A 65,483-nucleotide genomic window follows, 5' to 3' on the forward strand; every position below is an offset into this window, starting at 1 on the left:
GGTTGAATGCCAAGCGTCATGTCTGGAGGAATCCTGGCACCATCCCTACGGTGAAGCATGGTGGTGGCAGCATCATGCTGTGGGGATGTTTTTAAGTGGCAGGGACTGGGAGACTCGTCAGGATCGAGGGAAAGATGAACAGAGCAAAGTACAGAAAGATCCTTGATGAAAACCTGCTCCAGAGCGCTCAGGACAGACTGGGGCAAATGTTCACCTTCCAACAGGACAACGACCCTAAGCACACAGCCAAGACAGCCAAGACAACCAAGACTGGCTTCAGGACAAGTCTCTGAATGTCCTTTAGTGGCCCAGCCAGAGCCCGGACTTGAATCCGATCGAACATCTTTGGAGAGACTTGAAAATAGCTGTGCAGCAACGCTCCCCATCCAACCTGACAGAGCTTGAGAGGATCTGTAGAGGGAAGAACTCCCCAAATACAGGTGTGCCAAGCTTGTAGCGTCATACCTGAGAAGACTCTAAGGCTGTAATCGCTGCCAAAGGTGCTTCAACAAAGTACTGAGTAAAGGGTAAATGTAAATGTGTAACACCCTGGCCATAGAGAGGTGTTTTTGTTCTTTATTTTGGTTAGGCCAGGGTGTTACATTGGGTGGGCGTTCTATGTTCCTTTTTCTATGTTTTTGTATTTCTTTGTTTTGGGCCGTGTGTGGCTCCCAATCAGGCACAGCTGAAGTTCGTTGTTGCTGATTGGGAGTCACACATAAGGAGCATGTTTTTCCTTTGGGTTTTGTGGGTATTTGTTTCTGTTCAGTGTGTTTCCTGACAGGACAGTTTCTGGTCGTTTTTGTTTCGTTTTTGTAAAGTGTTCTCTTTTTTAATTAAAATTCTAATGATGAACACATCCTCTGCTGCACCTTGGTCTAATTCTGACGACGGCCGTTACAAAATGTCATTTTTAAGATTTTTATTTGTTTTCAATTTGCTATAATTTCCCAAAAAAGGGTTTTGCTTTGTCATTATGGGGTATTGTGCATAGGTTGATGAGGGGGAAATGATTTAATCAATTTTAGAATAAGGCTGTAACATAACAAAATATGAAAAGAGTCAAGGGGTCTGAATACTTTCCGAATGCACTGTAGGTTACACTATATTTAGATACTTCAAATACTGTCTGAGACACTTGTAGAAAAAAATAAGACTGCCTGAGATACCTTTGCTATTTGTCTCCGTACTCAATACATGCTGAAACACTATTTGTGATGGTGTTCTTTGTTTGAATGTATATGGAGGAAATATACAATATGGAAAACATGTCTCACACTCAGTCATACTTAGTAGAATAATGAATGGATTGGCAAGATTTTGGCACTGTCAACTTTGAGAAGGTTAGTAGGAAAATGCATCATTTAAACCACGTAAATATTCTCACATTCACTGAACATTTAGTATTTGAAACTTAAACATACATTTCCCAACTGATTTTTCTATAATTCTACAGGCTCTTTATCATTCTCCATATCTTATATTCCAATGCATCCAACATTATGCATGTATACCATGCCATGCTCACCATGCCCACCATGCCCACCATGCCTCCCATGCCCACCATGTCCCCCATGCTCAACATGCCCACCATGGTCACCATGTCCCCCATGCCCCCGATGCCCACCATGCCCACCACGCCCCAATGCCCACCATGCCCACCATGCTCACCATGCCCCCATGCCCACCATGCCAACCATGCCCACCATGCCCGCCGTGCCCACCAGGCTTCTAGTTGTGCACGGGTCAGCTGTTCACCTGCACCCGCCCACAATTGCTAATAACCCATCTGCAACCACGTGACTATATGTAATAAAGTGAAAATCTGAGGCCCGCACCCGACCCTAACCCGCTACCATTTTTTTGACAGGGGGGTGCAGAACCATTATTTTGACAGGGGGGTGCAGAACCATTATTTTGACAGGGGGGTGTAGAACCATTGTTTGACAGGGGGGTGCAGAACCATTGTTTGACAGGGGGGTGCAGAACCATTGTTTGACAGGGGGGTGCAGAACCATTGTTTTGACAGGGGGGGTGCAGAACAATTTTTTGACAGGGGGGTGCAGAACCATTGTTTTGACATGGGGGTGCAGAACCATTGATTTGACAGGGGGGTGCAGAACCATTGCTTTGACAGGGGGGTGCAGAACCATTTTTTGACATGGGGGTGCAGAACCATTGTTTTGACAGGTGGGTGCAGAACCATTGTTTTGACATGGGGGTGCAGAACCATTGTTTTGACAGGGGGGTGCAGAACCATTGTTTTGACAGGGGGGTGCAGAACCATTGATTTGACAGGGGGGTGCAGAACCATTGATTTGACAGGGGGGTGCAGAACCATTGTTTTGACAGGGGGTGCAGAACCATTGTTTTGACAGGGGGGTGTGGAACCATTGTTTGACAGGGGGGTGCAGAACCATTGTTTGACAGGGGGGTGCAGAACCATTGTTTGACAGGGGGGTGCAGAACCATTGTTTGACAGGGGGGTGCAGAACCATTGCTTTGACAGGGGGTGCAGAACCATTGTTTTGACAGGGGGGGTGCAGAACAATTTTTTGACAGGGGGGTGCAGAACCATTATTTTGACATGGGGGTGCAGAACCATTGTTTTGACAGGGGGGTGCAGAACCATTGTTTTGACAGGGGGTGCAGAACCATTGATTTGACAGGGGGGTGCAGAACCATTGATTTGACAGGGGGGTGCAGAACCATTGTTTTGACATGGGGGTGCAGAACCATTGATTTGACAGGGGGGTGCAGAACCATTGCTTTGACAGGGGGGTGCAGAACCATTTTTTGACATGGGGGTGCAGAACCATTGTTTTGACAGGTGGGTGCAGAACCATTGTTTTGACATGGGGGTGCAGAACCATTGTTTTGACAGGGGGGTGCAGAACCATTGTTTTGACAGGGGGGTGCAGAACCATTGATTTGACAGGGGGGTGCAGAACCATTGATTTGACAGGGGGGTGCAGAACCATTGTTTTGACAGGGGGTGCAGAACCATTGTTTTGACAGGGGGGTGTGGAACCATTGTTTGACAGGGGGGTGCAGAACCATTGTTTGACAGGGGGGTGCAGAACCATTGTTTGACAGGGGGGTGCAGAACCATTGCTTTGACAGGGGGTGCAGAACCATTGTTTTGACAGGGGGGGTGCAGAACAATTTTTTGACAGGGGGGTGCAGAACCATTATTTTGACATGGGGGTGCAGAACCATTGTTTTGACAGGGGGGTGCAGAACCATTGTTTTGACAGGGGGTGCAGAACCATTGATTTGACAGGGGGGTGCAGAACCATTGATTTGACAGGGGGGTGCAGAACCATTGTTTTGACAGGGGGTGCAGGATTTTTTTGTTGCCTGATTTAGATATTTTTCTGCTCATAATTTAGGACATTTTGGTATAGGCTATTTGTTAGTCAACTTGTCTAGAATTAGATACATGCAGCTTCTCTTCTGTCATTATATGTTGCCCTAGAATGAATAAATCCTTGCTCACCAGAATGTTATATATTGATAGAATGAATGCTTCAATCTAGTTGACATCTGTAAAGTTTTCTCTGTCTGGAGCAAAGACGTTTAGGACTAAACGCAATAACAATTTTGTTTTTAAAGGTTTTCTGGGCAAAATGTCCAAATTACATCAGTTTGACCGGTTGTGACGAAACAGAAAGCTGTGAAAATGACCCAACATATTTCTGATCAGATTTTAGTTTGGCCTGGATGCATATTTTATGTGGTTGAAATAGGCTACTATCAGCTTTTATGAAGCTGATAAAGGCAGCACCTCGACAGACGCTATCTAACTGCACATTCGCATTCTCTGAAGATGTAAAAATCTATTAATTGCATTTCTCCACTCCTGTTCCCAAGTCAAGATTTAGCCTACATTTGGTGTAAGCCTATCATTTTACTGCAATAAATGCTTAATTCTGCAGGAGTTCTGTATTCCCAGTCCTGTGAAATCCATAGATTAGGGCCTAATGAATTTATTTAAATTCAGACTGTGGGAGTGAGTCCTCGCCAGCAGCCAAATTCATTGACTACTTCCTCAATCCCATCTCACAAAGGCGCCCTCGCTACCTTAAGGACACATACCATTTCATAGACACACTTCACAACATCCCAGAATAGGTATGCACATGCACACCTCTTCATTATAGATATAGATTCTCTCTACACCAACATAGATATCTTGTCAGGTTTAGCAGCAGTGGAATCTGCACTCCAGAGATATCCAGATCCAGATAGACCAGACTCACACCTCCTTCAGCTTCTAGAACTTGGCTTAAGAAACAATTATTTCACATTTAATAATAAACACTACCTATAGATTCATGGGATGGCGATGGGTAAAAAGTTTGCCCCGGCCTATGCTAATATTGATTTGGCAGACTGGGAGTTGACAGCCTTGACTAAATGCCCATTGTGTCCCATGTTTTATAGACGATACCTGGATGATATCTTCGGAGTGCGGGAACCTAATCTGATACATTTCACAACATTCACTGAAATACTCAATAACCATCATCCTACCATAACAGTTAAATATGTCATCCACCCACATACAATCAACTTCTTGGACACAACAATACTTTTTACAGATACTGACACGCACATAGTCTCCTTACAAACAAAAATATATTTCAAGGACACAGACACACTACTTCAGTCCAGTTATCACCCAAAACATACATTCACTGGCATTGTCAATCACAACTCATTCGATTCCATAGACTATGTACACAACAGAAAGACTTTCATTCAGCCACACAGACCCTATTAAGTGCACTGGGGAAGAGGGGATACTCAAAGCGGTCATTGAGGTACATAAAGGCAAACACACTGGCAGGCCTCACCCAGTACAGATGGCGTGATCCCCCTAACCTTAACCCTAACCTTAACCCCAACCCTAACCCCAACCTTAACCCCAACCCAAAACCTAACCTTAACCCCAACCTTAACCCCAACCCCAAACCTAACCTTAACCCCAACCCTAACCCCAACCCTAACCTTAACCCCAACCTTAAACCCATCCCCATCCCCAAACCTAACCTTAACCCCAACCCCAAGCCCAACCGTAACCCCAACCCCAAGCCTAACCTTAACCCCAACCCTAACCTTAATCCTAACCCCAACCCTAACCTTAACCCTAACCTTAACCCCAACCTTAAACCCAACCCTAACCTTAACCCTAACCCCAACCCCAACCTTAAACCCAACCCTAACCTTAACCCCAACCCCAACCCCAACCTTAAACCCAACCCCAACTCTAACCTTAACCCCAACCCTAACCCTAACCCCAAACCCAACCCCAACCCTAACCCTAACCATAACCCCAACCCCAACCTTAAACCCAACCCCAACTTTAACCTTAACCCCAAGCCTAACCCTAACCCCAAACACAACGTACATTTCCCCCACTCCAGGAATTCAGAACTATATCAGCATTTCGCAGAAACCCCAACTTAAGGGATCTCTTAGTCTATGCAAAATGTTCCAATAAACCCACTCCTAAACCACCTATTGAACAACAGTACTATAGACAACTTTCACACATTCAAAATGTCACATGCACAAAGCTCCAGGCTTAACCCACAACTCATGACCATTCAGAGCACCAACATTGTCTATGCTATAACATGCACATTATGCCCCAACATTTATATAGGCGAAACAGGGGGGCTTCTCAAAAACGATGAGAGCCCCCTTGGTTGTGGCAGGTTGGGGTTTTTCATCCTGAATGTTGTTCTGGAGGCAGCTCTGCGGAGTGGTCCCTAGCTGGCACAGCCACAGTCCTAAAATCTGATTTTAAACCTAAACCTAACCTTAACCCTAATTTGACTGATTTCCTTATATGAATATTAGAAATTGTTGCATGTTGAGTTTATATTTTTGTTCAGTATAATTGGATAAATTAGAAAAAAAAGATTTGAGATGCAGCCACTCGCATGTAGTTCACTATTTCTCAAATCAATATGGACAGCGCCCGGTGCTGAAAGTTGAGTTGGCAAATTTACTAAAAAAGAGAGCTTTGTTGGAGCCCTAAGAAATAAATAGGCTTACCTGTTTGTCAGATGCAATTATGTTATCCATATATTTGTCGGTATAGCTATTTCCTCCAATACTGTCACCATACACTCCTTATTTCTTGACAATTTTCCCTCCAGCAGGTGACGTTGTTTTGTTTTTTCGCCCACCAAGAAAATAGTTTTTGTATGGAGTTCAATGAGTGTCGAAATTGGCCAACTAAAAAATGTATGACTTATTTGCTACGTGCGGTTTATTTGATCAAATAGTAGTTTCGTCATGGTTAAGTTGTTGGGGTGTATTTATATAAGCGGGACACGTGACATCAAGGCAAGTTTGAGAAAAAACACTTTATATCGGCATTGTCTCGAGATGGCCTTGCATATTCATGTCATTAAGCTAGTAGCACAGCATCTCTCTTCATTGAATACCGGCGGCTGACATCAACAACCCTCATCGAATATTAAAAAAGGGATTACAATAATGAGATGTATCCACTAGGGCTGACCCCATTTAGTTGACTGGTCGATTGTTTGGTCAATAGGCTGTTGGTCAACCGAGATTTCTTTAGTCAAGCAGTAGCAACAAAATAATATATATATATGTATTTTTTTTTCACCTTTATTTTTTTATCATGGTGTACAAGACACCTGTCTGATTCTCGCCTGTCTGAGTGGACTGATCTATTGTGGAGGCCGTGCGATGGCACAGTCCATCACTCCAAGACGTGCTACTGAAATTCTGTATGTTTATATTATGTAAGAACATATGCCCTTTCTCCCGCGTTGGATATTGGTCGCTGTCCGAGGTTCTGAAACACATACGTGCGCTGTTGAATTGGTGACTTTTCCAAGACCATGTTGCTATGTGCACAATAGCAAAGTTAACCAGCATATTGGTGTTGAGAACAATTGCGGCGGAGGCACCAGTGGAGTTAGGAGACGAGAGAACAGCCCTGTTCTAAGAAAAGTGAGAAGAGAGGAAACCACAACTTAATTAGGTCTATAATGTCTCAGCCTCCAGTATTTATGCTGCAGTAGTTTATGTGTCGGGGGGCTAGGGTCAGTCTGTTATATCTGGAGTATTTCTCCTGTCTTATCCGGTGTCCTGTGTGAATGTAAGTATGCTCTCTCTAATTCTCTCTTTCTCTCTTTCTCTCTCTCGGAGGACCTGAGCCCTAGGACCATGCCTCAGGACTACCTGACATGATGACTCCTTGCTGTCCCCAGTCCACCTGGCCGTGCTGCTGCTCCAGTTTCAACTGTTCTGCCTGCGGCTATGGAACCCTGACCTGTTCACCGGACGTGCTACCTGTCCCAGACCTGCTGTTTTCAACTCTCTAGAGACAGCAGAAGCGGTAGAGATACTCTCAATGATTGGCTATGAAAAGCCAACTGACATTTACTCTTGAGGTGCTGACTTGGTACACCCTCGACAACTGTGAATATTATTATTTGACCATGCTGGTCATTTATGAACATTTGAACATCTTTGCCATGTTCTGTTATAATCTCCACCCGGCACAGCCATAAGAGGACTGGCCACCCCTCATAGCCTGGTTGCTCTCTAGGTTTCTTCCTAGGTTCCTGCCTTTCTAGGGAGTTTTTCCTAGCCACCGTGCTTCTACACCTGCATTGCTTGCTGTTTGGGGTTTTAGGCTGGGTTTCTGTACAGCACTTTGAGATATCAGCTGATGTAAGAAGGGCTATATAAATACATTTGATTTGATAATCAACAGCCTAACTGTTATATGTGCCTGGCTTTATAAATCATCCATATATATCTACAGAAATAAGACAGATCCTGCTTCTGTTGCCTGTTTTAGTGTTTGTTTAATAGCCTACTGATTCCGTGAGCACCAAGCCTCATGCAACCACGTCAGATAAACTAAATTATTTCACAAATGTGTCTGTTTTTAATCTTTGCTGTGTTGTAATAAAGGCTTTACAGCTTTTTTCCAGTTAGACCAGCCTCTCTGGTACGCTTATAATTTATTTAGTGTTTACACTGTTCCAAAATGTAAAAAAATATATATTTATTGTCACGACTCCCGCCGAAGTCGGCCCCTCTCCTTGTTCGGGCGGCGTTCGGCGGTCGACGTCACCGGCTTACTAGTTGCCACCGATCGATGTTTCACTGTTCGTTTGGTTTTGTCTTTATTGTGTACACCTGTTTTTCATTTCGCTAATCATGTTCATTATTTAACCTCTGCATTTCCTGTGTGTCTTGTCGGTGATTGTTTGTCTGTTTTGTGTAGTTGGAGGTGTTTCTCCAAACAATGTATTTTTCTATGAGAAGATTTATTGATATTTTTAGTAAACACGTTTGTTTACCTTTATCCCTGTGTCCTGCGCCTGACTCCTCCACTTCTCTAAGAAAACCATTACAGAATCACCGACCTCACAATGGAGTCAGCAGGAGCAGCCAGCCCTCCTATTCGTATAGAGGAGCGCATTCAGCAGCAGGCGAGTATGATCCAGAATCTTATGACTGCCATGGATTGCGTGCTGCTGACCATGGAGAGAGTGGAGAGTAAAGGATGTCCCGTCGACCCAGCCACACCACCGCCCGGCGCACCTCTGGATCATACCCAACCGCCGTCTATATCCGGTGGGATTCGGCTCTCGCTCCCGGGAGCGTATGACGGAGCAGCTGCCGGGTGTCAGGGGTTCCTACTCCAGCTGGAGCTCTACCTGGCGGCTGTCCAGCCGCCGCCCTCGGGACGCGAGAGAGTGAGCGCGCTCATCTCCTGTTTGACTGGTAAAGCCCTGGAGTGGGCCAACGCCATCTGGGAGGTGGAAGACCCGACTCGGGATAACTACGAGGACTTCTCCCGCCGCTTTCGGGCAGTATTTGATCATCCACCAGAAGGAAGAGCGGCGGGAGAGCGCTTGTTACATTTAAGGCAGGAGATGAGGAGCGCTTGGGAGTTTGCACTGGATTTTAGAACTCTGGCGGCTGGTGTGGGATGGAATGAGCGGGCCCTGATCGATCACTACAGGTGTGGTGTGCGAGAGGACATTCGTAGGGAGCTAGCCTGCAGGGACACCACCCTCCACCTGGACCAGCTGGTGGACTTATCTATCCAGCTGGATAACCTGCTGGCCTCCCGCGGACGTCCGGATCGGGGTCCGTTGGTTCCATCCTCCAGTACCTTAGACCCAACACCGATGGAGTTGGGTGGGGCTGGTACTTGGGAGACCGGAGGGGGAACCTTTCCATGCACCAGAGGTGACCGCAGAGGACACACTGCTGGTCGGTGCTGGGGAGGTTTTCCAGGTAGTCGAGGTGGTAGGCGGAACACTGGTGGTACATCTCAGGTGAGTAGGCACACGACTCACCCAGACCCCCCTGTTGCTCACATGTGGTTATCTATAAGATTTCCGGGGTTTTCCCCGCATTCCCAGCATAAGGCGCTAGTAGATTCAGGCGCAGCTGGGAACTTTATTGATCGGTCCTTGGCCAATAGACTAGGGATTCCTATTGTTCCCGTTGATGTTCCCTTCCCTATACATGCCCTAGATAGTCGTCCTTTGGGGTCGGGGCTGATTAGGGAGGTCACAGTTCCCATTGCTATGGAAACGCAGGGGAGTCATGAAGAGAGTATTAGTCTCTTTCTGATTGACGCTCCTGCGTTTCCCGTTGTGTTGGGGCTTCCCTGGTTGGCTTCTCATAATCCTATTATTTCGTGGCAACAGAGGGTTCTCAAGGGATGGTCCTGTCAGTGTTCAGGGAGGTGTTTAGGTGTTTCCTTAGGTGCCACTACGGTGGAAAGTCCAAACCAGGTTTCCACCATGCACATTCCTCCCGAATATGCCGATTTGGCAATCGCCTTCTGTAAAAGGAAGGCGACTCAATTACCACCCCATCGACCAGGGGATTGTGCGATAAATCTCCTGGAGGGTGCTGCACTTCCCAGGAGTCACGTGTATCCTCTGTCACAGGAGGAGACAGCGGCTATGGAAACATATGTCGCTGAATCTCTGGGACAGGGATACATTCGGCCCTCCATTTCACCTGTCTCCTCGAGCTTCTTTTTTGTGAAGAAGAACGATGGAGGTTTACGCCCGTGCATTGACTATCGAGGTTTGAACCAGATTACTGTTAAATACAGTTACCCGCTGCCTCTGATCGCCAGTATGACAGAGTCATTGCTCGGGGCGTGCTTCTTCACAAAATTGGACCTCAAGAGCGCGTACAACCTGGTGCGTATCAGGGGAGGGGATGAGTGGAAGACGGCATTTAGCACTACTTCTGGGCACTATGAGTACCTCGTCATGCCGTATGGGTTAATGAATGCTTCATCCGTCTTCCAATCATTTGTGGATGAGATCTTCAGGGACCTGTACGGGCGGGGTGTAGATGATATTCTCATATACTCCACCACCCGCGCTGAGCATGTGTCCCTTGTGCGTACGGTGCTTGGTCGACTGTTGGAGCATGACCTTTACGTCAAGGCGGAGAAATGTCTGTTCTTTCAACAGTCCATCTCCTTCCTTGGGTACGGTTTGTCCGCGTCAGGGGTGGAGATGGAGACTGACAGCATTTCAGCCGTGTGTAATTGGCCGACTCCAACCACGGTAAAGGAGGTGCAGCGGTTTTTAGGGTTTGCCAACTACTACCGGAGGTTTATCCGGGGCTTTGGCCAGGTGGCGGCTCCCATTACCTCCTTACTGAAGGGGGGACCGGTGCGATTGCGGTGGTCGGCTGAGACGGACAGAGCTTTTGGTAACCTGAAGGCTCTGTTTACCACGGCTCCAGTGCTGGCGCATCCTGATCCCTCCTTAGCGTTCATAGTTGAGGTGGATGCATCCGAGGCTGGAATAGGGGCTGTGCTATCTCAGCGCCCGGGTAAACCACCAAAACTCCGCCCCTGTGCTTTCTTTTCGAAGAAGCTCAGCCCGGCGGAGCGAAACTATGACGTGGGGGATAGGGAGTTGTTAGCTGTTGTCGGGGCTCTGAAAGCGTGGAGACATTGGCTTGAGGGGGCTAGACACCCTTTCCTCATTTGGACTGACCACCAAAATCTGGAGTATATTCAGGCAGCGAGGAGACTGAACCCTCGCCAGTCTAGGTGGGATATGTTTTTCACACGCTTTTCTTTCACTCTTTCCTATAAACCAGGTTCCCAGAACGTCAAGGCAGACGCACTGTCCCGGCTGTATGATACAGAGGAGCGGTCCACAGAGCCCACTCCCATAATTCCAGCCTCATGCCTGGTGGCACCGGTGGTATGGGAGGTGGACGCGGACATCGAACGGGCGTCACGTGCAGAACCCACTCCCTCCCAGTGTCCCGTTGGGCGCGTGTACATGCCGTTTGATGTTCGCGATCATTTGATCTGTTGGGTCCACACATCACCCTGCTCTGGTCATCCTGGTATAGGTCGGACGGTGCGCTGCCTTACGGGGAAGTACTGGTGGCCCATGTTAGCCAAGGACGTGAGGGTTTATGTCTCCTCCTGTTCGGTATGCGCACAGTGCAAGGCACCTAGACATCTGCCCAGAGGGAAATTACAACCCCTTCCCGTTCCGCAACGACCGTGGTCACACCTATTGGTGGATTTCGTGACGGATCTTCCCCCGTCACGGGGTAACACCACGATCCTGGTCGTTGTGGATCGGTTTTCTAAGTCCTGCCGTCTCCTTCCTTTGCCCGGTCTCCCTATGGCTCTACAGACTGCGGAGGCCCTATTCACCCATGTATTCCGGCACTACGGGGTGCCTGAGGATATAGTCTCTGATCGGGGTCCCCAATTTACGTCTAGAGTCTGGAGGGCGTTTATGGAACGCCTGGGGGTCTCGGTCAGCCTTACCTCAGGGTTCCACCCCGAGAGTAACGGGCAGGTGGAAAGAGTCAACCAAGAGGTGGGTAGGTTTCTGCGGTCCTATTGCCAGGACCGGCCGGGAGAGTGGGCATCATTTATCCCTTGGGCGGAGATGGCCCAAAATTCCCTACGCCACTCTTCCACAAACCTTACCCCTTTTCAGTGTGTGCTAGGGTATCAGCCGGTCCTGGCACCATGGCATCAGAGCCAGATCGAGGCTCCTGCGGTGGATGAATGGTTTCGGCACTCGGAGGAGACATGGAACGCTGCCCATGTACGTCTTCAACGAGCCATCAGGCGGCAAAAGGCGAGTGCCGACAGCCACCGCAGTGAGGCCCCAGTTTATGCACCGGGGGATCGGGTCTGGCTCTCGACCCGAAACCTGCCCCTTCACCTGCCCTGCCGGAAGCTGGGTCCGCGGTTTGTGGGGCCATTTAAAGTCCTGAGGAGATTGAACGAGGTTTGTTATAGGTTACAACTTCCCCCTGATTATCATATTAACCCCTCGTTCCATGTGTCTCTCCTCAGGCTGGTGGTGACTGGTCCGCTCCAGCAGTCTGAGGTACGGGAGGTTCCTCCGCCCCCTCTGGACATCGAGGGGGCCCCGGCATATACCGTACGAGCCATTATGGACTCCAGACGTCGGGCAAGGGGCCTTCAGTACCTCGTGGAGTGGGAGGGGTTTGGCCCGGAGGAGCGAAGCTGGGTACCGGCGGAAGACATCCTGGATCCGTCGTTAATCCAGGATTTTCACCGCTTCCGTCCGGATCGCCCTGCTCCCCGTCCTCCGGGTCGTCCCCGAGGCCGGTGTCGGCGCGCTGCTGGAGCCGCGCGTCAGGAGGGGGGTACTGTCACGACTCCCGCCGAAGTCGGCCCCTCTCCTTGTTCGGGCGGCGGTCGACTTCACCGGCTTACTAGTTGCCACCGATCGATGTTTCACTGTTCGTTTGGTTTTGTCTTTATTGTGTACACCTGTTTTTCATTTCGCTAATCATGTTCATTATTTAACCTCTGCATTTCCTGTGTGTCTTGTCGGTGATTGTTTGTCTGTTTTGTGTAGTTGGAGGTGTTTCTCCAAACAATGTATTTTTCTATGAGAAGATTTATTGATATTTTTAGTAAACACGTTTGTTTACCTTTATCTCTGTGTCCTGCGCCTGACTCCTCCACTTCTCTAAGAAAACCATTACATTTATAATAATAATAATAACCCTCCTTTTCCTTGATCTCCTTCTTATTGTTATTATTACTATTATTATTATGACCATCATTATAATAATAAAAGACATGTCATTATCATTAGTAGGCTTAATATACTATCCTTGTATAACCACCATCGAGCTGTAGGCTTAAGAGCCCATCCTGTTTAGTCTTAATACTTACATAGGCTACTGTATCAATCTATAATGTATATGTTCATGTCATCACACAGCATACGAGTCTTTCGTGATTTGAAATGCAATCAATCATTTTTTTTTAACAAATCACATAACAAAGCGACCAAATTATTGCAACTGTTTTTAGTCTTTGCTGTAATAAAGGCTTTACCAAAAAAAACTAAAAAGTGCTACAACAGACTCTCTGGTATGCTTATAATATATTTAGTCTTGTTTACATTGTTCCAAATGTCAAAAAAATTATATTGTTATCTAACTGCACCTGTTTGACACACATAATATGCACCCAGCGCTTGCTCATTAAATTGTTTTTCTTGATCTCCAGTATTTTCCACAACTAGTCAAATTTATTCCACACATCCAACTTCCCCTTTACCTTCTGAGCAACCAGTAAACATTGCCCCATTTTGAGTTTTTTTGTTACATCCTCTGCATTCGTTTTGCTGTCATATTTGTTATGGTGTTCAGAGTTTTAAAGAGAGCAAGGGTTGAGGGAATAGGGAATGTTTTTCCTAAACAAATTAGGGATTTCGTTAACATAACTTTCCGATAACATAACTTCAGTAACACAGACAGCACGATACACAGTGTTGATGTTCTGTGGTGGTCGCTGCAGCAGGGAGGAGAGAGAGACAACGGGTGCTAGTCTCACAGTCACTCGTCATCTTTTTTTTTAACACAGCACAGAAAGTCTGAGCCAGGCCCGGCACAATCAAATCAATTGTGGTTGTAATCCCTCTAGTCATTTGTGTGTCTTAAATCAAATGCTATTGGTCACATACACATGTTTAGCAGATGTTATTGCGGGTGTAGCGAAATGCTTGTGTTTCTAGCTCTAACAGTGCAGTAATATCTAACAATTCACAACAAACGCACAATACACACAAACCTAAAAGTAAAAGAACGGAATTAAGGAACATATAAATATTAGGATAAGCAGTGTTGTAGTGGCATAGACTAAATTTCATCAAGCGGTTCGATTAAAGCATCAGACAAGCTCAGTGCATATAGTTGATTTGATTAAAACAAATAGGATGTGTCTATATATGGAAAAATACATGTTTAAAAATGTTGACCAATCGATTGGTTGAAAGAACAGACAACACTTGGTCGACCAAGATTTTTTTGGGGGGGGACAGTAGTATCCACCAATCCAAAGAAAGAATAGGCGGGAAATAGACAGCCCGCCATGCTGCTATGTGGACAACGACTCCCATCGTGAGGGCGGAGAGACGTGTATCTTGTCAGTATATCCATAATCTTCGGTTACATGTAGGCGCTGACTGCTGACGTATCACTACGTTGTGTCGAGCATGGTGTGACGCAAATGCGCCTCAACCAATAAAAATGTGTGGTGGCCTGGCCAGCCTGAACCGACCCCGCCCACAGCCAACCCTGCCCCGTTCTGTGTGCTGCTGTGACGGGTACTTGGGATTTTGATCACTCAGGTATCATGTGAACACACAAGACATGGCAAAATCTGTAGAATTGCAGGAAATTTGCTTTAAAACTACAAAATGTTCTGGCCGACAACAAGAGGGGTGACAAAATGAAAGAAATTAGAAGGAGGGAGGATTTCGGCAAGGCAATTTTCTTGCCCCCCTTCTATCTTGGGACTGCAAGGCCTGGCACACTTCATAATCATGTTGGTAGCTCATGTTGACCAGTAGTGTGTGCCACAGAAAATATTTGACTAGCCACAAAATTAAGGAAATTAGAAGGGTGGGGGGATTTCTGCAGGAAAGAAAATGGCCTTGCCGAACCCCCCCCCCCCCCCCCCCCCCCCCTCTAATTTCCTTAATTTTGTGGCTAGAGTCAAATACTTTCTATAGGACAAACTTCACGTCAGGATAGGCAAACGAAATAAATAATTAATGTATGTGTGTTATATTAAACATAGAAGAGGGAGTAACATGTAGGCAAGCAATAAACATTTCAGAACAACTACTAGTCGAATAAGACATAGGAGAGATGACGAATTTTGAAAAATATATTTATTTATAGACTAATACAGATAGCCAAACCGAAAACTTCAGACATCACTAGTGCCTCCCGGGCGATCAAACCACCATAACAATACATGAAACGCAGGACAACGTGATCATTGACAGCTGCCTGGAAGGACACAAATAAAAAATGCTTTCTGCTACTAAGATCACTGAAATGTAGGCTAAACTGACAACGGGGTGATGAGCCGAAATCTCAACAAGCAAGCAAGTCGCACACGAAGGGGGGAATTCTGGCAGGGGGGAGATTTTCGGCCGGATCCGGTAACTCTCCTGTCATGACAAATCATGTTCATTTTTTACAATGTAAAGATTCTAATACACGTTATCAAAGTTCATGCGAGTTGCCTCTTAGTTATTTATCCTGCCCCACAAAAAAGCGTAATGTGAAAAAGTAGATTTTCAGCCCGCGCCTAATATTCTAAGAGTTGATTTGGGTTGGGCCGGTCCGGGTTTATGGTTTGTGAAACATCATAACCTACATTTGAGACTAACGCGTGGCCGTGGCCGTGTGAGAAGCGCGCCAGTAATATGTATCACATCACTTTCTGTGATCTCTTTCCCGAGCCTGAAACTCTCATCTTTCCAACGTTGTACTTCATGTATTTCAGAATATAATCATAGCTACGCGAAGTGTTCTGAACGAACTGCAGCACCCCTGATAAATGTAAATACATTTTCCAAAGTTATAGAATTACTGCTCTGTTCAGAAATACATGAAATCATATCCTATTACACCATGGGAAGACCTATAATCCAGCGACAGAGCTGTGGATTGTTGCCTAATAACAAGAAATAGCCTACAGTCGGGAACATGCGGTAAATTTGTCAGTGAAAAAACAGCATGCAGACAAAATAGGCCTTTCGCAATATTTCAAATACAATCAAGGAAAAACACAGATTGGAAAGCAAATGGCTCCTGCTGAAAAGAGAAGACTCAATGCTGTAGGCTACCAACATATTTGATCAACTTCCAAATATTGTTTTACGAGAGAGAGGCTTTTGGCACGAGCGCATCAGGTGAGCTGCGCATCGTTGGGTCCGTCATTGAAACTGGAAAGCCTTTTTAGTAGCATACAATATGTCTCCACACACCTAGGCCTAGGCTATTGATGGATTCAAGACAAGGTCGTTTTTATTGATCTCAGATTCTCAATTTGTCAGTGTCAAAGTAGCCTGCCATTTTATCATTTGTGCTGTATAAAAAAAATATTCTGCCAAAGTCTCCAGTTATGTAAAAAAACAAACATGTATTTTTATTTTAAGAACAAATTATTATTTACAATGACGGCCTATCCCGGTCAAACCTGGGGCAATTGTGCGTCGCCCTATGGGACTCCCAATCACGGCCGGATGTGATAGAGCCTGGATTCGAACCAGGGACTCTAGTGACGCCTCTTTCATTGAGATGCAGTGCCTTAGACCGCTGCACCCCTTGGTCTAAGGCAATGAATTGCATTAAATGCGTTTATAAAAAGCCAAACATTTCCCGGACCCCAGGCTACTAAAAATGTTCCCCATGTGTGCAACTTCTATAAGTGCCTCTTCTCTACTGCTCTATGCCACTTCGCAAATGTGATGATATGCATGCAATGCTTTATTATAAAGGTGATCTTTCTAATGAGTTCACCCCACTCTCGTGCTCACCTTTTGTTCCATTATCTGCCGATTTACAAATGAAGCACTGATAACTGCACGCCATGACACGCATGTGTACAAAATATCTTTCAATAAATGTTTGAGCTGTCTCCTGCCATGTGTAGGCCTATGCTATAACTCATAAAATCAACACACAGCCTATAGTCTAGGCTAGCCTACTTGCCTGTATCAAAACTGTCTCTTGTCTATTTGAACTACAATTGTCATAGAGTGACAACCAAACCACGTAATTGTATGTGATAAACAATCCATACCGGAAAATATATTCTATTTTGAACTCTCTCAAGTGCTGGAAACAGTCCGAGGGCTGTTCTTGAAAGCGCATTCTCTGCCGGGCTTAGGCGGTCACAAGACTTGGACATCCATGTTCAAAACCATCCGCACGGCAATTAGCCGACACAGGTCAGTTTCTAGCCCGTCGGCCACTGAGAAACACCCCTGCCTTCAACAGGTCTCGCAACTTTGGAAACTTAGTTCACATACAGTTGCGAGCATTGGATAACCTCCCTTTCCCCAAATGGAAACCTCAGCATTACTCTCTCCTATCCAAATTCGACATTGTAACATTGTTTTTCCTAAACAGGTATAAGGAGTAAAGTGGTGTTCTTAGCCCACATTCAGTGATGGTTTTAGACTTAACGGATGGTTGATGTTGCAAGGAGGGGCACATGCCAAACGGAGCGAACAGCAGTGGAAGAACTTAAACCAAAGATGTCAACAGTTGCCTACCACCCACTCGAAATCGATTGTATTACCTTCAAGAAGCTCGCTGAACGTATAAAACGGGACGCATGATATCAAGACTCAGAAGACTTGCTGCAGACAACGGAATCTTCTCCCAAAACGCGAAACAACTGACAACGTCTAGAGAGATTTGATACAGACCACTCGCGTCCACTTTTTAGGACATAAGCCTCCTTTAATACATTAAAGTAAGTTGTATTTTTTTCCCCAAGTAAATTTTAGATGATATGTGTATGTCCATGTTATTGTCATCTGCTTTGTAGGGATAAAACGTAGCCTACTGTCATCAACACTTGAAAGTTACTATTTATCAAAGCAAATGTTCTCATACCTGATTGAAATGAAGTCAAGACATCTTGTTTTATTGCTGTGTTATATTAGATAAATATATCAGCATTGCTGTAGCATTGTATTGTGGTATGTTAAACATAATGTTGCCAATTGTTTTGTTGGCAACATTTTCATTCCCTCTAAATTTGATCATTTTAAGTAAAAATATCTTACTCAGAGTTGCATTTGTTACCCTGTTTCGTGTCAATTAGATTGTTTGTTCACTTGTGTGCTTCATTTAATAAGCTACTTCACACTGTTCCCATCACAATTCATTTGATACCCATATTTTTGGGGGTGATAGAAAGTCACTTTGCACATACATCATTTGTTTCTTTCCAACACTGTGTCTAACTTGATTTGTGTTTGCTTGTTTGCCTAGCTAGAATAGCCATGCAGGCAGTGAGAAAATGCCACATACTGTCCAGTTTATTCCTTCTGCTGATCAGCTCGGGCCAGTGCATGGACAGCAAGGAGGTGAGGCAGAAAGAGAGAAGGATCCTGCTGGACCATATCTTACAGGTTAACGGAGACAGCCAATGGGGGGACAAGCCTTCAGTCTCCAGTCGCTATAACAGTGGTCTCTTCCCCGCAGCCCAAGACATGAACTTCTCCTCTGGAGAAAAGCCTTTATATGTTCCTAGGCTGGATAACAGCAAACCCATAGGTAAGCTGATAAGATTTATTTTTAGGCCATGATGAAACTGTAATCCCTATTTTACTAGGGCTTGACCAGGGCTTGACAGCTGCCGTTGGTCTGTATCAATATCTTTACTACTATAGCCTTTTAATCATGCTTACATGTCCATTTCCATGTAAGAAATGTCACTCTTTGTGATTTGAGGAGGTGAGAGCTGCCAAGATGTTTGTTAAAAAAGCTACAAATTATTACTATGTTATAAACAAAACAAAAAATCTGAGTATAAATGCAATCGATGCAAGTACGCTTCACTGTTTGGGGGTGAGATAATATCAGCAACAATTGGGGTAATGAACTGTATTTCAATCACTGGTGTGATAGTGTGTAAAGTGGGGATCTATATTCCAATTCCAGTACACAATTGGCACCCTGAAAAAGCCACAATCAACCCTCTCACGTGACTAGTGAGATATCATTGCGTCGTGAAAATATTATCAATGGCTGACGTGGACCATCACCAACTAAGATGCCAAGGGTGCGGAGCATCATTAGTATACTAAACTTGTGAATGATTCATTCAATTCAGGATGCATTGCTGAATGATCTGCCTCCTCTAGCACCTTGACCAGCCAATGGCGAGCGTCACAGGATCGCATCACAGGTGACGTGAGACCCAGGACACTCACATGGCACACAGTATAGTCAGCCTTGAACACGTAGCCATTTCTACCAAATCAAATCAAAGTTTATTTGTCACATGCGCCGAATACAACAGGTGTAGACCTTACAGTGAAATGCTTACTTACAGGCTCTAACCAATAGTGCAAAAAAGGTATTAGGTGAACAATAGGTAAGTAAAGAAATAAAAACAACAGTAAAAAGACAGTGAAAAATAACAGTAGCGAGGCTATATACAGTAGCGAGGCTACATACAGACACCGGTTAGTCAGGCTGATTGAGGTAGTATGTACATGTAGATATGGTTAAAGTGACTATGCATATGTGATGAACAGAGAGTAGCAGTAGCGTAAAGGAGGGGTTGGGGGGGCACACAATGCAAATAGTCCGGGTAGCCATTTGATTACCTGTTCAGGAGTCTTATGGCTTCGGGGTAAAAACTGTTGAGAAGCCTTTTTGTCCTAGACTTGGCACTCCGGTACCGCTTGCCATGCGGTAGTAGAGAGAACAGTCTATGACTGGTGTGGCTGGGGTCTTTGACAATTTTTAGGGCCTTCCTCTGACACCGCCTGGTATAGAGGTCCTGGATGGCAGGCAGCTTAGCCCCAGTGATGTACTGGGCCGTACGCACTACCCTCTGTAGTGCCTTGCAGTCGGAATCTGAGCAATTGCCGTACCAGACAGTGATGCAACCAGTCAGGATGCTCTCGATGTTGCAGCTGTAGAACCTTTTGAGGATCTCAGGACCCATGCCAAATCTTTCTAGTTTCCTGAGGGGGAATAGGCTTTGTCATGCCCTCTTCACGACTGTCTTGGTGTGCTTGGACCATGTAAGTTTGTTGATTCTCTGAGCAATGGTACACGTTCCCTCAGACTGTCCATATTAACATCCAAAATATTGGTTTTAAAGATGTTCCAACATTCCGGTCAAACGTTGGGTCAAGGTTTAGTCAGAGGCTTTATTTGTAATGATGTTGTCCAGGCAGTGTTTCAGACCCACTGTGTAACAGGCAGAGAACCATACAAGCCGCTGGTCAGGCGGAATGTACCTTTTGAGGAAGTGAAATGCTGCACATTAGTAAGCAGTGCATGCACCATTCCTTAAGACCCACAGTCACATAGAAAAAAAGAGAAATACCTCCTGTACACAGTTTCCATTATCTTTGCCAAAGCGTAAACTATCGGTATCTCTCTTTTCTTACCACCAACAATCTGAGTTGTTATGAGATGTGTGTGTATTACCATCTTTTTTTTAATGTACCTGTCCCTACCTGATAAACAGAAGCAGGAGAGTGAAACTCCAAAAAATAGACTGACAGAAATATTCAACGTTTATCGTGAGCAAGGCCAGTTGATTTATCGTCAGGATCATGGGTTACTGTATATCTGAAGTCTTCTTCTTCAAAGTGATCATGCTACAAACTGAAAAACACTCCAAACAAACTGTATGTTGCATTAGTGAGTCCCTTTGGTGCCTCCATCAAACAGTATTGTTCCCCTATATCAGTGGATAGTCAGCAGTTGTGTAGTGGTAAAGAATAGGTGGGTAAATTGTGATTGTCGGTTGCGGTAAAAAAGTAACACTTCCTATTCTTTCAATGCATTTTTCTGCAAAAGGTGGGTAAACTGTTGGGCCCCCCCAAAAAGACGGGTAAACTGTTGGGCCCCCCCAAAAAGGTGGGTAAACTGTTGGGCCCCCCCAAAAAGACGGGTAAAGTGTGTTTGCTTGCGTTTACCCTCCACTACCACCACTGGTCTTATGACCAATGTACAGACTCCAGCAGCATGCTAGTGTTAGCATTTACCTGCCGTTTTCACACTTACATAACTCACGTCTGATCTAGGCTGGAGCCAGGTTAAGGATTCAGGACCCTTATTCCCCTTAGATAAGACCCATAGCCTGTTCATCTCTTTATACTGGAGTGATGAGTCGTTGTTTTCCTTAATGCCCAGTGGTATGTCTGAACATCAAACACATTGCCTTGGCTTACTCTAGTCTATTGAACCGATCATCTTTCACAATTTCTGCATCAGAGAATACTGCTCATTCCTCGGTCCGTTCTGGTAAAATAAGCACCACAGCTAGCTGCACGGAATTATTCTCATGACATTGATAAGTATTATAAATGCTGGGAAATAATCTCCTTACGCCGTTTGCCTGAAAGCCGCGTCTGACACCTGTGTGCTTTGCATGTTTGGAGAGTGGATGGGCTTGGCTGAGATACAGAATGTGAACAAGGAGCCTATAAGCCTGTTGGCGTGTCCTCAGTTGTGAGACAATCTGTGAATTTTTATATAAAAAACATTTATCACATACTTAAGAACTCATCGTCGTTTCCTCCCATCAGCTCTGTTCCAAGAAAAAAAACATGTATAGGCCTATTCTCTGATAGCGCTTTCTTTACTGCATTGGCACAGGTAAGGCGGGTGTTTGTTGGTATCTACATTCTCTAGGTAACTTTGTAACATTTACACACATTTACCTATTTCCAAAGGGTTATCTTAAAGCTGAAATCCGTAAAAGAGGAAACAGTGCCAATGTTCGCCCCAGCGCCTTTGTTATTGTTTTTGTTTTGTTGATGAAATGGAGGAGAGGAGTGCAGTACCTATTCTGGTGTGCTATTGCGCGTGCCATGATGTCAGAGAGAAGAACATTGTGATTGTTGTTGAAGTAACTTCTTTGTTGTTGAAATATCGCGGGCGTGAACATTTCACCATTAAGGATTTCATCTTTAATGGTAAGAGGTTTCACTGATTGGTAACTTCTCTTTTTCATTTTTTTGTAGATAATGTCCCAAGAGATATAAACCTGAAAGACAAGTTCATAAAGCATTTCACAGGTAAGATAAATGCTATCAAAGACTATTTCATCAACATTCAATGTTTTCCCCATTTGTTTCTGGATCAATCTCACCTTACATCTGGGACCATGTGTATCAAGCCTCTCAGAGTAGGAGTGCTGATCTAGGATCAGGTCCCCTCTGTCCATGTAATCTTATTCATTGTGATTTAAGAAGCAAAACTGATCCTAAATCAGCACTTCTTCTCTGAGACACTTGATACATACAGCTCTGCACACATTATGTCAGCTATCATTATATCAAAAAAATCAATCCATGTAAAACTATTTCATTTGTCAGAGGAAGACTGCTCTGTGAGTTGAGTCACGCCTCTTTAATGGCTAATCAAGGAGCATTTTTATTCAACTTTCCAAAGTTCAGCCATGGTGTGACAGTTCAAAGTTAGTGGAGAACATTACTCTGGCAGAAACAGGCGGGGTAAAGTTGAAGGCAACGTAAGGTTAAGCTGATTTTTTGTAGCAGGACCTCTGAACAGACTTCAGTAATTGGTTTGAAAATCTGTTATCCAGAAGCTCGCTAAAGGCCCAGAAGTACTTAGTTGTGATCATTAAAGCGGCAATCAGCAATTAAAACAATAATAAAGCGAACTCCGCACCTCTGTTTTGCTAAAAAGCTGAGGAATGGGGCTGGAGAAATGTAACCACTGTCAAATTCATAGACCGAGCTATGGATGCAAGATCTGACCATCCATCATAACAAGATTATAGTTTTAACCATGTTTTGAGGCTGTATAGAGTTTGTTTACATTTACTTTGTTTACAAAGATATTTTGGGTTCTCATGGAGTGTGACATTTTAACTAAGTTCATGAGGCATTTATAAGTTATATTCTTCAAGAATCAATGGGTAAATATCATTAATTTATAAGTAAAACAAATGGATGTACTGTACCTACTGCAGATTGCCGCTTTCATTCTAAGTCTGAGTCCTTTTGTGATGTCATATCATGAATTAGTATGGACCAGTAGAACAATGATTAATGAGACTGAGAGTAGCTAGGTTTAGGTTTATTTGAACATTTATATACACTGATTGTGCAAAACAATAACAACACCTTCCTAATATTGAGTTGCACCCCTTCCCCCTTTTGACCTCAGAACAGCCTTAATTCGTCAGGGCATGGACTCTACAAGGTGTTGAAAGCGTTCCACAGGGATGCTGGTCCATGTTGAGTCCAATGCTTCCCACAGTTGTGTCAAGTTGGCTGGATGTCCTTTGGGTGGTGGACCATTCTTGATACACATGAGAAACTGCTGAGTGTGAAAAACCCATCAGCGGATCAAAGCTACTTAAAATATGTTGTTTTGCCCATTCTGAATGGCACTCATACACAATCCATGTCTCAATTGTCTCAAGGCTTAAAAATCCTTCTTTAATCTGTCTCCTCCCCTTCATCTACATTGATTGAAGTGGATTTAACAAGTGACATCAATACGGGATCATAGCTTTCACCTGAATTCAGCTGGTCAGTCTATGTCATGGAAAGAGCAAGTGTTCTTAATGTTTTATATACTCTGTGTATATTTATATCTTGGTATATATTCAGTACGATGTCATACAATATAAAAGTAAAATATATGATCAGCCTAACTATATGGACAGTGCATTATCAATAGGTAAGTCATTAAACAACAAATTGGCATACCACAAAATCTATAAATATACATTTCAATGTCTTTGGTAATAGAGTGTCGTTTGCATAGTTAGTCATATGCATAGCTGTAGCTCTGCCATAGTTGGAGCTCTGCCATAGCTGGAGCTCTGCCTTGGTTGGAGCTCTGCCTTGGTTGGAGCTCTGCCTTGGTTGGAGCTCTGCCTTGGTTGGAGCTCTGCCATAGCTGGAGCTCTGCCATAGTTGGAGCTCTGCCTTGGTTGGAGCTCTGCCATAGCTGGAGCTCTGCCTTGGTTGGAGCTCTGCCTTGGTTGGAGCTCTGCCATAGCTGGAGCTCTGCCATAGCTGGAGCTCTGCCTTGGTTGGAGCTCTGCCTTGGTTGGAGCTCTGCCTTGGTTGGAGCTCTGCCTTAGTAAAGAGTATCTTGACAGCAAGATCATGTTTTGCACCTGTGTCCGAAAATATTGTTGCTCTTTTGACGTTGTTGCTAATGTCAAGTGGGATCCACTTCAGTTCTGTTATGGAGATGTCCAAAAGAAGGAAAGGAAATGGAACACATTAACATTTGTTTTCGGTTTCCTGATAAGAGCTTTTCTTTTAAGCAGGACCAGTCAAGTTCTCATCAGAATGTAGAACACATTTTCATAGACTCTATCACAACACAAGGGATTGTTCAAGACCAGCATGTATGTATACATTTTTTATGTCATAATACTGTGTTCATCTATATTTGTGATCAGCAATCTTGGTTTCTGATAGTCATTTACACCACTTTATTCATTAGCTAACCACTAATTTACAACTGTGGTCCCTGACTACATGATGGCAATGATGTTCCTTCCACTGCCAATATTATTCTGTGGGAAATGTATTTACTGCCAACATTTTGCCCACAACGACTTTCTTTGCCACAGGTCTTACTCTAAGTAAATTAATGACCACAGACAGAAAGCAGACAATCATCAAGGGCATCTGCCTTGGGAAACTTTATTATATCCTGGTCCCAGATCTGTTTGTGCTAGAACCCAAATACTCATTATGAATGAATTGAATGCGTAGGTGGTGTAATATGGTGTCTTGCTCTAACATTAGTCAAACTCTCTTTGATGACCTCATATTCACAGTTTTTTAAATCAACTTCACAATAGTGTCACTTGTCTTTGAATGGAAGCAATAAGTTAACTCTTGAATCAAATCCCTGTAACAAGTCAGTGTAATACATCATGTGCCATTAAATGATGTAAACATTAGTTTAGCAGATGTAACGAACAATCGTATTGTCGTAGTTTTTATTGGAAAAGGAACCGATGACATCCTACAGTAGGTAGGGAATGCCCTCAGTATGTCCTCAGACGGTATGTCAGTTTCTCAGATGGCTGCCTGAACTGAGGTGTCTAAGCAGCAGCCCTGCCTCCATTGTGGACCAGTGAATTAGAGCATGGACTTTCTCAGTCTTCTTTTTCGTGTTGTCAATAAAGAGAAACACAACCACAACAGCCTTGCACACTACTGAAACTCAGTTTAGTGAAACTCTTTATATCAGGCCTCCCTGTTCCCCTGGCCTCTAGGGTTGTACTGAGTCCCCTGTTCCCCTGGCCTCTAGGTTTGTACTCAGTCCCCTGTTCCCCTGGCCTCTAGGGTTGTACTCAGTCCCCTGTTCTCCTGGCCTCTAGGGTTGTACTCAGTCCCCTGTTCCCCTGGCCTCTAGGGTTGTACTCAGTCCCCTGTTCCCCTGGCCTCTAGGGTTGTACTCAGTCCCCTGTTCTCCTGGCCTCTAGGGTTGTACTCAGTCCCTTGTTCTCTTGACCTCTAGGGTTGTACTCAGTCCCCTGTTCCCCTGGCCTCTAGGGTTGTACTCAGTCCCCTGTTCTCTTGACCTCTAGGGTTGTACTCAGTCCCCTGTTCCCCTGGCCTCTAGGGTTGTACTCAGTCCCCTGTTCCCCTGGCCTCCAGGTTGATACTCAGGCACCTGTGGATCCTGGGCAAGACAATACAATGTGTACACAACACAATGAAATGCTTACTTGCTGGTTCCTGACAAAAATAAGAATAGAACAAAAGAATGTCATAACAAAAATGAAAACAGAAGCTCAATGGAGTAAAATTATAATACCAATGTAGCACTCAACACATCTACAGTACAATATTTACACATTTTGTGTTTGTGTTCAGAACAGCTGAATTAACATACGGTAGAACATTTAAATGGTGTTATATTCAAATAAATATAAAAGTATTGTGGCCTGGGCTGGTATAGTGATTAATGCTGATGCCTTTGGCACACATTTCTACTGCATATTGTCACGGTTGTCATATAAATAATTGGACCAAGGCGCAGCATGAGTAGAGTTCCACATTTTAATAATAATAGCGAAACTTCTCAAAACAACAAAGATATAACGATGTGAAATACGTAGCGCACAATAGCACACATACAAAACAAAACCCCACAAGGCAGGTGGAAAAAGGAACAAACTAAGTATGATCCCCAATTAGAGGTAACGATTATCAGCTGCCTCTAATTGGGAACCATACACATACACCAACATAGAAATAAACTAACTAGAAATCCCCCTAGTCACGCCCTGACCTAAAACACCATAGAGAACCCCGAGGGCTCTCTATGGTCAGGGCGTGACAGTACCCCCCCGAAGGCGCGAACTCCGTCCTCAAAACCTGAAACTAGATGGGGAGGGTTAGGGTGGGCAACTAGTGTTGGTGGCGACTCCGGTGTGGGACGTAGCACCCGCTCAGACCGCGGATGGGGCCATGGAGCCGGGATGAACGCCGTGCCCGGACCGGGCACTGGTGCAGAGGAAGGCTCCAGCCATGAAGCGGTACTGGACGCCGTGCCTGGACTGAGCACCGGTGCAGAGGAAGGCTCCAGCCATGGAGCGGGACTGGACGCCGTGCCTGGACTGAGAAGCCGCACTGGAGACCTGGTGCGTGGAGCCGGTTGCACCGGACTGATGACACGCTCCTCAGGGCGAGTGCGGGGAGCCGGCACAGGATGTACCGGGCTGGAGAGGTGCACTGGAGGCCTGGTGCGTGGAGCTAGCACAGGTTGCACCGGACTGATGACACGCTCCTCAAAACTCCTGCTCTGCAGCATACTCCTAGCCAACACCTCTCTCCGATAACCTTCCTCAAATTGCTCCATCGACTCCCCGACGGCCTCTGGCTCTCGGCTCGGCCGACCGCACCTTGTGCCCCCCCCCCTCGCAAAAAAACTTGGGGTTGCCCTGGGGCCGTTTGTGGCCGCGGACCCCGGCGTCGTCGCTGTCCTCCTTTACTCCTCGGCGACTCCCGCCATGGAAGGGTCAGGCCGTGACACATATGCTCTGGTTCTGATACACACTTCTACTGCGTATGCTGTGGTTCTGATACACACTTCTACTGCGTATGCTGTGGTTCTGATATACACTTCTACTGCATACGCTGTGGTTCTGATATACACTTCTACTGCATACGCTGTGGTTCTGACCCTGATATACACTTCTACTCTTCTTTCCTGTCCCTCCACTGTATCTGTCTGTACCTGTCAAGTGTTTGAGAGTAATTCATGAAATGCTCATATTTAGTATAGAAAGACAGTTAGAAAATGGGAACAAGAAACAAATAGGGATGAACTGTTTTCTTTATCATTTTACAGACTACAAAAGATGTGCAAGATTGCTAACACGGCTAGCGATGAGTCCACTTTGCTCACAATCGTAGACATTGCATGTGAGTATGAATTATTTTAAGGGGTTAAACTGTCAAAGGGGCACATATGCATAATCAAGCTTTATGTTGATTAGTAAACTTGGTCTAACATTGTATGACTCCTTGCTCTAGAGGTAAAGCTACATAGAAATGATTTATAATATTTTATTTCTATTGTGAATATTTAACTGTAAAGATTGACAAGTGGCAATCCTGTAATATTTCCCTAGTAACTACGTATTGAAAATACATATCTAGTATTGATGGAGATTCACATGCTGTACAGCTCCACTAGATTATAGTTGGCTGTGTTTTCAACCCAGCCATCTTGATTATGTGTGATACCAATCACAGGAAGAGAGAATGATGTTGTTGGTGGGTCATCGCTATTCTAATTTGTGTCTGTGACATCTGTAAGTAATTTGAAAGGATTGAAAATAACTCATGTTCCCATAATCAGATCCATGTGTTCCCACAGTTTCTGTCCTACATGTTCTGAAATATAATGTTACTAGGCTCTTTTGTTTCGTTCCAACTCTATTCCATCAAAGACAAGATCCTAATGTAATATACAGCACCTTCACAAACCTTCACAGTCTAGCTCATTCTTTTGGAAATCAAAAAGATGAGGACAAGTATTTGACTAGCTGATATCCTTTTAAGTCGAATGTCATGAGAAAGTTACATGTCAGCGATAAGTTAGGGCCTACATAGAGTGCATTTGGAAAGTATTCAGACCCCTTGACTTTTTCCACATTTTGTTACGTTACAGCCTTACTCTAAAGTAGATTTTTTTTAAATCCTCATTAATCTACACATAATGCTCCATAATGACAAAGCAAAAACAGGTTTTTAGACATTTTTGCAAATGTATTAAAAATAAAAAACAAAAACCTTATTTACCTAAGTATTCAGACCCTTTGCTATAAGACTCGAAATTGAGCTCAGGTGCATCCTGTTTCCACTGATCATCCTTGAGATGTTTCTACACCTTGATTGGAGTCCACTTGTGGTAAATTAAATTGATTGGACATGATTTGGAAAGGCACAAACCTGTCTAGGTCCCACAGTTGACAGTGCGTGTCAGAGCAAAAACTAAGGTATGATGACGAAGGAATTGTCCGTAGAGCTCCGAGACCAAAACATTTCTGCAGATTAGAAGGTCCCCGAAGAACACAGTGGCCTCCATCATTCTTAAATGGAAGAAGTTTGGAACCACCAAGACTCTTCCTAGAGCTGGCCGCACGGCCAAACTGAGCAATTGGTGGAGAAGGGCCTTGGTCAGGGAGGTGACAGAGAACCCGATGGTCACTCTGACAGAGCTCCAGAGTTCCTCTACAGAGATGGGAGAACCTTCCAGAAGGACAACAATCTCTGCAGCACTCCACCCACCAATAGGGCCTTTATGGTAGAGTGGCCAGACGGAAGCCACTCCTCAGTAAAAGGCACATGACAGCCCGCTTAGAGTTTGCCAAAAGGCAACTAAAGGACTATCAGATCATGCGAAACAAGATTCTCTGGTTTGATGAAACCAAGATTGAACTCTTTGGCCTGAATGCCAAGCGTCACGTCTGGAGGAAACCTGGCACCAACCCTACGGTGAGCATGGTGGTGACAGCATCATGCTGTGGGGATGTTTTTCAGTGGCAGGGACTGGGGGACTAGTCAGGATCGAGGGAAAGATGAACGGAAAAAAGTACAAATAGATCCTTGATGAAAACCTGCTCCAGAGTGCTCAGGACCTTGGACTCGGGCGAAGGTTCACCTTCCAACAGGACAACGACTCTAAGTACACAGCCAAGACAACACAGGAGTGGCTTTGGCACAAGTCTCTGAATGTCCTTGAGTGGCCCAGCCAGAGCCCGGACTTGAACCCGATCAAACATCTCTGGAAAGACCTGAGAATAGCTGTGCAGCGACGCTCCCCATCCAACCTGACAGAGCTTGAGAGGATCTGCAGAGAAGAATGGGAGAAACTACCCAAATACAGGTGTGCCAAGCTTATAGCATCATACCTAAGAAGACTCAAGGCTGTAATCACTGCCAAAGGTGCTTCAACAAAGTACTGAGTAAAGGGTCTGAATACTTATGTAAATGTGATATTTCAGTAATTATTTTTTTTATACATTTGCAAAAATGTCTTAAAAACAGTTTTTTCTTTGTCATTGTGGTGTATTGTGTGTAGATTGATGAGGGGGAAAAATGATTAAATCAATTTTAAAATAGGCGGTAACGTAACAAAATGTGAAAAAAGTCACGGGGTCTGAATACTTTCCGAATGCACTGTAAGGGCAATGAGCATTCTGCTGTATGTAGGAAGTAAAACCTTTCAATGTCAGCAAGCCTTGCACCAGCTTAAGAATGTGAGAAAAACGAAGACAGTTTGGAAGTGCAACCAAGTGTGTTAACAAGTTGTGGGGTCACACGATGTTAGATGCTCACCGCTTGGTCAGACAATGAAACAGGAAGAACCTGATTGTCTTGATCCAGCTAATTTTGGATACCGTCATCAGTGTTAAGTTGATAACCCTTTGTTACACCTGTCTATTACCTCCACCTGATGAGGCTGACGACAGCAGAGATGATGATTTCTGGGCCTATTTGTGTTCAGGCTCACTTAGAACTAACTCCATGTCAGTTGATGGCATCTATGGGCCTTTAGATGGTCCAACATGAATGAAGCCTTACGCGAAATGCCCATTACAAGCACAGCGTTAGTTGGAGTGTAATTGGAATTCATTTGATTGGAAAATTGAGGGGGATGGCACACTGACAGTTTTTCAGTCTTTCCAGTCATTATTCTTTTTTTACTCTGACAATGTGCTCTAGCCGGAACCATAAAGAGAGGTCTCGCTGCTGCCACTGGAGGGAAGGGACTAAAGAATGACCTAAAAGGGTCTATTAGCTGAATCATTGATTGATTAATTCGGCTCATTAGAAAATAACTCATGAAGTGCCCTTCCTTAGTCCCTAAGGAAATACGGAAGGGCAGCTCAAACCTAATTTTAAACAGGAGATTCTGTGGCCTATTTTTCAAACTAACAACATTAGGAATTCAGAATTACATTTGAAAAATACACACTCCTGTGTTTTTGACGATAACATTATGGTAATGTTTGAATTGTGTTAATTTTTTTATTTTGCTGTGTGTTTCAGGCTCAAAATGTTGAAAGAGGGATATATGTTTCGACCAGGAAGTGCCTTCAATTCACAGCAGTCACATTAAGAACATATTATTGTAATTGTTTATAGTATTTTTATTTGTGTTGTTGATACTGTATGTATATGAAAATGCTGGCAGCCTTTATTGGTTTTATGAAATAGATTTTCTTTTTATCTTCATGTATCATGTATTTTTAAGAAAACCTTAATTTAATGTTGAATACACCAATTTATTGAAATGATATGTATATAATTAATCACAATAATTCAGAAATATACAATTATTTTCTTAAAGTTATCACCTAATGAAGATATTTTTTCTCATCATGTCTGAATTAGTCTCACTTAATATTATTTGCTTTGTCAATATTACATTCTGAGACGGTCCTACCATGGTCGTTGAGATATTTATTTCACTGTCATTGTCTCCATTGTATTTAATTTGGCACTTGAATGATTCCAGTCAATGAAAACATGTTGAATGACGACGAATGTAATAATGCACTGCAGTACTTAACAATAAAAAATATTGAAGCACAGAATATTTGCAGTTATCATAGAAGAGCGTGTTGAGGGAAACATCTCTGAGCTTCTGGTGTTGGGACAGTAGATAGGGAAGCTGTAAGCAGGGATGTGTCCCAAATAGCACACTATTCCCAAAGTAGTGCACTACATAGTAAATAGGGTGCCATTTGGGACGTAAACTATAAGCCCATAGACGCGCACAACTGTTGGGTAGACCACGGGGATATTAGAAGAGCAATTATTTAACTCTGACAACTCAGTCAGGACACCTCGTAACCCCTACAACTTCCAAAACAACACATGTTTTAGCAACAACACAAAATGCTAAATCCTCTCCTCAATGTGTTCGCAAAGGCAAAACTGAATTCCCCAATTTCATGTATCATGTACTTGGTTTCAAAATCGCTGGCAAACTTTTCTGTTAGTCCCTTGAGAACCCAAACTAATTGCAATCTTAGACTGTTGATCAATAGAAAGTGAAGCAATCAAACTCGATAGGACAAAATGGACCTGTTCTGTTTCATAGCCTGAAGCAAAACAACTGATTACATGAACAACAAGCGTTAAATATTGTTAACATATTTTACTTTGAATTGGTGAAGTCCATAGTGCATCCACTGACGTTGTATGCACTAAGATGTATCCACTAAGATGTCTTAATAATTTTAGTGCATGACTGACTTGTTTTCTTGGTCTTTAGGCCAGGATGCAGCTGGCCTTTTCTTGAAGATGCCTTTCACTTTGAGCTGCATGCATCTGGTATTAAACCTCCAGTGACACGAACATCTGGCAGTTACAAAAACTTGACATTCACTGAACAAACTTTTACTTTTGGACTCAAATTTGTATATCCTTTTGATGGCTCAGAAGTCCCTAAAGTCAGTTATCACAGAATGATGAAACACCCCTCCCTTCAGGTGCATTGTGGAACAAATGATGATCCCTGTTATAACAAGCTCCCGCAGTTGCTGCTCAGTGCTCAGACATTACAAGAACATTACAAAGAACATTAGTGTTTTCTAGAGTTATCCAGGATATGCAGCCTCTCTAGGTCCAATTGTCATTTAAGAATATTGTACAAGAAAGGCAAGCAATAACAAATAAAAGGGATAGAGACTTTAGCAATTGAAGAAAAAACAGAGGCTAAAAAGAAAATAGAATTGTAAAACAATTTGAATATAAATAAATCTGGAAATTTAAGGGACATTACACTCCAAAACAAATTTTACCTCATATTGCCAGTAATTTTATAAATATTTATAGCAAAAATGTTCTTACAAAAAAACTGCACAAAACGTCTTCTATATAAATTCCAGTTGCTATCGTCTTGTACAGGCATATGCCTGGGAAACAGTGGATTGTTCATTGATTTGATTTTGGAGAGTGATAAAAAACATACATTGAACCCCTCACACATAAGGAAAGACTGGAATGACTGAATCTTCAACTCTAACTAGGCCAAAGATTACAACACTACAGTTCTCACGCCAGCATGTCTCTATTGTACGAAAGGCTGTGAAGTATTTAAGATTATCATATAAATAGATATAAAGTTCTTCATATAAGGGTTGTAGTGCCACCCACCGGCGCAGAGCATGCTGGGCAATCTCAAGCTCAGACAAGGCTAGAGTCGAGTCAAGTCAATAGAAAGTTCCAGCTCCTGTGATTTCCTTCAGTTAGCTTTTGTTGTGTTAGCCAAGGCCAGTGTGCATCCTTGCTGATATTTGCCATACCACAAAGTGCCTTAGCCCATCCATTCTACATACACTGTGCTGTGCTGGTTCGTGCCCATATTGTGAATCGTCAGCGTCATTAAACCACCTCGACCTTACCAGCACACGGAAGAAAACACAAAGTTAAAATCTAGCCTAAAGAATACACAGTCCACCAAGTCCTCAGTTACACTATAGACTGTTTAAAATGATCTGTAACATCAGCTGAAGAAATCCCATTTTAACCAAAACAAATCACTAGGCTCTCCTATGAGCAATCTCCCCTTATTTCATCAGATATTAGATATCCAACCTCTCCATCAAAGACAGATGTGAAAAGAAGCCATTCTACCACTTCATCGTGGTTCCACAACAAAGAATGTGTTCTATATCATCATGCAATATATCCCATGCTTCATACCCCACTCTGAAAAGTGGCCAACACTTCTACAGCTTTGAAAGTGGAGTACAATGCAACACCTGCAACTTACATCTTTAAGATGTTAACTTTTAATGAATGTGATACTTTTAGGACTGCATTTCATATGAACACATTTCTTATTGCTCTCCGGTGGCATGGTTAGTGAAATATTTCCAAGTCCATGGCTTATAAAGCTCCGTCATACCACTGCCTTTCACAAACTATGCCCCCCATCGCACCATCAATAGGCTTACAAACTCTTTGGAATGAAGGAGACAAAAACAAACTACAGAAATTATGCTTCAACACAATTTATCATCAATGATCTTTATATGTTTAGATCGTCAATGGCACTATCGATCATTATGATCTTTATATGGCTCATCATCACTGTATCATGATCACCCGGGACAATTAACACCGGAGCGGTCTGGTGTTTGTGCCAACACTATAAAAGGATTAGGGTGCTATAAATAAGGGGTCGGCCCTTACAGAGGTACACGGTGGGGGATCCCTTTCTCAGCATGTGGCTGGGTAGGGACACCAGATCCTAATCCAAGGAGGATATCACTTATCTGGAGACAAACAGCTCAGATTAAGGGAAGAGACAGAAGATGCACTGGGGATGGAGTGTGGGAAGGCCCTAACACAATTATACGCAATTCTACTGAATCCCCCAGAGCCTTCTCTGAGACGCCCCGAGATAAATAGAGGCAAAGCCAGGTCATTTCCCCTCTGTCTGAAGTGCCAGAAGCAGCGGTCAGCTGAGAAACAGTGGCGGTGTTCCAAATGGTGCCCTATTCCTCATCATCCGTGGGCAAAACAAGTGCACTATATAGGGAATAGGGTGCCATTTGGGAGGCAGTCACAGAGGGGAGCAAGCAGGGCCCAGTATGTTTATGACGCTGCCTTGGAGTCCTTCTGATTCTATTTGCGATGGCTTTCCATTCATTTGTTCTGTATTGGGCCCTCACTAATGGTATTGTCAGTAATGCTATAAAGCTGTAGAATAGTAAAATAACACCTCAGTCTCCGTGTAGGGACTAATAAAGTCCTCTTCCTCTTGGTTACCATTTTCTGTATGAAAACTATGACGCAAAGAACAAACTACCACAGCATCTTTTCTGTAAGAGTTTATGTACGTATAACCCAAAACGTTGCTCCATGTGACTTATGTTACAAATTATTATTTATTGCAGCAAAAGTTAACACTTTAATCCAATTAAATAATACTTAAGTCTTTGTGTAAACTAACTACCTTTATTTATAACTAATGCTCTATCTCTGAAGACTGCTGCACACATTTCTTTCTTATTTGAGATGCCCACACACATTTCTATCATAGGGGACCCCTTGATTCCTTTTGTGTGGTCTTATGATTAATTCATGGCTCTCATATCTCATTTTGTAAATGCACACATCCCTACATGGTGATGACTAATGCGTCAAGCATTATCAGTAGATCCTGCATCAAATGTCTTGAAGTAAAAAAGATGTAAACCAAGGTTCTTCACAGCAGGTCATTCTTTTTTTTCTAAAGGAGAGTTGAATACCACTCTACGTCTAGTATTGTTATGCTTTTTATGGATGAACCCCTGGACTCCGGTGGGGAAGCATATATACGTCCTGGTCGGGAGTTTGAACCATTTGACCACGACTCTGCACACAGGAAGTAAGTCTTTCTATATACCAGCTGCATGTGAACAGAAAGGTAAAAGGTTTACATTGGGTGGCAGGTAGCCAAGCTGTTAGGAATGTTGGGCTAGTAACTAGGTGAAAAATCTGCCGATGTGCCCTTGAACAAGGCCGTTAACCCTAATTGCTCCAGGGTCACCTTCAAAAATGGCTGATCTCTGAACCCACTCTACAAGGGTGTCTCAGGGGAAGTGGAATATGTAAAAATAAAATAAAAACACATTTCCAATTAGTACCCACCCAATTATTATTTTAGAAAGCTAAGATGAAATACTATAGACTTTAAATGACAAAGACATTCCTTCCTGTTCCACCCAATTCCATTGTCATGAGTGTTTTGGACCGGTTTTGACCCCTCCACTCAAAATGGCTACTCTGATAACACACTGGTCTGCTGGGTTCTTAATGGACAACACCCCAGGGATGCTGCAGCATTTTTCACAGTAAATGAAGGTGACGCCGCTCTCTGTCATTTGAAGACAAATTACTATATACTTAGCGATCAATAACTGCGTTACAACAAATAAAGGTAACACTTTAAGATTCCTCAACATAAAGCATTTATAATGGATTAGTAATAGTTTATTCATCATTTATTCATCATTACTCCCACATTTGCAAACATTAGTAGCCTTCCCTGTAGCTTTTTTTGTTGTTGCAACGCCAGGGTTGTGGGTTTGATTCCCACGGGGGGCCAGCACAGAAAAGAAAAAAAATGTATGAAATGAAATGTATCCATTCACTACTGTAAGTCGCTCTGGATAAGAGCGTCTGCTAAATGACTAAAATGTAAATGATGTATATTCACAACTTTAAAAGTATTTAATAATGATTCATAAGATCATTCATAAGATCTTTAATATAGGTCCTTATAAACCATTTACTGATCATGGGTTAAGTATTTGTGTGGCCTCATCTAAAGTGTGGGCTATTTATACTTTATAAATGTTTTGAGTGACCTGTAGTAATTTTCTCACAAAAAGATGGACATGCCATTGGTAGACATTCCAGCAGTACCTGATACTCCTTAAGGTCTCAAAAACATGTCAATGGTTAAACAATAAGCACACACAGAGGATGTTAAAGGAAGTATACTGAACATTTTATTCATAAACAGTCACACTACGGTAGTGTAACTTCAGACACACTCTATGCTGAAATAAACTAAAATAATGTGTTTAGTCCAAAAATGCTAACATAAGTGTTTATTGTAAGTGACTTTTCTACTAAAACCAAAATGTGGATTGCAGTCACTCCTTAGAGCTGTCTAATCTCGCTAACCGAGGACTATAATCTTGCGTCATTTGGTCATTTCTAGGTCCGTACATGTTAGAAATTCCGGTTTGCGAAGTCTCCACCCCCCTTCCTCTAATTTCACCACACCACGAAGCAGTCGAAGCACAATACCCCCAAAAACAGGTTTTTAAACATTTTTGCAACTTATTAAAAATAAAAAACAGAAATATCTTATTTACATAAGTATTCAGACCCTTTGCTATGAGACTCGAAATTGGGCTCAGGTGCATCCTGTTTCCATTGATCATCCTTGAGATGTTTCTACAACTTGGTTGGAGTTCACCTGTGATAAATTAAATTGATTGGACATTAAGATAAAATCTCATTTTCAAGAGAGACCTGGTCCAACAACAGCAGGGGAAACAAAGTTTCAGACAAAACAACTTACATACACTAACAGAACATTGAACAAAACTATAGACACACATACAGTACAACAATTAAATATTACGTAAAAAAAAACACGAATGTCATAACTAAAAAACAGCTGTCCTAAAGATAATTACACTCTTCTATGATGTTTACAACGATCAAGTGTTTAAACTCCACCAACGTGACTAGATCATAAAATGTTTCAATGTTCAAGAGAGAATTCCACGGAGGACCACGGAGCTGGGTAACTAAAACTATTTCGACCATGACCTGTTCTAATTCTTGGTACTGTTAGAAGCAAATGAGAATGGGACCGTAATTGATATTTATTTACTGACCTGATTAAAAAAGAACAGAGATAAAGTGGCATTTTACCCAGCATGGCCTTACAGATCAGTGTATACCAGTGTTTAAGCCTACAGTATGCAAGGTCAATGATGACCAGCCTACGGCACTGTAGAGATCACATCCACAGGTGTACCTGTAGATGTATTTCAAGGCCTACCTTCAAACTCAGTGTCTCTTTGCTTGACATCATGGGAAAATCAAAAGAAATCAGCCAAGACCTCAGCAAAATTGTAGTAGACCTCCACAAGTCTGGTTCATCCTTGGGAGCAATAGCCAAACGACTGAAGGTACCACGTTCATCTTTACAAACAATAGTACGCAAGTATAAACACCATGGGACCACGCAGCCATCATACCGCTCAGGAAGGAGACGCGTTCTGTCTCCTAGAGATTAACATACTTTGGTGCGAAAACTGCAAATCAATCCCAGTACAACAGCAAAGGATCTTGTGAAGATGCTGGAGGAAACAAGTACAAAAGTATCTATATCCACAGTAAAACGAGTCCTATATCGACATAACCTGAAAGGCCGCTCAGCAAGGAAGAAGTCACTGCTCCAAAACCGCCATGAAAAAGCCAGATTACAGTTTGCAACTGCACATGGGGACAAAGATCGTACTTTTTGGAGAAATGTCCTCTGGTCTGATGAAACAAAAATAGAAATGTTTGGCCATAATGACCTTCGTTATGTTTGGAGGAAAAAGGAGAACGCTTGCAAGCCGAAGAACACCATCCCATCTGTGAAGCATGGGGGTGGCAGCATCATGTTGTGGGGGTGCTTTGCTGCAGGAGGGACTGGTGCACTTCACAAAATAGATGGCATCATGAGGTAGGGCAATTATGTGGATATATTTAAGCAACATCTCAAGACACCAGTTAGGAAGTTAAAGCTTGGTCGCAAATGGGTCTTCTAAATGGACAATGACCCCAAGCATACTTCCAAAGTTCTGGCAAAATGGCTTAAGGACAACAAAGTCAAGGTATTGGAGTGGCCATCACAAAGCCCTGACGTCAATTATATAGAAAATTTGTGGTCAGAACTGAAAAAAGCGTGTGCGAGCAAGGTGGTATATAAACCTGACTCAGTTACACCAGCTCTGTCAGGAGGAATGGGCCAAAATTCACCCAACTTATTGTGGGAAGCTTGTGGAAGGCTACCTGAAAAGTTTGACCCAAATTAAACAATTTAAGGCAATGCTACCAAATACTAATTGAGTGTATGTAAACTTCTGACCCACTGGGAATGTGATGAAAGAAATAAAAGCTGAAATAAACCATTCTCTCTACTATTATTCTGACATTTCACGTTCTTAAAATGAAGTGGTGATCCTAACTGACCTAAGACAGGAACTTTTTACTGGGATTAAAAGTCAGGAATTTTGAAAAACTGAGTTTAAATGTATTTGGTTAAGGTGTATGTAAACTTCCGACTTCAACTGTATATATATATTGTGGTATCCCAGGAGGTCTACCCCGGGGGATGGTAATAGAGGGGAGGTACAAGGAGGCGACGTTGGCTCCCTCTGCTGGGAAAACGGGAGCTGGGCACCCCGACACGGACAGCTAAGTGGAGGTAATTAGAGGAAAGTGCCAACCAGCCGTGGAGGCTAAATAAAAGGAGCACGATCGCACACGGCGGGAGAGACGGACACCAGTTAAGAAAGAGAAGGAAGACTGAGCAAAACCTAAGTTATTTCTTTGATATATTTATTTTCTGTCTTAGTAAAGTTGTTTTTGCGGACTAAAGCCTCCCTGTCTCTGTGTCAATCTCAACACGCTCCACCCAACACTCCACGGTTTACCACAATATATATATATATCACTCAAATCTAAAACCGCCCGTAATGTACATCGTACCAGCTCCTTCCTGGCCTCCAGAGAAAAACAAGCCTTATGGTGGTAATAAAAACTCATCTCAGTTTGAGCTTCCTTATCAAGTTCTCCACATGAACAGTGAAGCTCAGCTTGTCATCAACCCACACTCCCAAATATTTGTACACTTTGACTTGCTCTAAAGTATTTCCATCCAATGTAGCAATGACACGATTAGTAACATGCCTGGCATTTGTAAATACCATGCATTTTGTTTTACCCAAATTCAGAACCAGCTTCAAATCATACAGATTCTGTTGGATGGTGTTAAATGCTCTTTGGGCATTTTCAAAAGCTAAAGATAAACTACTACCACTTCAATATAGAACAGCCTCATCTGAATAAAAATGAACATCTGCTGTTTCAATATGATCCCCAATGTTGTTGATATACAAAATGAACAACAGTGGGCCCAAAATAAAACCTTGTGGAACACCTGAGCACAACTCTATTGACAGGTAATCTAATTCCACAACATTTTAAACTTTGCACCAACACAGAATGGTCCACGGTGTCAAAAGCCTTCGACAAATCAATAAAGACAGACACACAATGTAACTTCTTGTCAAGAGCACAGTGGATGTCATTTAAAACCTTCAATGTTGCTGAAACAGTGCTGTGGCGTAACCTAAAACCTGATTGCATTCCACTTAAGATGTTGTTTTCTTGGAGGTAGGACTTCAGCTGCCTACTAACTAAGGACTCCAGTACCTTAGATAGTACAGACAGTGTTGATATGGGTGGATAGTTGTCAAGTAGCAAAGGATCTCCACCTTCCAGGAGAGGCTGTACAAAAGCAGATTTCCATAAGTTGGGGATTCCCTTAATGTCAAGCGTGAGGTTACAACACGCAGGCCTCCTTACTGTCCCTAGAATTTCTAAGCAAACAGCTGGAGGCAGTGCTTTCTCCTATAGAGCTAAATTTTTATGGAATGGTCTGCCTATCCATGTGAAAGACACAGACTCTGTCTCGATCTTTAAGTCTTTATTGAAAACTCATCTCTTCAGTAGGTCCTATGATTGACTGTAGTCTGGCCCAGGGGTGTGAAGGTGAACGGAAAGGCACTGGAGCGACGAACCGCCCTTGCTGTCTCTGCCTGGCCAGTTCCCCTCTCTCCACTGGGATTCTCTGCCTCTAACCCTATTACGGGGGCTGAGTCACTGGCTTACTGGTGCTCTTCCATGCCGTCCCTAGGAGGGGTGAGTCACTTGAGTGGGTTGAGTCACTGACGTGATCTTCCTGTCTGGGTTGGTGCCCCTCTCGGGTTCGTGCCGTGGGGAAGGTCTTCTTGGGCTATACTCGGCCTTGTCTCAGGGTAGTAGGTTGGTGTTTGAAGATATCCCTCTAGTGGTGTGGGGGCTGTGCCTTGGTAAAGTGGGCGGGGTTATATCCTGCCTGTTTGGCCTTTCCGGAGGTATCGTCGGACAGGGCCACAGTGTCTCCCAACCCCTCCTGTCCCAGCCTCCAGTATTCATGCTGCAATAGTTTATGTGTCGGGGGGGCTAGGGTCAGTCTGTTATATCTGGAGTATTTCTCATGTCTTATCCAATGTCCTGTGTGAATTTAAGTATGCTCCCTCTAATTCTCTCTCTCTCCTTTTCACTCTCTCTTTTTCTCTCTCTCTTCTCTCGGAGGACCTGAGCCCTAGGACCATGCTTCAGGACTACCTGGCCGGATGACTCCTTGCTGTCCCCAGTCCACATGGTCATGCTGCTGCTCCAGTTTCAACTGTTCTGCCTGTGGCTATGGAACCCTGACCTGTTCACTGGACTTGCTACATTGTCTCGGACTTGCTGTTTTGGACTCTCTCTCTCTACCGCACCTGCTGTCTCTAACTCTGAATGATCGGCTATGAAAAGCCAACTGACATTTACTCCTGAGGTGCTGACCAGTTGCACCTTCTACAACCACTGTGATTGTTATTATATGACCCTGCTGGTCATCTATTAATGTTTGAACATCTTGGCCGTGCTCTGTTATAATCTCCACCCGGCACAGCCAAAAGAGGACTGGCCACCCCTCAGAGCCTGGTTCCTCTCTAGGTTTCTTCCTAGGGTCTGGCCTTTCTAGGGAGTTTTTCCTAGCCACTGTGCTTCTACATCTGCATTGCTTCCTGTTTGGGGTTTTAGGCTGGGTTTCTGTACAGCATTTTGTTATATCGGCTGATATAAAAAGGGCTTTATAAATACATTTGATTTTAATTTCAACGGCTGGGACTGGGAGACTAGTCAGGATCGAGGAAAAGATGAAAGGAGCAAATACAGAGAGATCCTGGATGACAAACTTCTCCAGAGCGCTCAGGACCTCAGACTGGAGCGAAGGTTCACCTTCCAACAAGGAAAGCCGCACACTCTAAGGGCTCAGATGCAAACATTTAATAACCAACGTTTCGACAGCGAAGCTGTCTTCATCAGGGTATCATCACAAACACTGCGAGATGAGTCATTTATATAGTGTCAAGAGACACACAGGTGTTTGTAATCATGGCCAAGTATGGCCTAATATCATTGGTTAACTCAAATATTTAAAAAAATGGCATACAAAGAACATACAAAAAGACAAACAAATGGATAGCATACGATCATAGCATTTGTAGTCTAAAATGTATCTAACAAACAATTACAATGGCAAAATCACAATTATCACAAGAATGGCTTCAGATCAAAGTCTATGTTGAGACCGAAGGGAGCAAGGGTCTTTAAATTAAAGATCCAGGCAGCCTCTCGTTTTAACAATAAATTATCAAGGTCACCCCCTCTCCTCGGGAGGGTGACATGTTCTATGCCAATATAACGCAGAGACGAAATCGGATGGTTTTCTTCCAAAAAGTGGGCCGCAACTGGGTAAGTTAAGTTTTTGCACCTAATGGTGCTACGGTGCTCTGAGATACGTACTTTTAATTCACGCTTTGTTTTACCCACATAATTTTTACCACAAGGACAAGTTATAAGATAAATAACTGCATAGTGGAACACGTAATAACACCTTTAATTGGGATAGATTTCCCTGTTTGGGGGTGTTTGAAGGATCTACATTTATAAGTGCCATTGCATTGAGCACAGCCATTACACTTGTAATTTCCATCCAGTATGGGCGCAAATAGACGTTGTTCAGAAATATCTTGGGGTGGTAAATCAGAGTGTACCAATTGGTCTCTGAGATTTCTTCCCCGCGAGAATACAACCAGGGGAAGATCAGAAAACACATTAACGAGACTATCATCATATTTCAGAATGTGCCAATGTTTGTGAACGATTCCTTTAATTTGTTCAGAGCACTTTGAGTAGCGGGTAGTGAGAACGCAAGAATGCGACTTTTTGCGAGACTGACCTTGAAAAAGGTCATGTCTCGTTTTGTTTTGAATTTTCTCAATGGCAATATTAATCTGATCATTGTTGTACCCCCTCTCCTTGAACTTATCCTGAGTCTCAGCCATATTTCTGTCGAAATCTGATTGTTTAATACAAATTCTTTTGATTCGACAGAATTGGCTGTAGGGCAAACTATTTTTCAAGGGAAGTGGGTGACAACTATCAGCCCTCAACAAACTGTTACGATCAGTAGGTTTCCTGTAAAGATCAGTGCATACTGGATGGAAATTACAAGTGTAATGGCTGTGCTCAATGCAATGGCACTATAAATGTAGATCCTTCAAACACCCCCAAACAGGGAAATCTATCCCAATTAAAGGTGTTATTACGTGTTCCACTAAGGCAGTTATTTATCTTATAACTTGTCCTTGTGGTAAAAATGATGTGGGTAAAACAAAGCGTGAATTAAAAGTACGTATCTCAGAGCACCGTAGCACCATTAGGTGCAAAAACTTAACTTACCCAGTTGCGGCCCACTTTTTGGAAGCAAACCATCCGATTTCGTCTCTGCGTTATATTGGCATAGAACATGTCACCCTCCCGAGGAGAGGGGGTGACCTTGATAATTTATTGTTAAAACGAGAGGCTGCCTGGATCTTTAATTTAAAGACCCTTGCTCCCTTCGGTCTCAACATAGACTTTGATCTGAAGCCATTCTTGTGATAATTGTGATTTTGCCATTGTAATTGTTTGTTAGATACATTTTAGACTACAAATGCTATGATCGTATGCTATCCATTTGTTTGTCTTTTTGTATGTTCTTTGTATGCCATTTTTTAAAAATATTTGAGTTAACCAATGATATTAGGCCATACTTGGCCATGATTACAAACACCTGTGTGTCTCTTGACACTATATAAATGACTAATCTCGCAGTGTTTGTGATGATACCCTGATGAAGACAGCTTCGCTGTCGAAACGTTGGTTATTAAATTTTTGCATCTGAGCCCTTAGAGTGTGCGGCTTTCCTTTATTTTCTAGTGTTCTACTCCGCTAGCCAGCACCTCGCCTTTATAGGTGTGCGTTTCTTTTTTCTACATCACCTTCCAACAAGACAACAACCCTAAGCACACAGCCAAGACAATGCAGGAGTGGCTACGGTACAAGTCTATGAATGTCCTTGAGTGACCCAGCCAGAGCCCGGACTTGAACCCGATCGAACATCTCTGGAGAGACCTGGAAATAGCTGTGCAACAATGCTCCCCATCCAACCTGAGAGAGCTTGAGAGGATGTGCTGAGAAGAATGGGAGAAACTCCCCAAATACAGGTGTGCCAAGCCTGTAGCGTCATACCCAAGAAGACTTGAGGCCGTAATCGCTGCCAAAGGTGCTTCAACAAAGTACTGTGTAAAGGGTCTTAATACTTATGTAAATGTGATATTTCTGGGTTTTATATTTTATAAATTTGCAACAAATTCTAAAAACCTGTTTTTGCTTTGTCATTATGGGGTAATGTGTGTAGATTGATGATGGGGAGAAAACGATGTAATCCATTTTAGAATAAGGCTATAATGTAACAAAATGTGGGAAAAGTCAAGAGGACTGAAAACTTTCCAAATGCACTCAATAGGGAATACAAATCCTTAAACAATTCAAATCCACTAGAGAACAACTGTCCGGTCCGACCAGCTGTTGTGTGTAGTCTACATCTCCATGTTTTATGATCAGTTCATATTCGCCAGGTTGACAACTCCAGCAGAACATTCACATTACAGCTCTTCCTCAAGCCCTTGTAACAGTTGTTTCACAACAGTTTTTGTGAATAGAATGTTCAATATATTTCCTTTTAATAACATTCTGTGTTGTGTGCTTATTGTTTAACCATTGATATGGTCTAGGGGCCATTTTGAGACCTTAAGGAGCATCAGGTTTATAAGATTAAATCAAATTTTATTTGCCACATTCTCCGAGTATAACAGGTACTTTCACCTTACTGTGAAATGCTTACTTACAAGTCCTTAACCAACGATTCAGTTTTAAGTAAATGCCTAAAAATGCAAATATTCTGGGTAGCCATTTGATTAGCTGTTCAGGAGTCTTATGGCTTGGGGGTAGAAGCTGTTAAGAAGCCTCTTGGACCTATACTTGGCGCTCTGGTACCGCTTGCCGTGCTGTAGCAGAGCGAACAGTCTATGACTAGGGTGGCTGGAGTCGTTAACAATTGTTAGGGCCTTCCTCTGACACCGCCTGGTATAGAGATCCTGGATGGCAGGAAGTTTGGCCCCGGTGATGTACTGCGACGTATGCACTACCCTCTGTAGTGCCTTGCGGTCGGAGGCCGAGCAGTTGCCATACCAGGCAGTGATGCAACCCGTCAGGATGCTCTCGATGGTGCAGCTGTAAAACCATTTGAGGATCTGAGGACCCATGCCAAATCTTTTCAGTCTCCTGAGGGTGAATAGGTTTTGTCGTGTCCTCTTCACAACTGTCTTGGTGTGCTTGGACCATGTAAGTTTGTTGGTGATGTGGACGCCAAGGAACTTGAAGCTCTCAACCTGCTCCACTATAACCCCGTCGAGGAGAATGGGGGCGTGCTCGGTCATCCTTTTCCTGTAGTCCACAATCATCTCCTTTGTCTTGATCACGTTGAGGGAGAGGTTGTTGTCCTTGCACCACACGGTCAGTTCTCTGACCTTCTCCCTATAGGCTGTCTCATCGCCGAACCTATATTAGTAATGATTAATACATTATGAATAAACTATTTACTAATCCCATTATAAATGCTTTATTACGTGGAGTTACAATAAAGTGTTGACCAAATAAATGTTCATTTACTGTGTGAAAATACATTTGAAGGGATTTGGGAAATGCAACCATGTAGGCTAAGGTGAACGTATTTTTACAAAAATGACCAAAATACCAAGTCATCACTCTCACATTGGCAATTCAATAACACTATGGCTATGACCCTAAGCTGAGGATAAATCCAATCTAGCCAAAACAATGAAATAAAATGTTTGGCCTCGGCTAGAGGCTCATGCTCAAATAGTATGCAACGTTATCATGAGTGGGTGGAGATGTTTCTGCAATCCCTCAAGCTTCAAATACATAGCAACAGATGGCCAGTGGTGAAACTGATTGGGGAAGCTGCAATTTACTTCCATTCAATCAGATTGGAATAAAACCGGGCTCAACCTTTGTGTATTGTTCTTGCGAAATGGAGAAAGAAATACAACATTCATAAATATTGTTGTATTTGGTTGTGGTGCATTCGGAAAGTATTCAGACCCCTTTACTTTTTCTACATTTTGTTACATTAGAGTCTTATTCTAAAATTAATCAAATCGTTTTTTCCCCTCATCAATCTACACACATAGCCCATAATGACACATTTATTTTAAAAATGTAACTGAAATATTACATTTACACAAGTATTCATATACTCAGTACTTTGTTGAAGCACATTTGGCAGCGATTACAGCCTTGAGTCTTCTTCTGTATGATGCTACAAGCTTGGGGGAGTTTCTCCTATTCTTCTCTGCAGATGCTCTCAAGCTCTGTTCATCATTCCCTCAATCCTGATTCCAAGTCCCTGCTGCTGAAAAACTTCCCAACAGCATGATGCCACCATGCTTCACCGTAGGGATGGTGCCAGGTTTCCTCCAGATGTGATGGTTGGCATTCAGGCCAAGGAGTTCAATCTTGGTTTCATCAGACCAGAGAATCTTGTTTCTGATGGTCTGAGAGTCTTTTAGTTGCCTTTTGGGCAACCGGGCTGTCATGTGCCTTTTACTGAGAAGTGGCTTCGGCCTGGCCACTCTACCATAAAGGCCTGATTGGTGGAGTGTGCAGAGATGTTTGAAGGTTCTCCCATCTCCACAGAGGAACTCTGGAGCTCTGTCAGAGTCACTATCTGGTTCTTGGTCACCTCCCTGACCAAGGCCCTTCTCTCGTGATTGCTCAGTTTGGCTGGCTGGACAGCTCTAGGAAGAGTCTTGGTAGTTCCAAACTTTTTCCAATTGTGTTGTGTGTAGATTGATGAGCAACATTCTTTATTTAATTCATTTTAGAATAAGGTTGTAACGTAACAAAATGTGGAAAAAAGGAAGGGGTCTGAATACTTTCCGAAGGCAGTGTGGATACACTCCAGGTGTTACACAATCTCCTGACTTGACATTTACTTCACGTAAAAAAACACTTGAATGAATATTCTGGTGGAAAAAAATGAACTTCATAAAAACATTCATGTCTATACATCCCACGCGCACACACACACTCCAAAATTGCTCATCCTAATGTTTCTTAATTCCATTCTTTAATTTTTAGATTTGTGTGTATTGTTGTATATTGTTAGATTATTACTGCACTGTTGGAGCTAGGAACACAAGCATTTTTCTATACCCGCAATAACATCTGCTAAATATGTGCATGCGACCAATACAATTTTATTCTATTTTGATTTGGCAACCATTAACATTTCATATATCTTCTCTCCTGTCATGGGAACCAAGAGTGAGCAATGTTGACTGCATACAGGATCCATATACAACTCAACAGTGGCAGCAAGAGGACAATCAAGGCATTGCATGTGTCCAAGTGTAGTCATTCACAGAAGACAAAAGGCAAGATACAGGTGATCCACAACTTTTAAATTAATAAAACAAATTAGTTTACAACTCTGACCATTCAAATAAAACATCTACAGTCAAATGTTTTACAGTCAAAAATACACACGTCCATTTCACAAATAACATCAAATGGTTAGATATGTAGTATATACGTCATGTAATAGAATAATGTTTGAAATATAATAATACCCTATGGATATTGTCATACATTAAAAGGTAGAGTGAGCTAAATGACTTTGCCACAAGCCGCACAGATGATATTGTGATGAGCGAGATGCAAGATGCTCTTAGCTGTTGCAGAAATAACTGCTGACTCTACCTTTAAGACTGATGGTCATCAAAGCTGCATGTCATAGGCTACGCCAAATCCAAGGCACTCCTCTTTATATTGGGCATGTCCATGTAAGAAACGATGAGGTAAAGACTCGTTTTAAGGCGTAGGAATCAACATTTCCTGCACCACTTATAACAAGAACATCTTCAGGCATTCAGAAATAATTAGGCGACCTGGGGGCAGCGACTAGCCTAGTGGTTAAGTGCCAGTAACCGAAAAGTCGCTGGTTCAAATCCCCAAGCTGACTAGGTGAAAAACCTGTCAATGTGCCCTTGAGCAAGGCACTTAACCCTACTTGATCCTGTAAGTCACTCTGGATAAGAGCGTCTGCTAAATGACTCAAATGTAAATTAACATGTACAAAACGGCCTCCATGATCGTGTCAACACATGTGGTTGTTGATGAAATACAATAATATTTATTCAAATAATATACTTTATACCATGAGTCTCCAACCCTGTTCCTGGAGAGCGACCCGATTTCGCTCTAACCCGATTCAGGTGTGCTAGGTTAGGGTTGGAGCGAAATCCACAGGATGGAAGCTCTCCAGGAACAGGGTTGGAACGAAAATCGACAGGATGGAAGCTCTCCAGGAACAGGGTTGGAGAACCCTGTTTTATACAATACAAATACACTGACTTTCCAAAACAGTAAAAGTGTCAATATGTAACTTACATTAAAAGTGTCAATATGTAACTTTGTGCGACCTGACCAAATTCACATAGAAAAGTGGGTTATAGATCTATCATTCAACTGTAAAACAAGTCTAAAAAGCAGTAGATATGTTCTATGCTTTCCATTCTTAAGTTTTATTTTTGCATTGTTTACTTCTGGTTTTGTACACCAGCTTCAAAACAGCTGAAAATACAATATTTTGGGTTATGGAAAATATATTTCAGTGTTTTAGATGGTACAATGATTCTCTACACTGTACCATCTTATTTTGTCACATAGATTAAAATTAGATTAACTATTAGAGTTTCATCAAACAGGAAATGGCGGAGCGATTTCTGCATAGCGCAACTTTAACAATACCTTCCTAATATTAAATTGACAGAAAAAAACTAGAATTGTTGCATCTCGTTATGTTGTTGTCCTCCGGTGGCTAGCTAGCTAGTTAGCTAAAATTGTCCCTTTTCTAAATTAGCCATGGATGGAGATAGGGATTTGCACTTGTGGTTTTACTTAAAGATGCACTGCGCTATTTCCTGGTTGTTAAAAGTCTTATAGTTCACCTAATTTCAGTTTATGTGACAAAACAAGCAAGAATAGTGTAGAGAATCATTGTACCATCTAAACTGCAGTGAAATATATTTTCCATAACCAAAAATATTTTCAGCTCCTTGACGCTGGCGTTCAAAACCGAAAGTAAAAGACACAAAAACCAAACTTAAGACCGGGAAGCATAAAAATTGTGCGCATAGAACAGATCTACCGCTTCTTAAGACGGGATTTCAATGAGAATGACAGATCTATAACTCCCATTTCTATGTGAATATAGTCAGGACGCCCAAAAAGTGACATAATGGAGCTTTAATTCTCCGTACTGGCCAATGATTATAATGGTGATAATGATCCAACCATTAATTCATACATTGTGCCCCTGGCCTGAGAGGATGGAAGTTCAATATGTAGCTAGACGTAGTAGACTAATGTTAACTAGCTGGCCTGGCTCATTGTTGCTCATGAAAGAAGTTAAGCTCGCTAGAAAGCATTTTAGCCAGGTACCCTAGGACAACAAAACTAAAAGTGTGTACTGTATGACAGAATCATAGACCATTTTATCAACATGAAAGAGGATGATGGCATTGGCGTTTCTCTACAAGTAGGGTGAGTAAACATGTTTTTTTATACTTGCACGAATGCACGCACACACACAGAGAGAAAGCAGAACCATGGACAGCCATATCACATTTGGCTTATGTTGATAGGACTAAATCGTTTTTGGTATCTTTTAGTTGTCACTGTATTAGACCAAGCATGGGTGATTTCACTTGATGATGTTGAAATGTTGAAGTAGAAATGGTGCTGGAATAGTGGAGGCAGCTCCTGCTTTCTTTGAGACTTATGGTAACTCTGGGGTTCTAAATCAATAGTTGTTTAGTAAAAAGTCAGAAACATTAACTTGCTTGACTATGCTGTAGGTCACATAACTGTTTGCTACATGAAATATGCTTTGTGGACTTCACCGGACAGAGGTTTCTCTCCAGTTTTGTGATGAAACAAAGGTGTGGTTGAATTTATTCTGCCACTATGTCTTCTTACTGTCTCGGCCTTAGGCCTATATATCACAGTGGCAAGGCATATGAACTAACAGGTTCTAGAGCAAAAAATGCAATTATCACAACACACACAGTAGGTTATAATATGGCTTTTGGGTGGGGGGGGCTTGGCTTCCCCAGTGATTTTACCCATGCACCGCTACTGTAAGCAATTCTATTTAATCTGTAATGTATGCATGCATGCATGACTATAATTCGCTTTGGATAAAAGTGTTTGCTTAAGGGCATATTTTGCAATAAGAAAGCAGTATATTTTGTGTCTCCAGCCATGGGGTCGTCCCAGTCTCATCTACACATCACCTTCTATCCACTAGCCAGTCAAAGTATGGGCTCGGTGTCATTCCAATTGACAATGGCATCTTTCCATCTAGGAAAACAAAACACAATAAACAGTCAGAGTGGACTATGGTAAATGCATGCAAATGTTGATATAACTTGAAGAAGTCGTTCTGGATAAGACTGTCTGCTAAATGACTAAAATGTACATACTGTACCATAAAAACATTGTACTACAAATGTTGTTCAAAGTATCACTTGCAATATAAATAGGCAGCATTATACACTGAGTGCACAAAACATTATGAACACCTGCTCTTTCCATGACATGAATCCAGGTGAAAGCTATGATCCATTACTGATGTCACTTGTTAAATCCACTTTAGGGTAGATGAAGGGGAAGAGACAGGTTAAAGAAGGATTTTTAAGACTTGAGACAATTGAGACATGGATTGTGTATGTGTGCCATTCAGTGAATGGGCAGGACAAAAGATTTAAAGTGCCTTTGAACGGCATATGGTAGTAGGTGTCAGGCGCACCGGTTTGTGTCAAGAACTGCAGCGCTGCTGGGTTTTTCACGCTCAACAGTTTCCCGTGTGTATCAAGAACAGTCCACCACCCAAAGGACATCCAGCCAACGTGACACAACCGTGGAAAGCATTGGAGTCAACATGGGCTGCAACTCAATATTAGGAAGGTGTTCCTAATGTTTGGTATACTCAGTGTAAATCCTACAATGATAACACAGTTTTATTTGTCAGGCGCATTTCAAGACACCCAAGGACACTTTACATAAAAGTACATAAAAATGTAATCCTAGTGCAATTACAATCAATGAAGCGAAGTGGTTCAAGCTAACATTATGGAAATGTTTTAGGATGGTAATATCATGGATTATTTAGCTATTTTAGGACCCCTATAGGTATATATATAAAAAAAGATAAATAAAAACATTTGATAACATATTGAATTGGGCCTTTACTACTATAGCCCACAGAAATGCATTGAATAACATTCATAAATGGCAAAAATGGCAGTCCAAAAATAAGTGTCTGTCCTATATCTAGGAGATATAAAAAAAGCACAGGAAATATATATATACATTTTTTTTTACACATATTTAAACACTTTTTTGGGAGTAGGCACAAAACTGAGCTCCATACTTCCATTCATTTTTTTAATCCAGTACTGGTTACCTTCAGACAAGTCACTAGCATAGCATAAACTGATGGGTTTTGATGGGAATGATTTTATTATATTACTTATATTTAAGCATCGGCGGCTTTAATGCATGTTTGAACAAGAAAAATGAACTGACTCACTTGGTCCGTATACAGTGTTCAAGAGGAGGAATGAGATCAGTGTCGATACCTTGGCAGCCAGCAGATATTCCTGTGGTACCTAAAGCTGGACATAAATACAAGAATACAAACTCTTCATGAGGAACATTAACTTCATATTAACTTATGATTAGCACTGAAAGTCATTCATTTTCAAGTGAAATACATACGAGTGATACGTGAGATGAATGAATAGGGCCTGATCATTTCACATCAATAACAGAGTTACCCAATTAGCTACAGTACATAAGAAAAGGGATACATCTGTGTCTAGTTCTCTAGCAGATAAAACCAACCCAGATCATCATCATCAGTGTTCCATACGTACAGACAGTTAGGCAGATTTCCTCCTGCTGATTGGCTAGGCCGTCGTAGTAGTACAGGTCAAACTCCCCGCAGCTCCTGCACACCAAAGAGCACGCTGAAATGGCTCTCGCTGCACACCACCCAGATAGGGAACTTGGGAGTCTTCAGGTTGGAACCAACCTTCAAAATGTATCAAACCATACATGATCATTAGAAACAAAAGGTATCTGGAAATAGAGCGTCTTGGTTGAGTGTAGACATTGGTTGAGTCAAAAAGAGTTGACTAAAATATGCATTGTTGGTTAGTGTTTCTCTATGCTGCACATGTTACTAGCTAACTGGTTAGTTACGGTTCTAAAATAGTGCAGAAAGATTCATTAAAAAGGCACAATCTGTAATATTTTAGGGCTGTTTCAACAGATAATTGCATCCTAAAAAGCACCCTATTCCATTTATAGTGCTCTACAACGGCTCAACCGCAAAGTGGTAGTCCACACAAGCTCACAGAACGGGACCGCTGAGTGCTGAAGCTCGTAAAAATTGTCTGTCCTCGGATGCAACACTCACTACAGAGTTCCAAACTGCCTCTGGTAGCAAAATCAGCACAAGAACTGCTCGTCAGGAGCTTCATGAATTGGGTTTCCATAGCCGAGCAGCCGCACACAAGCCTAAGATCACCATACGTAATGGGGCTGTTTTTCATGGTTCGGGCTACGCCCCTTGGTTCCAGTGAAGGGAAATCTTATTTCTACAGCATACAATGACATTCTAGACGATTCTGTGCTTCCAACTTTGTGGCAACAGTTTGGGGAAGGCCCTTTCCTGTTTCAGCATGAGAATGCCACAATGCACAAAGCGAGGTCCATACAGAAATGGTTTGTCGAGCTTGGTTTGGAAAAACTTGACTGGCCTGCACAGATCCCTGACCTCAACCTCAATCGAACACCTTTGGGATGAATTAGAACGCCAACTGCGAGACAGGCCTAATCGCCCAACATCAGTGCCAGACCTCATTAATGCTCGTGGCTGAATGGAAGCAAGTCTCCGCTGCAATGTTCCAACATCTAGTGGAAAGCCTTCCCAGATGAGTGGAGGCTGTTACAGCAGCAAAGGGGGGACCAACTCCATATTAATGCCCAGGATTTTGGAATGACATGTTGGACGAATAGGTGTCCACATACTTTTGGTCATTTAGTTTACAGTGCATTCGGAAAGCCTTCAGACCCCACATTTTCTTAGGTTACAGACTTATTCTAAAATTGATTAAATTAAACATTTTGTCACGTCCTGGCCAGTATAAGGGTTAATTAGTATTGTAGTTTGGTCAGGACGTGGCAGAGGGTATTCGTTTTATGTGGTTCGGGGTGGTGTGTTTTGTTGAAGGGGCATTTGGTTTAAGTATTCCGTGGTTTTTCGGCACTGTTTGGTTTTCAGGTATTCTATGTTTAGTCTAGTATGTCTGTTTCTATGTTTGGTTAATTGGGGTTGGGACTCTCAGTTGAAGGCAGGTGTTGTCTATCTGCCTTTGATTGAGAGTCCCATATATTAGGGTGTGTTTGTTATTTGTGGGTGATTATTCTGTGTTTAGCCTTGTGCCTTACCAGACTGTTTTTGTTGATCGTTCGTTCTTTGTTATTTTGGTGTTCATTTTGTATTTATTAAAAAGCAAGATGAGCATACACATACCTGCTGCGTTTTGGTCCTCCATTTCCAACGACAAGCGTGACACATTTTCCTCTTCAATCTACACACAATACCCCATAATGACAAAGAGAAAACAGGTTTTTAGAAATGTTTGTTCATTTATAACAAAAAATTAAAAACAGAAATACCTTACTTACATAAGTATTCAGACCCTTTTGCTATGAGATTCAAAATTGAGCTCAGGTGCATCCTGTTTCCATGTCACAGCAAAGACCAAGCCATGAGGTCGAAGGAATTGTCTAGAGAGCTCTGAGACAGGTTTGTTTTAAGGCACAGATCTGGGGAAGGGTACTAAAACATTTCTGAAGCATTGAAGGTCCCCAAGAACACAGTCGTCTCCAAATGGAAGAAGTTTGAAACCACCAAGAGAGCTGGCCTAGAGCTGGCCACCCGGCCAAACTGAGCAATCGGGGAGAAGGGCCTTGGTCAGGGAGGTGACCAAGAACCCGATGGCCACACTTACAGAGCTCCAGAGTTCTTCTGATGAGATGAGAGAACCTTCCAGAAGGATAACCATCTCTGCAGCACTCCACCAATCAGGCCTTTATGGTAGATGGAAGCCACTCCTCAGTAAAAGGCACATGACAGCCCGCTTGGAGTCCGCCAAAAGGCAACTAAAAGACTCAGACCATGAGAAACAAGATTCTCTGGTCTGATGAAACCAAAATTGAACTCTTTGGCCTGAATGCCAAGTGTCTGGAGGAAACCTGGCACATTCCCTACGGTGATTCATGTTGGTGGCAGCATCATGCTGTGGGGATGTTTTTCTTTGGCAGGGACTGGGAGTCTAGTCAGGATCGAGGGAAAGATGAACGGAGCAAAGTACCAAGAGATCTTTGACGAAAACCTGCTCCAGAGTGCTCAGGGTCTGCAGAGAAGAATGGGAGAAACTCCCCAAATACAGGTGTGCCAAGCTTGAAGCGTCACACCTAAGAAGACACGAGGCTGTAATCGCTGCCAAAGGTGCTTTAACAATGTACTGAGTAAAGGGTCTGAATACATATGAAAATGTAATATTTCTTTTTTTAAATTTGTAATACATTTCTAAAAACCTGTTTTTGCTTTGTCATTATGGGTTAATGTGTGTAGATTGATGAGGGGGGAAAAAAAGTTGAATCAATTTTAGAATAAGCCTGTAACGTAACAAAATGTAGAAAAAGTCACGGGGTCTGAATACTTTCCGAATGCACTGTAAGGGCAATGAGCGTTCTGCTGTATGTACTTAACAATAAGAAATATTGAAGCACAGAATATTTGCAATTATTATAGAAGAGCGTGTTGAGGGAAACATCTCTGAACTTCTGGTGTTGGGACAGTAGATAGGGAAGCTGTAAGCAGGAATGTGTCCCAAATAGCACACTATTCCCAAAGTAGTGCACTACATAGTAAATAGGGTGCCATTTGGGACGTAAACTATAAGCCCATAGACGCGCACAACTGTTGGGTAGACCACGGGGATATTAGAAGAGCAATTATTTAACTCTGACAACTCAGTCAGGACACCTCGTAACCCCTACAACTTCCAAAACAACACATGTTTTAGCAACAACAAAAAATGCTAAATCCTCTCCTCAATGTGTTCGCAAAGGCAAATCTGAATTCCCCAATTTCATGTATCATGTACTTGGTTTCAAAATTGCTGGCAAACTTTTCTGTTAGTCCCTTGAGAACCCAAACTAATTGCAATCTTAGACTGTTGATCAATAGAAAGTGAAGCAATCAAACTCGATAGGACAAAATGGACCTGTTCTGTTTCATAGCCTGAAGCAAAACAACTGATTACATGAACAACAAGCGTTAAATATTGTTAACATATTTTACTTTGAATTGGTGAAGTCCATAGTGCATCCACTGACGTTGTATGCACTAAGATGTATCCACTAAGATGTCTTAATAATTTTAGTGCATGACTGACTTGTTTTCTTGGTCTTTAGGCCAGGATGCAGCTGGCCTTTTCTTGAAGATGCCTTTCACTTTGAGCTGCATGCATCTGGTATTAAACCTCCAGTGAAACGAACATCTGGCAGTTACAAAAACTTGACATTCACTGAACAAACTTTTACTTTTGGACTCAAATTTGTATATCCTTTTGATGGCTCAGAAGTCCCTAAAGTCAGTTATCACAGAATGATGAAACACCCCTCCCTTCAGGTGCATTGTGGAACAAATGATGATCACTGTTATAACAAGCTCCCGCAGTTGCTGCTCAGTGCTCAGACATTACAAGAACATTACAAAGAACATTAGTGTTTATTTTCTAGAGTTATCCAGGATATAAAGCCTCTCTAGGTCCAATTGTCATTTAAGAATATTGTACAAGAAAGGCAAGCAATAACAAATAAAAGGGATAGAGACTTTAGCAATTGAAGAAAAAACAAACTGAGGCTAAAAAGAAAATAGAATTGTAAAACAATTTGAATATAAATACATCTGGAAATTTAAGGGACATTACACTCCAAAACAAATTTTACCTCATATTGGCAGTAATTTTATAAATATTTATAGCAAAAATGTTCTTACAAAAAAAACTGCACAAAACGTCTTCTATATAAATTCCAGTTGCTATCGTCTTGTACAGGCATATGCCTGGGAAACAGTGGATTGTTCATTGATTTGATTTTGGAGAGTGATAAAAAACATACATTGAACCCCTCACACATAAGGAAAGACTGGAATGACTGAATCTTCAACACTTACTAGGCCAAAGATTACAACACTACAGTTCTCACGCCAGCATGTCTCTATTGTACGAAAGGCTGTGAAGTATTTAAGGTTATCATATAAATAGATATATAGTTCTTCATATAAGGGTTGTAGTGCCACCCACCGGCGCAGAGCATGCTGGGCAATCTCAAGCTCAGACAATGCTAGAGTCAAGTCAATAGAAAGTTCCAGCTCCTGTGATTTCCTTCAGTTAGCTTTTGTTGTGTTAGCCAAGGCCAGTGTGCATCCTTGCTGATATTTGCCATACCACAAAGTGCCTTAGCCCATCCATTCTACATACACTGTGCTGTGCTGGTTCGTGCCCATATTGTGAATCGTCAGCGTCATTAAACCACCTCGACCTTACCAGCACACGGAAGAAAACACAAAGTTAAAATCTAGCCTAAAGAATACACAGTCCACCAAGTCCTCAGTTACACTATAGACTGTTTAAAATGATCTGTAACATCAGCTGAAGAAATCCCATTTTAACCAAAACAAATCACTAGGCTCTACTATGAGCAATCTCCCCTTATTTCATCAGATATTAGATATCCAACCTCTCCATCAAAGACAGATGTGAAAAGAAGCCGTTCTAGCACTTCATCGTGGTTCCACAACAAAGAATGTGTTCTATATCATCATGCAATATATCCCATGCTTCATACCCCACTCTGAAAAGTGGCCAACACTTCTACAGCTTTGAAAGTGGAGTACAATGCAACACCTGCAACTTACATCTTTAAGATGTTAACTTTTAATGAATGTGATACTTTTAGGACTGCATTTCATATGAACACATTTCTTATTGCTCTCCGGTGGCATGGTTAGTGAAATATTTCCAAGTCCATGGCTTATAAAGCTCTGTCATACCACTGCCTTTCACAAACCATCACATTTACATTTTAGTCATTTAGCAGACACTCTTATCCAGAGCAACTTACAGTAGTGAATGCATACATTTCATACATTTTTTTTCTCAAAATGGTCCCCCGTGGGAATCGAACCCACAACCCTGGCGTTGCAAACACCATGCTCTACCAACTGAGCCACACGGGACGTTGCAAACCATTCCCCCCATCGCACCATCAATAGGCTTACAAACTCTTTGGAATGAAGGAGACAAAAACAAACTACAGAAATTATGCTTCAACACAATTTATCATCAATGTTCTTTATATGTTTAGATCGTCAATGGTACTATCGATCATTATGATCTTTATATGGCTCATCATCACTGTATCATGATCACCCGGGACAATTAACACCGGAGCGGTCTGGTGTTTGTGCCAACACTATAAAAGGATTAGGGTGCTATAAATAAGGGGTCGGCCCTTACAGAGGTACACGGTGGGGGATCCCTTTCTCAGCATGTGGCTGGGTAGGGACACCAGATCCTAATCCAAGGAGGATATCACTTATCTGGAGACAAACAGCTCAGATTAAGGGAAGAGACAGAAGATGCACTGGGGATGGAGTGTGGGAAGGCCCTAACACAATTATACGCAATTCTACTGAATCCCCCAGAGCCTTCTCTGAGACGCCCCGAGATAAATAGAGGCAAAGCCAGGTCATTTCCCCTCTGTCTGAAGTGCCAGAAGCAGCGGTCAGCTGAGAAACAGTGGCGGTGTTCCAAATGGTGCCCTATTCCTCATGGTCCGTGGGCAAAACAAGTGCACTATATAGGGAATAGGGTGCCATTTGGGAGGCAGTCACAGAGGGGAGCAAGCAGGGCCCAGTATGTTTATGACGCTGCCTTGGAGTCCTTCTGATTCTATTTGCGATGGCTTTCCATTCATTTGTTCTGTATTGGGCCCTCACTAATGGTATTGTCAGTAATGCTATAAAGCTGTAGAATAGTAAAATAACACCTCAGTCTCCGTGTAGGGACTAATAAAGTCCTCTTCCTCTTGGTTACCATTTTCTGTATGAAAACTATGACGCAAAGAACAAACTACCACAGCATCTTTTCTGTAAGAGTTTATGTACGTATAACCCAAAACGTTGCTCCATGTGACTTATGTTACAAATTATTATTTATTGCAGCAAAAGTTAACACTTTAATCCAATTAAATAATACTTAAGTCTTTGTGTAAACTAACTACCTTTATTTATAACTAATGCTCTATCTCTGAATACGGCTGCACACATTTCTTTCTTATTTGAGATGCCCACACACGTTTCTATCATAGGGGACCCCTTGATTCCTTTTGTGTGGTCTTATGATTAATTCATGGCTCTCATATCTCATTTTGTAAATGCACACATCCCTACATGGTGATGACTAATGCGTCAAGCATTATCAGTAGATCCTGCATCAAATGTCTTGAAGTAAAAAAGATATAAACCAAGGTTCTTCACAGCAGGTCTTTCTTTTTTTTTCTAAAGGAGAGTTGAATACCACTCTACGTCTAGTATTGTTATGCTTTTTATGGATGAACCCCTGGACTCCGGTGGGGAAGCATATATACGTCCTGGTCGGGAGTTTGAACCATTTGACCACGACTCTGCACACAGGAAGTAAGTCTTTCTATATACCAGCTGCATGTGAACAGAAAGGTAAAAGGTTTACATTGGGTGGCAGGTAGCCTAGCTGTTAGGAACGTTGGGCTAGTAAATAGGTGAAAAATCTGCCGATGTGCCCTTGAACAAGGCCCTTAACCCTAATTGCTCCAGGGTCACCTTCAAAAATGGCTGATCTCTGAACCCACTCTACGAGGGTGTCTCAGGGGAAGTGGAATATGTAAAAATAAAATAAAAACACATTTCCAATTCGTACCCACCCAATTATTATTTTAGAAAGCTAAGATGAAATACTATAGACTTTAAATGACAAAGACATTCCTTCCTGTTCCACCCAATTCCATTGTCATGAGCGTTTTGGACCGGTTTTGACCACTCCACTCAAAATGGCTACTCTGATAACACACTGGTCTGCTGGGTTCTTAATGGACAAGACCCCAGGGATGCTGCAGCATTTTTCACAGTAAATGAAGGCGACGCCGCTCTCTGTCTCGGTGCCAGTTGCAGTGTCTTTGATTCCTGTTGCTTGAGGTGCTGGCAAAGGCCTCTACCTTGTCACCACCTCCCTGCCTTCATCACACCACAGCACTGTGTTCAGTGTGTTCTAATGTCTCATCGATGATGCAGTGGGACATATGTCATTATCACAGAACAACATATTAACAAGGCACTTTTGAACTGTAGCCATTTTGAGCCCTAAAATAAGCGCAATGGATGATGACGATGATGTGACACAATAAAAAAGTATGTTATTTAAAGAGAAATGGATACATTTGAAGACAAATTACTATATACATTGACTGCTTAGCGATCAATAACTGAGTTACAACAAATAAAGGTAACACTTTAAGATTCCTCAACATAAAGCATTTATAATGGATTAGTAATAGTTTATTCATCATTTATTCATCATTACTCCCACATTTGGAAACATTAGTAGCCTTCCCTGTAGCTTTTTTTGTTGTTGCAACGCCAGGGTTGTGGGTTTGATTCCCACGGGGGGCCAGCACAGGAAAAAAAAAAATGTATGAAATGAAATGTATGCATTCACTTCTCTAAGTCGCTCTGGATAAGAGCGTCTGCTAAATGACTATGATGTATATTCACAACTTTAAAAGTATTTAATAATGATTCATAAGATCATTCATAAGATCTTTAATATAGGTCCTTATAAACCATTTACTGATCATTGGTTAAGTATTTGTGTGGGCTATTTATACTTTATAAATGTTTTGAGTGACCTGTAGTAATTTTCTCACAAAAAGATGGACATGCCATTGGTAGACATTCCAGCAGTACCTGATGCTCCTTAAGGTCTCAAAAACATGTCAATGGTTAAACAATAAGCACACACAGAGGATGTTAAAGGAAGTATACTGAACATTTTATTCCTAAACAGTCACACTACGCTAGTGTAACTTCATACACACTCTATGCTGAAATTAACTAAAATAATGTGTTTAGTCCAAAAATGCTAACATAAGTGTTTATTGTAAGTGACTTTTCTACCAAAACCAAAATGTGGATTGCAGTCACTCCTTAGAGCTGTCTAATCTCGCTAACCGAGGACTATAATCTTGCGTCATTTGGTCATTTCTAGGTCCGTACATGTTAGAAATTCCGGTTTGCGAAGTCTCCACCCCCCTTCCTCTAATTTCACCACACCACGAAGCAGTCGAAGCACAATACCCCATAAGGACAAAGCAAAAACAGGTTTTTAAACATTTTTGCAACTTACTAAAAATAAAAAACAGAAATATCTTATTTACATAAGTATTCAGACCCTTTGCTATGAGACTCGAAATTGGGCTCAGGTGCATCCTGTTTCCATTGATCATCCTTGAGATGTTTCTACAACTTGGTTGGAGTCCACCTGTGGTCAATTCAATTGATTGGACATGATTTGGAAAGGCACACACCTGTAATGTCCCACAGTTGACAGTGCATGTCAAAAACCAAGCCATGAGGTCGATGGAATTATCCGTAGAGCTCCAAGACAGGATTGTGTCGAGTCACAGATGTGAGAAAGGGTACCAAAACATTTCTGCAGAATTTATTGTTTATTTAACCTTTATTTATGCAGGTTTTTCTCATTAAGATAAAATCTCATTTTCAAGAGAGACCTGGTCCAACAACAGCAGGGGAAACAAAGTTTCAGACAAAACAACTTACATACACTAACAGAACATTGAACAAAACTATAGACACACATACAGTACAACAATTAAATATTACGTTAAAAAAAACACGAATGTCATAACTAAAAAACAGCTGTCCTAAAGATAATTACACTCTTCTATGATGTTTACAACAATCAAGTGTTTAAACTCCACCAACATGACTAGATCATAAAATGTTTAAATGTTCAAGAGAGAATTCCACGGAAGACCACGGAGCTGGGTAACTAAAACTATTTCGACCATGACCTGTTCTAATTCTTGGTACTGTTAAAAGCAAATGAGAATGGGACCGTAATTGATATTTATTTACTGACCTGATTAAAAAAGAACAGAGATAAAGTGGCATTTTACCCAGCATGGCCTTACAGATCAGTGTATACCAGTGTTTAAGCCTACAGTATGCAAGGTCAATGATGACCAGCCTACGGCACTGTAGAGATCACATCCACAGGTGTACCTGTGGATGTATTTCAAGGCCTACCTTCAAACTCAGTGTCTCTTTGCTTGACATCATGGGAAAATCAAAAGAAATCAGCCAAGACCTCAGCAAAATTGTAGTAGACCTCCACAAGTCTGGTTCATCCTTGGGAGCAATAGCCAAACGACTGAAGGTACCACGTTCATCTTTACAAACAATAGTACGCAAGTATAAACACCATGGGACCACGCAGCCATCATACCGCTCAGGAAGGAGACGCGTTCTGTCTCCTAGAGATTAACGTACTTTGGTGCGAAAACAGCAAATCAATCCCAGTACAACAGCAAAGGATCTTGTGAAGATGCTGGAGGAAACAAGTACAAAAGTATCTATATCCACAGTAAAACGAGTCCTATATCGACATAACCTGAAAGGCCGCTCAGCAAGGAAGAAGTCACTGCTCCAAAACCGCCATGAAAAAAACAGATTGCAGTTTGCAACTGCACATGGGGACAAAGATCGTACTTTTTGGAGAAATGTCCTCTGGTCTGATGAAACAAAAATAGAAATGTTTGGCCATAATGACCTTCGTTATGTTTGGAGGAAAAAGGAGAAGGCTTGCAAGCCGAAGAACACCATCCCAACTGTGAAGCATGGAGGTGGCAGCATCATGTTCTGGGGGTGCTTTGCTGCAGGAGGGACTGGTGCACTTCACAAAATAGATGGCATCATGAGGTAGGGCAATTATGTGGATATATTTAAGCAACATCTCAAGACACCAGTTAGGAAGTTAAAGCTTGGTCGCAAATGGTTCTTCTAAATGGACAATGACCCCAAGCATACTTCCAAAGTTCTGGCAAAATGGCTTAAGGACAACAAAGTCAAGGTATTGTAGTGGCCATCACAAAGCCCTGACGTCAATTATATAGAAAATTTGTGGTCAGAACTGAAAAAAGCGTGTGCGAGCAAGGTGGTATACAAACCTAACTCAGTTACACCAGCTCTGTCAGGAGGAATGGGCCAAAATTCACCCAACTTATTGTGGGAAGCTTGTGGAAGGCTACCTGAAACGTTTGACCCAAATTAAACAATTTAAGGCAATGCTACCAAATACTAATTGAGTGTATGTAAACTTCTGACCCACTGGGAATGTGATGAAAGAAATAAAAGCTGAAATAAACCATTCTCTCTACTATTATTCTGACATTTCACATTCTTAAAATGAAGTGGTGATCCTAACTGACCTAAGACAGGAACTTTTTACTGGGATTAAAAGTCAGGAATTGTGAAAAACTGAGTTTAAATGTATTTGGCTAAGGTGTATGTAAACTTCCGACTTCAACTGTATATATATATTGTGGTATCCCAGGAGGTCTACCCCGGGGGATGGTAATAGAGGGGAGGTACAAGGAGGCGACGTTGGCTCCCTCTGCTGGGAAAACGGGAGCTGGGCACCCCGACACGGACAGCTAAGTGGAGGTAATTAGAGGAAAGTGCCAACCAGCCGTGGAGGCTAAATAAAAGGAGCACGATCGCACACGGCGGGAGAGACGGACACCAGTTAAGAAAGAGAAGGAAGACTGAGCAAAACCTAAGTTATTTCTTTGATGTATTTATTTTCTGTCTTAGTAAAGTTGTTTTTGCGGACTAAAGCCTCCCTGTCTCTGTGTCAATCTCAACACGCTCCACCCAACACTCCACGGTTTACCACAATATATATATACATATACATATATATATATAACCTCACTCAAATCTAAAACCGCCCGTAATACATCGTACCAGCTCCTTCCTGGCCTCCAGAGAAAAACAAGCCTTATGGTGGTAATAAAAACTCATCTCAGTTTGAGCTTCCTTATCAAGTTCTCCACATGAACAGTGAAGCTCAGCTTGTCATCAACCCACACTCCCAAATATTTGTACACTTTGACTTGCTCTATAGTATTTCCATCCAATGTAGCAATGACATGATTAGTAACATGCCTGGCATTTGAAAATACCATGCATTTTGTTTTACCCAAATTCAGAACCAGCTTCAAATCATACAGATTCTGTTGGATGGTGTTAAATGCTCTTTGGGCATTTTCAAAAGCTAAAGATAAACTACTACCACTTCAATATAGAACAGCCTCATCTGAATAAAAATGAACATCTGCTGTTTCAATATGATCCCCAATGTTGTTGATATACAAAATGAACAACAGTGGGCCCAAAATAAAACCTTGTGGAACACCTGAGCACAACTCTATTGACAGGTAATCTAATTCCACAACATTTTAAACTTTGCACCAACACAGAATGGTCCACGGTGTCAAAAGCCTTTGACAAATCAATAAAGACAGACACACAATGTAACTTCTTGTCAAGAGCACAGTGGATGTCATTTAAAACCTTCAATGTTGCTGAAACAGTGCTGTGGCGTAACCTAAAACCTGATTGCATTCCACTTAAGATGTTGTTTTCTTGGAGGTAGGACTTCAGCTGCCTACTAACTAAGGACTCCAGTACCTTAGATAGTACAGACAGTGTTGATATGGGTGGATAGTTGTCAAGTAGGAAAGGATCTCCACCTTCCAGGAGAGGCTGTACAAAAGCAGATTTCCATTAGTTGGGGATTCCCTTAATGTCAAGCGTGAGGTTACAACACGCAGGCCTCCTTACTGTCGCTAGAATTTCTAAGCAAACAGCTGGAGGCAGGGCTTTCTCCTATAGAGCTCAATTTTTATGGAATGGTCTGCCTATCCATGTGAGAGACGCAGACTCTGTCTCGATCTTTAAGTCTTTATTGAAAACTCATCTCTTCAGTAGGTCCTACGATTGACTGTAGTCTGGCCCAGGGGTGTGAAGGTGAACGGAAAGGCACTGGAGCGACGAACCGCCCTTGCTGTCTCTGCCTGGCCAGTTCCCCTCTCTCCACTGGGATTCTCTGCCTCTAGCCCTATTACGGGGGCTGAGTCACTGGCTTACTGGTGCTCTTCCATGCCGTCCCTAGGAGGGGTGAGTCACTTGAGTGGGTTGAGTCACTGACGTGATCTTCCTGTCTGGGTTGGTGCCCCTCTCGGGTTCGTGCCGTGGGGAAGGTCTTCTTGGGCTATACTCTGCTTTGTCTCAGGGTATTAGGTTGGTGTTTCAAGATATCCCTCTAGTGGTGTGGGGGCTGTGCCTTGGTAAAGTGGGTGGGGTTATATCCTGCCTGTTTGGCCTTTCCGGAGGTATCGTCGGACAGGGCCACAGTGTCTCCCAACCCCTCCTGTCCCAGCCTCCAGTATTCATGCTGCAATAGTTTATGTGTTGGGGGGGCTAGGGTCAGTCTGTTATATCTGGAGTATTTCTCATGTCGTATCCAATGTCCTGTGTGAATTTAAGTATGCTCCCTCTAATTCTCTCTCTCTCCTTTTCACTCTCTCTTTTTCTCTCTCTCTTCTCTCGGAGGACCTGAGCCCTAGGACCATGCTTCAGGACTACCTGGCCGGATGACTCCTTGCTGTCCCCAGTCCACATGGTCATGCTGCTGCTCCAGTTTCAACTGTTCTGCCTGTGGCTATGGAACCCTGACCTGTTCACTGGACTTGCTACATTGTCTCGGACTTGCTGTTTTGGACTCTCTCTCTCTACCGCACCTGCTGTCTCTAACTCTGAATGATCGGCTATGAAAAGCCAACTGACATTTACTCCTGAGGTGCTGACCAGTTGCACCTTCTACAACCACTGTGATTATTATTATATGACCCTGCTGGTCATCTATTAACGTTTGAACATCTTGGCCGTGCTCTGTTATAATCTCCACCCGGCACAGCCAAAAGAGGACTGGCCACCCCTCAGAGCCTGGTTCCTCTCTAGGTTTCTTCCTAGGGTCTGGCCTTTCTAGGGAGTTTTTCCTAGCCACCGTGCTTCTACATCTGCATTGCTTCCTGTTTGGGGTTTTAGGCTGGGTTTCTGTACAGCATTTTGTTATATCGGCTGATGTAAAAAGGGCTTTATAAATACATTTGATTGTTTGATTTCAACGGCTGGGACTGGGAGACTAGTCAGGATCGAGGAAAAGATGAAAGGAGCAAATACAGAGAGATCCTGGATGACAACCTTCTCCAGAGTGCTCAGGACCTCAGACTGGAGCGAAGGTTCACCTTCCAACAAGACAACAACCCTAAGCACACAGCCAAGACAACGCAGGAGTGGCTACGGTACAAGTCTATGAATGTCCTTGAGTGACCCAGCCAGAGCCTGGACTTGAACCCGATCGAACATCTCTGGAGAGACCTGGAAATAGCTGTGCAACAATGCTCCCCATCCAACCTGAGAGAGCTTGAGAGGATGTGCTGAGAAGAATGGGAGAAACTCCCCAAATACAGGTGTGCCAAGCCTGTAGCGTCATACCCAAGAAGACTTGAGGCCGTAATCGCTGCCAAAGGTGCTTCAACAAAGTACTGTGTAAAGGGTCTTAATACTTATGTAAATGTGATATTTCTGGGTTTTATATTTTATAAATTTGCAACAAATTCTAAAAACCTGTTTTTGCTTTGTCATTATGGGGTAATGTGTGTAGATTGATGACGGGGAGAAAACGATGTAATCCATTTTAGAAT

General features: G+C 42.6%; 1 long non-coding RNA gene across 1 annotated transcript; it reads left to right on the top strand.

The window, feature by feature from the left end:
- The first annotated feature begins 17,344 nt into the window (after nucleotides 1–17,344).
- On the top strand, nucleotides 17,345–31,192 carry LOC106574004 (protein ALKAL-like). The gene is made up of 6 exons (XR_001321455.3): nucleotides 17,345–17,851; nucleotides 18,376–18,660; nucleotides 22,098–22,151; nucleotides 24,389–24,469; nucleotides 27,436–27,509; nucleotides 30,645–31,192. It is a non-coding gene; the product is annotated as a protein ALKAL-like (long non-coding RNA).
- Nucleotides 31,193–65,483: the final 34,291 nt, after the last annotated feature.

The sequence above is a fragment of the Salmo salar genome, chromosome 16, assembly GCF_965601325.2.
Source record: "Salmo salar chromosome 16, fSalSal1, whole genome shotgun sequence".
NCBI lineage: Eukaryota > Metazoa > Chordata > Actinopteri > Salmoniformes > Salmonidae > Salmo > Salmo salar.